The 72089-nt window shown below is 38.6% G+C and overlaps 3 protein-coding genes across 6 annotated transcripts; 2 read left to right on the forward strand and 1 right to left on the reverse strand.

Moving 5' to 3' along the window:
- Positions 1 to 18225: 18225 nt before the first annotated feature.
- Positions 18226 to 28094, reverse strand: LOC103874590. Of its 2 annotated transcripts, XM_033278787.1 has the most exons (3): positions 24873 to 28094; positions 21772 to 24764; positions 18226 to 21365 (listed from the first exon to the last, which is right to left on the reverse strand). In XM_033278787.1, exon 3 carries the CDS (start codon positions 20045 to 20047, stop codon positions 18263 to 18265), a length of 1785 nt encoding a protein of 594 aa, XP_033134678.1. In that variant the 5' UTR covers positions 20048 to 21365; positions 21772 to 24764; positions 24873 to 28094; the 3' UTR covers positions 18226 to 18262. The 2 variants fall into 2 exon arrangements, with proteins under 2 accessions (XP_033134678.1, XP_033134677.1); XM_033278786.1 differs by having other exon boundaries at positions 21772 to 28094.
- A 16197-nt stretch (positions 28095 to 44291) lies between these two features.
- On the forward strand, positions 44292 to 50667 carry LOC103840864. Of its 2 annotated transcripts, XM_033289710.1 has the most exons (7): positions 44292 to 47670; positions 47854 to 47968; positions 48040 to 48518; positions 48591 to 48702; positions 48771 to 48928; positions 48996 to 49116; positions 49208 to 50667. In XM_033289710.1, the coding sequence occupies exons 3-7, from the start codon at positions 48409 to 48411 to the stop codon at positions 49466 to 49468; spliced, it is 762 nt and encodes a 253-aa protein (XP_033145601.1). In that variant the 5' UTR covers positions 44292 to 47670; positions 47854 to 47968; positions 48040 to 48408; the 3' UTR covers positions 49469 to 50667. The 2 variants fall into 2 exon arrangements, with proteins under 2 accessions (XP_033145601.1, XP_033145596.1); XM_033289705.1 differs by having other exon boundaries at positions 44292 to 48518.
- Positions 50668 to 50935: 268 nt separating this feature from the next.
- LOC103874260 lies at positions 50936 to 55060 on the forward strand. 2 transcript variants are annotated; one of them, XM_009152674.3, is made up of 5 exons: positions 50936 to 52155; positions 52529 to 53512; positions 53816 to 54041; positions 54324 to 54466; positions 54603 to 55060. In XM_009152674.3, exons 1-5 carry the CDS (start codon positions 51175 to 51177, stop codon positions 54855 to 54857), a joined length of 2589 nt encoding a protein of 862 aa, XP_009150922.1. In that variant the 5' UTR covers positions 50936 to 51174; the 3' UTR covers positions 54858 to 55060. The 2 variants fall into 2 exon arrangements, with proteins under 2 accessions (XP_009150922.1, XP_009150931.1); XM_009152683.3 differs by having other exon boundaries at positions 54606 to 55060.
- Positions 55061 to 72089: the final 17029 nt, after the last annotated feature.

Consider the following 72089-nt stretch of genomic DNA (forward strand, 5'->3'; position numbering starts at 1 on the left):
ACCTTGGAGGCCGAAGAGGCCCGACTGTCCGGCTGCAAGGGAGATATGGCGGCCGAGGATGGCGATTTCGGTCTCATCCTGGCCGACCTAAAATCCGCTTGCTTCCTTCCGACGTGTCCAGAAGACCCAGAGGGGAAAGATCCGATGGTCGGAGAGAACGGAAGCGACGCGGCTCCAGGCTCGGACGAGGCGGCGGGTGAAGAGGGAGCGTAAGTTCTGAGGGTGACTTGGGTTAGATCTCTTGCGAGAGATTTGTTTTTTTTTTTTATGTCTTTATGCTTCGGCCTTGAACGGCCTTGTTTGTATTTCGGGACTGGCCGTGTGTGGCTTTGAATCCCTGCCGCTCCGCGGCTTTATGGTATGATAATCGGATAACGTTTTTTATGAATTTGTGAATAGTGGGGAGGAAGGTGATGAGTTGTCGTCTCATATCCTTCTTCGATTGTGAAATGTTTTATTCGAGACCTGTTTCGAGAGTTCTTCCGCGAGATGTGAACTCTGCGGGGGCGCTGAAGGTATCGAACGTAAACATAGAGGCGTGGTTTAAGAATCTCTTATCTTTCGATATCATGCCTTTGAGATGTTAGAGACCAGTGCGCTGGGTTTAGGGCAAGACCTAGGTTTACTTTCGGTTTAAGGATTGTGCGGTGACTAACCGGCTATCGTTTTTCCTGTCGCGATTTCTTCCTGATTCGTATCGATGTAAAGTCCGCGAAAAGTTCTCGGCTTATACGACTTGTTTGATACGAATCGAGCATCTCTCCGGAGACCGGAAGTGCTAGACCAAAATTTCGGATTTCTTTTATAGCGCTATTATCCTTGTGTCGGATGTAAGAGAGTCATCTCCATGAGATGGCTATGTCTGTTTAGGACGTTTGTGAGTTCGATGTGATCAGCATCGGACTTGGTGGCGTGTGCCGTTGTTTTGATTAATTTGCGCAAAATAAATGTTAATGTGTGCATATATGTGTCTTTTTGCGGAGATTTCGTTTGCTCGGAAGAAACCAATTTTGAGGCATCTTTTGCGACGTCTCGCGATGCTAAAGGTTCGATTCTCCCAAGCGGCCGACCAATTTCCGAAGACCTCGTTGCGATTTCGCGGGTGAGGATGTTTTGATAAGTCGAAAACACCAAAAGTGCGGTAAGAAGTTTTTCGATTTTTTGGGAGTATACGAGTATACGTACCCACTCCCCCCCTTTTTAATAAGGGAGGACAGCTGAATTTGCCTTTCGGCAAACTGCCTACGTACTCCTTGCGGAGATCAAGCCGTCTCGTAGTTCAGTGATTGCGAGTTGGTTCGTTTAGTGATAGTATTTTTTGAGATGCATCGCATTCCAGGTTCTAGGGATTTTTATGCCCTGCATGTTGGCTATTTCGTAAGAACCTGGTCGGACGACTTTTTCGATTTTATAGGGACCTTCCCAGTTTGCTCCGAGTTTTCCCGCGTTTCGTTCAGCGGTGTTTTGGAAGACTTTGCGAAGGACCAGATCTCCCTGATTGAACCTTCGGTTCCGTACGTTGGAGTTATAGTATCTCGCAGCGGCGTGCTGGTAGTTTTGAATTCGGATGAGCGCTCGATCCCGGCGTTCGTTAATGAGGTCGAGATCGTCCAAGAGCATAGCATTGTTGAGTTCCTCTCGTTCGGGTAAGAACCTTCTTCGAACACCGGGAAATTCTACTTCCGCGGGAATCATGCACTCCGCGCCGTATACCAAGGCGAAGGGAGTTTCTCCCGTTGCTCGCCTTGGGGTGGTACGGTGAGACCAGAGGACTCCCTCGAGTTCGTCGGCCCATCTACCTTTTTTGGCCTCCAAGCGTTTCTTCAGTCCGTCGAGAATGGTCTTGTTGATTGTTTCAGCCTGTCCGTTGCACTGCGGATATCTGGGAGTTGACTTGTTGAGTCGTATCTTCCACTTTTCGCAGAATGCCTCGAATCGGGTGGAAATAAATTGAGACCCGTTATCGGTTACGATTTCGTAAGGAACTCCATGCCTACAGATGATGTTTTTCCATACGAAATTCTCGACTTGGACGTCTTTTATACTCGCGTACGAGTCCGCCTCTACCCATTTTGAGAAGAAATCGGTAAGGACTAGAAGGAAACGCTTTTGCTTTGAATTATGCAGAGGTCCGACAATATCCATGGCCCAGCGCATAAAGGGATAAGGCGACGTGATGGAGGAAAGAACTTCGGCGGGTTGTCGGATAGTTGGCGCATGCCTTTGGCATTTTTCGCATTTTCGTGCGAATTTTTCGCAATCTCCGATCATTGTTGGCCAATAGTACCCGTGGCGTTTGATTTTCACGGCTAGTGATCTTCCGCCGGAATGGTTGCCGCATGAGCCGGAATGTATTTCCTCCATTACTTTCCTCGCCTTTTCTCCTTCCAGGCACGTCAGGAGCGGTCCGGAGAATCTCCACTTGTAGATTTCGCCGTCCACTGTTACGTAGCGTGCGGCCTGTGTTCGGATCTTGCGAGCTGACCATTTTTCGGCGGGCAGTTGCCCGTCGATAATGTAGTCTCGAATCGTCTGAAGCCATGGGGTATCACAACCGTAATCGGATTGCTCCGATGGTGGTGGTATCGTAATCTCTTCTTCCTCGTCGTCTTGACCCTCTATGAGATTGACAATGACTGGGGGTCCGATACTCGGATGTTCGATGAACTCGACCGGAATTACCCTTTTGAGTCCTGGATCGGAACTTGATGCTAAGGCCGCGAGGGCGTCCGCCTGGACATTCTCGGAACGGGGATCCGGGTAAGGGCGAAACAGTCGAAGTCTTGAGCTAGACCTTGGACCAGTTTGAGGTACGCGTCCATCCGTTCGTCTCTGGCTTCATATTCTCCGCTGAATTGACTGGCCACTAACTGGGAGTCGCAGTAAGCGTGGAGATTGCGTATATTTAAGCCGTGAGCCAAACGTAGACCTGCGATCAATGCTTCGTATTCGGCCTCGTTGTTTGAGGCATGGAATTCCAGTCTGAACGATTGTTCCAGGATCTCGCTTGTTGGAGATGTGAGACGGATCCCGATACCCGATCCTTGCTTGGATGAAGATCCGTCGACGTGGAGGAGCCAGGTGGAATTTGGTTCCTCGTTGGTTATTGCTCCCGTTGGAAGTTCGACCAAAAAGTCCGCGAGCACCTGTGATTTTGCGCTCGTCCTTGGTCGGTATTCGATGTCATACTCGCTCAACTCGACCGCCCACTTCGCCAATCGGCCTGATTGACTTGGGCTATGCAAAATTGTCCGTAAGGGAAAAGTCGTGAGGATAACAATCGTGTGGGATTGGAAATATGGTCGTAGTTTTCGGGCCGATGTTACGACCGCGCATGCCAATTTTTCCATCAACGGATACCTAGATTCGGCATCCAGCAAGGTTTTGCTTATGTAAAAAATAGGTTTCTGCTCCCCGCGTTCTTCCCTGATCAGGACTCCGCTTACGGCTGTTGCCGATACCGCGATGTACAAGAACAAAGGCTCTCCTTCCACGGGTTTTGCGAGGACTGGAGGAGTAGCTAAATAACGCTTCAGCTGTTGGAAGGCGTTTTCGCACTCTTCCGTCCATTCGAATTTTTTATTTCCTCGCAGGACGTCGTAGAAGGGCAGGCACTTATCTGTTGATCGTGAGATAAATCGGTTAAGTGCTGCGATTCTGCCGGTCAGTCTTTGGACTTCCCGTTTATTCTTCGGCGAAGCCATCTCGATTAGAGCGTTGATCTGTTTTGGATTTGCTTCGATACCGCGGTTGGTGACCAAGTAGCCGAGGAATTCTCCTGATGCCACGGCGAATCTGCATTTCGTCGGGTTGAGCTTCATGTTATGGGAGTTTAGTTGTGCGAAGCATTCTTCGAGATGTGACACGTGATCCCTTGCTTTGAGGGATTTGACAAGCATGTCGTCGATATAAACTTCCATCGTTTTTCCGAGTTGTTTGGAGAACATTCGGTTCACGAGTCGTTGGTAAGTTGCTCCAGCGTTTTTGAGGCCGAAGGGCATTACCTCATAGCAATAGGTTCCGCGATCGGTAATGAACGCAGTCTTCTCACGATCGTCGGGATTCATCCTAATTTGATTATAGCCTGAGAAAGCGTCCATGAAGGATAGGAGTTCGTTGCCCGCCGTTGCTTCTACCAATCGATCGATATGTGGTAGAGGGAAGCTATCCTTTGGACATGCCTTGTTTAGGTCGGTAAAATCTACGCAAACTCGCCACTTCCCGTTTTTCTTTTTGACTACTACGGGGTTGGCGAGCCAGTCGGGGTATCTTACTTCCGTTATCGACCCAACTTTAAGCAGTTTTTCGACCTCATCGTTTACTGCGGTAGCACGTTCGGGTCCCAGCTTCCGTCTTTTCTGTTTGACGGGTTTGAATGTTGGGTCGATGTTCAGCTCGTGACATGTTATGTTAATGTCGATTCCTGGCATATCTTCCGCAGCCCACGCGAAAGTATTAAGGTTCTTTTTAGACAGGTTATGAGTTCTGTCTTTAAAGGCTCGTGGAGATTGGCTCCGATCTCGACGCAGCGTTCTGGGAAGGCTTCGTCGAGACAGATCGTTACCACGGGTTCACAAGTTGGCTCGCGTTTTTCATCTAGAGCTGCGAAGATACGAGATTGCCAGAAGAATTCCGCTGAATCCTGACTTCGCGTATCTTTGCTGGAGGTCTCTTTCTCCGCTTTCTTAGGAGTAATTTCGAGGATCGGTCTCTTTCGTTTTAGTTCCGCGGCGAAACAAACCTGAGAAACTCTTGGATTTCCCCAGATTACCTCGACTCCGTTAGGGGTCGGGAACTTGAGGCAAAGATGGTAGGTTGATGGGATTGCGCGCATGGTGTTCAGCCATGGCGTCCCCATGATAACGTTGTAAGATGCGGGGCGGTCGACGACTAGAAACTCTGTGATGTTTGTCACGGTTCCGGCTTTGACAGCGAGTCTAATCGATCCGTAGGCCATGGTCGTTTCCCCCGAAAGCCCTAGCAGTGGGCTTGGGCATTTTGCGATCTCGGATTGACTGATCCCCATCTTTTCAAGAGTGTCTTTGAAGATGATATCGGCCGAGCTTCCGGTATCGATTAGTACTCTAGCGACGTCGATATCTCGAATTGTCAACTCGATAACAAGGAGATCGTTCCGAGGTTTGGCTCGATCGACCGTTTCTCCCCCCCTGAATGAGATGACATTCGCGCACGTCGAACCTCGCATGTCTTTCCTGATCGTTGAGTGGTTTTTGCGGGTTAGATTGATCCGTAAGTCCCCCTCCTTCTAGCGCCAAACTGTGGGAACCGAAATTCGCACTGTCGATTTCCGTTTAAATAAGGAAACTAAGAAAACCCTAGTTTCCCAGAGGACCCGGATATCTGTTAATTACCACACGTCAAGCAATCAGAACACGAGAATAACAACGATAAAAATAAGAAATCGAAAAGAGAGCAAAGTAGATCTTATTCCGAATCTGCGTATGAGCGTTACAACAAGGTATAAGCCTGGGCTCGAGAGCTGTCGGCGAGATTCCTAGTTCTAGCAACCCTAAGACGGCTAAACCTAATTGAGTCGCAGCTCGAAATAACAAAGACGGAAAGTTGCCTAAATCGCTCTAAGTGCTAAGTTTGCTCTGAAAAAGTTCTCTTTTCTGCTCCTCGCCTAGGACTCCTTATATACTAGCTCCAAGGTCGGTTTACGCTTTTACTCTTCTGCCCTTAAGCCGTCATAGCATAAAAATGGAGATATTCCATTTTTCCCGATCTTCACAATTATCTTCAAAACTTCCGTATTTATCCGCGGAAACTTGACATTTATCCTTCCTCGTGGGCCAAGCGCGAACCATGCTGTGGTTCACGGGCTTTTGGTTAGGAAAAATCGTAGGATGGGCCTCGAGTCGTGTTTTAGGTCCCTTTGGGCCGTCTTCCGACTCGACACGTTTACTACGAGTTTTCCGCGGTTTCTAATCCGCGAAGTTTGATCGATGAATTAGAATAGCGGGAAACATAGACTGAGCTTGCTACGGTCTTCGGGAGATAGCATTCGAAGGTTTGACGAGAATGCAAGGACTGGTGTCGTATCGATGTTCGGAAAGGTTCAATCGCTACACAGCGACCGAACTTTGGCTCGAGCCCGGTCGCTATGTAGCGACCGAGCGAAACGAGTGCTCGGTCGCTACGTAGCGACCGAGCTTCGGCTTGAGCTCGGTCGCTACGTAGCGACCGAGCTTTGGCTCGAGCTCGGTCGCTATGTAGCGACCGAGCGGGACGATCGCTCGGTCGCTACGTAGCGACCGAGCTTGGCTGAGCTCGGTCACTACGTAGCGACCGAGTGGGACGACCGCTTGAAATCTCATCCACTTTCTACATACGAACTTTGATAAGAGCATCTCCAAAAATGAACTCTATTTTGAAGTTTTCAAAACTCTATATTTGAAGTTTAAAGGTGTTATTCTCCAAAAGCAAAACTTCAAACTCAATTTCAAAACTATTTGTATTTTATAATATGGTCCTTATATTTGTCATAACTAATTTGAATTCACAAAACTTTTGTAAATAACTAGCACATATATAAATATATTACAAGAACATTAATTAATAAAATATTATAATAAAATATAATTTTTTTAAAAAAAATAACTTACTTAATATTAAACTTCAAGCAAAATACCATATTATTCCATAAAGTGATTTTCGTAATGATATATGATATACTAGTGCATTTCGAAGTAAAAATAGCTCTCCTATTTTTAATTTATAGATTAAAGATAAAAATTGTTGAAATGAGTGATATTAATACTTGTAAATACATTAGATTAGAACAAGAAAGTAAAAGAGAAACATAAAATATTGCTAAAAGACTAACTTTTATCGATGATATTAATACGCGTGAATATATTTAATATGAATAAGAAAGAATTGTACGAAAAGACATCATCAACAATAACAACAACCACTATCTTCAGTTACACAAAAAAAAAATTGGACAATATTTGAAAATTTTGAAGGTTCCGGATTAAACTTACCTGACTATTAGTGTTGTTGTAATATTTAAATTTTTGTAATAGTTATGTCTTCATGTATTTCTTTAAAAGCTTTTTTGTTAAGTTTCTTTTGTATACTTTTGTTATCTAAATCTAGTTTTAAATATTTTAAATCTTATTCTAAAGTTTTATTTATTTTTTGTGTAAACTTAAATTTTGTAAACAAAACTTAAAATATTTATGAGATATAATTTTTATAAGGATTAAACAATAAACAAGAAAATATTTATGAATCATAAATGTGATGTGTAATTGTAGGGACCAAAATGCAAATAAAAATATAAAACTTCAATTTTGAAATTTTGAGTAGTGAAACTTCAAATATAGAGTTTCACTACTCAAAACTTCAAATTTGAAGTTTTAAAGTTCATTTTTGGAAAGCAAAAAACTTCATAGAGTGTCTTTTGGAGATGCTCTAAGTGAGCTTGGTTCGATTTTCTCAGGTCCTGAAGTTCATTTTGCGTCTTCGTAGATCCAAGTTGAAATATCTGACCAGTGTTTTTCAGAACCAGAAACGTCTTCCTCGAAAGGTTCAAACAATCTCGGTACATCAGACTCACGCACTGAATTTAAACATCTAAGACTTAGGAGCTAAACTCATCTTGTTCTGTCTTCTGTCCTCTGGCTTCGATTCTACCTCCTCCTCCTCTGCCAGAATCGTTTCTTCATAGTGTAGAGCTTCTTGCACGAAACCAGAATCATCATGATCGTTACCATCGTTGTCATGATCACAATCAATCACCAAACATGAATCTGTTGCTTCTATGTTACTCGCATCAGCCTCTGGAATTGAATCAGTTACCACGAACGATGGTGATGGCCTCATCACCTCTGTTTCTTGCCACTTTCTTTCCAACTCCAAGCAAAAAAAACAATTCGCTATGGATCGTCATGGTTTCCATACCGAGCAACATCGCATCCTTGAGGTCTTTCCAATTTTGAAAAGGACGCCGCGATACTCGATTGTTGTACCAAGACTCAGTTTCTCCTCTGATGACAGCGTAAGCCAACGCCATCTTCTGATCATCCGTGAAGTCTTCCACCGCAAATCGATTCTCCATCCAATTAATCCATGGTCTCAAATCATCACCAGAAAACACAGGAATCTCTATGAATCCCATCGTAGATGCTCCGGACTGTATCGAATATGTTGAAACGTCTCTTGAAACCTTCATTGAAGTTCTTCGAAAAGCTCCAATTACAATCTCAAGATATCCAAGGAGACCTTGAGCCCATACACAAGAGACCTTTCTCTTTGTGTCCTCTACAATTCCCTGAAAATAGCCAAACTCCAAGAACAACACCAACATATCTATATAAGCTGGAAACTCCTGTGTGGATTAAGGAGAAGTCTTTTTGGCTGAGAATGATATTCGACAGATCGAGATGAGGTAAGATTCAAAACACAACAACAAAGAGAGAGAGAGGATCGAAACGTGGTGTGGTGGTGGTGGTGGTGGGACAGCGAGCGTGACATTGAAAGGAGGAGGAGGATTCGTCAAAAGACAGAGAAGCTGGTCGTTCGATTTCTCGTAATGTGACAGAGGAGAGAATTGATTTTTTTCGTCTTTGTATCAAGCCTGGTTAAAGGTTAACTTAAGGGCTTATTGGCTTAATAGCCATATTTCAAAAGAAAATCAAGAGAATAGACATGATTTTGACAGAATGTAGTGATTGTCTTTTTACCATCATTTCAGCCGGTTATATCCTTGTTAGTAACAGGTACCCGGTTCCTTCACATAAAGAAAACGACGTGGTGATTTTGTGACCCATAGTAATAATGAGCGAATTTTGGAAGCGCGTGAAATGAAACGGCGAAATAGAAGATAATGAAACGTATATTCTATACCGATTGCAAGCGTTCCATACTAATTTGGGTAGAATAGTATCACTGTAAATCCAATTCCAATTGAAAGAGCAGCAACACTGAAAATTTAGAAATAAACTAATGAACTAAATCACTAAACCCAACTTAGAAAAAGAAACCATTGACACAATCAATGTTTAAGCAAAAGAAAATGATAGTAGACCGTCTTATATTTCTAAGGACTACAAAGAAAGTTAATTTCCATTTAACAACTACTAATAAAAAAAATTGAAGTATACTATTTTATTTAGCGGCGAACTATTCCATATACTAAAGTATAACTGAGTAAGTTAATAATTATAAGTCTTATAGAGTTACATACACAGTCACACAATCTATTACGAGAATACTTCTATTCTATCTAACCCGTACTATTTAAAATGGTACTATGTACACAGTCAATCCATGTTTGACCAACATGAAATACAAAACTAATGGGATGGTAATAGAATATTTGACATTGAACACTAAACCCAAATTAGGGAAACATAAACCCCAATCCACCTTCCATAATACTGGAGACATGTATTTACAGTCCTCATGAGCAACATGAAATACAAAGTTAATGGGGATGGTAATAGAACACTTGACATTTAACACTAAACCCAAGTTAAGTAAATATAAACCCCAAAACATAGGCAAACCAAACCTTCGGGAAATTAAATCCACCTCTTATAATATTGGAGGTATGTATTTGTGGTTTTTTGAAAGAAGAAAAAGTCATCCACGTATAACTTTATTGATCACATACATAAGCATCGAGAGTTATATTCCATATCATCTAAGTTCTATTCTATATCAGATAAAAACTAAACCCTAAAATCTAATCACTAAATCATAACCCAAATATAAACCCTAAACTCATATATCAAAATCTAAAAAATACATAATGGTATGTTATATTAAATTATATTATGTAATATGCCAATTCTATATCACCAAAATTAAAACACATGATATGAAAGTTCAGAAGTGTTCTATTCCATATCCAAACATAATAGAAACAAGTAATGCTTTCCCAATGGTGAACCCAATATTCCAGAAACTAAACCCTATCCAATCATCACGAAACCCTACACGAAAATATAAACCCCAACCCATATATCAAAACACGCAAGTATTAAATTTTTATGAATTCAGAAGCAAAATAAAGTGATATTAAACGTTTCAATTTATAGCATGAATGCAAATAAGATGATTTTTCATTTTACATGATCAAAATATAATAGAAACATATAATAGGTGCTCTAACAGAATAAATGTGTTATGTAGAAGCGCACGTGCGCGGATGGGCATGGCGATGACAGAGGTTGAAATAGTTGTTAAAACTTTTGTTTCCAGTGGGTTCAAAGCCTGTCTCAAACAATCTACTCGCAAGGTTTAAATCGTCCATGCCAGATCTGAAGGATGAAGGTAGGAGGTAAACACGGTTAAGACAGAGTACTTAATGCAAATAAATTAAATGGAATACAAAATACTGCAGTAGCAACCACTCAATTCCATCTCAAATAAAATATGTTTACATACAGTTATACTAGACCATGTCGACTAGAATAGTAATGAATGATCTCGTACTATGTTCACACGCATGCTAACCTATATCATATCAAATAGAATAGGAACGAAAGATATCATACAATGTCAACACAGACAAACCTATCTATCGCAGATGGTATTCGCTAGGAAAACAAAATTCAAATTTAACAAAGACTAAGAACAGCTGGGGAACCCCTAAATCAATTAGAGAACTTCGTTCCAGACACGACATGCAACGGCAACGAGACTGTAGATTTACTAAAAGAGTACCCTAGTTCTCAGTATAGCGCAAATATGAAATAAAATTACAGGAGATGAAGAGAATCGAAGGTTAAAACCTGAGAACGTAACGGAACTGAAGAGATCTGAGAAGAATCGAAGATTGGAATTGGAATGGGTACTGGTTTGCACTATTCACCGAGAAGCAAAATAGAAGACGGAGACGATCTGAAGCGAGAACGACGGAGACGGAGGCGAGCGGGTGGAGAAGATTTGCGAGAGAAGCGTATGGAGGGGGAAGAACCTTAGATGAAGAAAGTGGGAATGGAGATTGTGTGGAAAGGGAAGAGACACGATTTACTTGGAGATTAAAGGAAAATGATTTTTAATTTTTTTTCATAGCAGGTGAGCCGGTAAATTAGAGAGGGTCTTACAGTAATATTATGTATATATCACGGCGTGTATCGATCCGTTAGGGTAAAGTGCTAGTCCTCTAATTAACGTTTTTCATGGCTATAGGCCCCAATTCCCCTTAACTTAAAGTATTTTTGATTAAAATTTGAGATATTTAACATTTACCATAGCGTTTAATTTTGGAAGGCGCATATACTTAGGGGGCGACTGGTTTTCCCGCTACCACCCACAAACGCAGCTTTTGCGGTTGGTAGCGGTTGTCGGCGGTTTGCAACAATCACTCAAATCGCTCTAAACCGGTTCAAACCGCTCCAAATCTCATAAATTCAAAAGCTGGCTCCAGCTAGCGTTTGCGGTTGCGGGAGAGTAAATTTTTTTTATTTTTTTAAAAACAATATATATACAAAACTAAAAATATTTAATAAAAATTTTAAAATTGAAATTATGAAAATATTAAAATATATCTATTGTATTTTAATTAATATTATAAAATTTTATAATAAAAACTATTTCAATAAATTTTCAAAAATTAAAATTATAACTGTCTAAATATAAATTTTATATTTATTATAATTTTATGATTTTTGATATTTTTATAATTATATTAAATGTAAATATTATTAATTTATTATTTGACTGTTACCGCATTTGGTAGTTAACCAGTCATAAGTCACCCGCAAACGCATCAATTTTTAACCGCAGTACCAGTCGTACAAATCTCTTAAAACCGCTAGAAACCGCAACCGCCCGCATCCACAGACTCCCGCAACCGCAACCGCTGCGTTTGAACCAGTCAGGCCCTTAGTAAATTAACGCGGCAAAACTATTTAATTTCCCGCGATACCAAACATAGCATTTTAAATTTATAAACGCTATTAAAAAAATCAGTGTTGGTATACAATAGCAGAACTGTCATAAACGCTATAATCTGATGCTATTAATACCTACATTTCCTTTAGTGCTCGCAAAAGAAAGGTATAGACTATGACGAGACATTCTCGCCTGTAGTACGACACACTTCCATATGAGCTATGTTGGGTTTGGTAGCTGTTTGGGATTCGCATCTTGAGCAGATGGATGTGAAAACGGCCTTCTTTCATGGAGAGTTGGAGAAAGAAATATATATGGAGCAACCTGAAGGTTTGGTTAAGCTTGTTGAAAAGCATCTGGTGTGTAGATTGAAGAAGTCTCTCTACGGTTTGAAGCAAGCTCCAAGGCAGTAGTACAAACGGTTTGATTCAAATATGTTGAAGATTGGTTTTCAAAGGTGTGAGTATGATTGTTGTGTTTATGTCAAGTCTCTTGACGATCATTCTCCCATATTCCTGCTGTTATATGTTGATGATATGCTCATTGTTTCAAACGATATGGGGGACATAAATCGTTTGAAGGGGTTACTGGGAGAAGAATTTGAGATGAAGGATCTTGGTGCTGCAATGAAGATTCTTGGAATGGAGATTCGCAGGGATAGAAGCTCTAAGAGATTATGGCTTTCTCAGAAGAGTTACATCGAGAAGGTATTAGAACGTTTTGACATGTGGAAGTCAAAATCAGTCTCTAGTATTCTACACCATTGGCGAAGCACTTCATACTTTCAGCAGAGCAAAGTCCAAAGTCTGCTGAAGAGCTAAAGGATATGGCAGAGGTTCCTTATGCTAGCGCAGTTGGCTGTTTGATGTATGCAATGGTGTGTACAAGGCCGGATCTAGCACAAGCAGTTAGTCAAGTCAGTAAGTACATGTCGAATCCTGGAAGAAAACATTGAGATTCTGTGAAGTGGATCCTAAGGTACATGTGAGGGACAAGTGACTATGGGCTTATGTTTGGAGGAGAAGTGCGGGATTCAGTTATTGAGTTCGTGGATTAAGATTATGGTGGAGACCTTGATAATAGCAGGTCGACTACAAGGTATGTATTTACTCTTTGAAGGAGCACCTATATGCTTGAGATCGGTACAACAACCTATTGTAGCGATGTCGACCACTGAAGCTGAATACATGGCACTTGGGGAAGCAGCTAAGGAAGCAGTATGGGTACAAGGTCTTGTATCCTAATTGGGTGCTGATCAAGAAGGTGTTCAGCTACACTGTGATAGTCAAAGTGCATTATGTTTGGCTAAAAATCAAGTGTATCATGAGAGGACAAAGCACATTCGTATAAGGTTTCACAAGATAAGGGAGTTGGCAGCTTCTGGAGAAGTCTTGTTGGAAAAGGTGCATACGTCAGAGAATCCTGTTAACATGTTGACCAAGCCTGTTACAATGGAGAAGTTCAAGCATTGCTTGGATCTGCTCCGTGTTTGCCAATGCTGAGAAGCAAAGGAGGTTCCGCTCAGAAGATAGACATGATAAAGAGTTTTGTAGAGATTTTTCGTCAAGGTGGTGTTTATTGCATCTGTGTGTCTTAAATCTCTGTGCACCAGTAAAAGCTCAACACTCGTGGGTCGGACGAAGGCGCAAGGAAGATAAACTCGCTATCAAGGTTGACATCTGAGGGTGTGGGGACCGTAGGCCTCCGTGGTATGGTATGCCCTTCATTAAGAAATTTACTATTTCTAGATAAGTATTTATTCCTAAAGGAAAAAGGAAATCGGATTTTTTGAGGCTGCTATAAATATGGGTCTAAGAGTTTGTAAGATTATTCATTCACACGATAATAAGAAACCTTAAACGAGTATTTGCCTCAATACGTTTTGTTCTCTATTATCTTCTTGCTTAATTTGTGGCTGTTCACAACAGATGTTAACTTCTTCTTGTTAAAGTGTAATCTGGTCTCTACTAAGCTTGGTGTAACCATCTTACGGTTTATTTTACTGCCCTTAATCGATAACAATATGGGTAATTTTACTCTATATTCATAAAAGACCGAAAAATAAAAAATATAGCTATTTAACAGTAACATCCAATAAATGAGACAATTTTAGATACTTCAAATCATGTGGATGTGAGGATGACAAAGAAGCTAATACATATGTAATACACTATACTCTTTTATTAAATAAATAGTACAGATAATCTGAATCAAATTCAACAACAAAATATTAGGAGTAGAGGAAGAAGAAAGAATAGGAATTCATATCAACAATGCAATGTTTTTTTTTTTGACGTCAAACGGCCATTCTATTACTCAAGCTTGAGGTGGCCTGGGTAACCAGACCGGAATAGAACAACCAATGAAAAGTAACTCCCTATGAAAGCTCCTAGCAGTCTTAGCTAAAAAGTCAGGAAACTGATTGCGCAGACGTGGTACATGGGTGATTTTGAAGTCCGGAAAACAAATCTGCAGCGTCTCTATCTTCTCCAGCTCTGTCGCAAATCTTGGCCACTTCTGGGGTTCATTTATCATTGCGATCAGCTCTTTGCAGTCCGTTCCAAAGCTCTGGCACGGCGAGTGTTGAAGCATGTTCTCCATCGCCCATCGCAGCGCTTCTACCTCCGAATGCAACGCTGATTCACATCGAGTGAAGTTTCGTGTTCCCATAAGTTGTATGTCCTCCCTACTATCCATCCAGACCCATCCACATCCACTAAAACGATCAGAAGCTGTCCAAGATCCATCTAGCAAGCAGATATTACCCAAGCTTAAGACTTGGTTTGCATCATTATTGCTGGCCCGGATTTGTTGTGGTATCGTCTCATTTGCGTTAAACCAGGCTTGACATTCACTCTCGTATCGGACGAGTTCCAAAGGATCTCTATCTATACCCCTGAAAAGCTTATCATTGCGAGCCCTCCAAATATACCATATTATCCAGGGATAAGGATCCCTGTCTTGGTCTGGTACAATGATATTATTTTTCCTCCAAAAAAGATAGTCCATGTTTGTGTAGACGCTCGCCACTGGGAATATACCTGGACTTGTAGGAATTACCGATAAAGACCATACTTGCAAGGCTGGAGGGCATTCAAATATTGCATGAGTTACAGATTCCTCTATTTCCCCACACTTTGGGCAATAATTATCACACCTCATATTACGCCTTACTAGATTCCTCGTTACTGCTACCTGACCTGTGATCAATTGCCATATAAGATGGCATATCTTCCCTGGCGCTTTCAACTTCCAAGCAAAGGCTTGAAGTTTAGTGATACTTGGCTCTAATATTTCCTTTTCCTCTTCTTGCCCCAATAGGTTCTGAGCAACCCAGTATCCAGACTTGACTGTGTATTGGCCATTTCTCGTGTAGTTCCAACAAAAAGTATCTCGACGGTGAGTAGAGCTTATAGCCATACTGCGGATGAGAGGTATATCATCAGGATGGACATAATCATCTGTTAGTCCTACAGCCCACTCCTTTGATTCCTGATTAGTGATGTCACTGACTCTCATGTTTAGGTTCATCACAGGGGCTATAGGTCTAGCCGGTCTAGCAGGTGTCGTCGGAATCCACGGATCCTCCCACACCCTGACATCGTAACCAGAGTGAATCTTATGTCTGATCCCTAGCAGTAAAAGCTTCCTTGCTGCGGAGATACTTGTCCACACATATGATGGGCTGCTAGTAGAGGTCGCTCTCAATGGCGAGGTCATCCTATAATATCGCCCCCTTAATACTCGGGCAACCAGTGAATCAGGGTATTGGACCAGTCTCCATAATTGCTTTGCCAGTAGTGCTAGATTGAACTCATGAATTAGCCGGAAGCCAATACCGCCCTCTTCTTTAGGTAGACAAACCTTGTCCCATTTTGCCCAGTGTATTCCTCTTTTTGGAGGATTCGAGCTCCACCAAAATTGTACAATGGCACTAGCGAGGTTTTCACAGATCTCCAGTGGGAGCAGAAACGTTGACATCACGTATGTCGGAAGAGCTAGTAAAATGGATTTGATCATTACTTCCTTTCCTCCTTTTGAGAGCCATCGACCAGTCCATCCATTGACTCTGTGCATCAGATTTTCCTTTAGAAATGCAAAAAGTTTACATTTAGAGCCACTAATATCCTCTGGGATCCCCAAATACTTTCCCATCCCTCCATCATTGTGTATTCCAAGTGTATCTTTAACCTCTTGCCGGGTGGCTGCGTTAATCCTCTTACCAAAGAGTAAGGAGGACTTGTCAAAGTTTATACATTGGCCAGATGCTTTACCATATTTCCTGACTACTTTCATTACTTCTTCACATTCACGGGGCTCCGCCTTACAGAAGAAAAGGCTATCATCAGCAAAGAGAAGGTGGGATACCGAAGGACATGCGCGTGTAATACGCATCCCCGTTATCTTCCCTTGGTTCTCTGCATGATTGAGAAGGCTAACGAGCGCTTCCGTGCACAGAATAAAAATGAAAGGAGACAAAGGATCTCCTTGACGCAGGCCTCTACCTGGAACAATATTTCCTCTCGGCTGCCCATTCATTAGAACTTTGTATCTGACCGACGTAATGCACCTCATAATCCAGGTGATCCATGTCTCAGAGAATCCCATCTTACGCATCACAGCTTCGATAAACGACCATTCCATCCTATCATATGCCTTACTCATATCTGTCTTGATGGCCATCCTCTTATTACGTCCACTCGGTTTTGTTCGTAGGGCATGAAACATCTCTTGAGCAATCATGATATTATCTGAAATCTGTCTTCCAGCAACAAAGGCTGACTGGGTTTCTGATATCAAACCTGGCAAGACTTTCTTTAGTCTCTAGCATAAGACCTTGGAGACGATCTTGTAGCTAACATTGCACAAGCTTATGGGTCGGAACTGAGCCATATCATTAGGCTTAGTTGTTTTTGGGATAAGGCATATGTTTGTATCATTCAGACCATAGGCGACATGTCCTTCAAACAGGAATTTATTCACCATAAGAGTTAGATCCTGTTTGACTATATCCCAAAACTGTTGGTAAAAAAGCGCAGTCATCCCATCTGGTCCCGGTGCCTTATCTGGATGCATAGCAAAGAGAGCTAATTTAATCTCCCATTCTGAAACAGGAGCTGTGAGACTGTCATTCATTGTTCCTGTGATCGTCGTAGGAACTTCAGATAGCGCCTCTTCAATGTCTTCTGGTATAGATGACTCAAAGATTTGTCGAAAATAACTAGTAGCAATGGCTACCAGTCCTTCCTCATCCTCAACTATATTACCATTAGCATCCAGAAGCTGCGTGATTTTGTTCCTTGCTCTCCTTTGCTTCGTTAAGGCATGAAAAAATTTGGTATTTTTATCTCCCTCTCTCAGCCAGAATACTCTACTCTTCTGTTTCCAGAACATTTCTTCTGCCTTAAGAGCATCAGATAGTTCCTTCAACGCTGCTGCAATTTCCTCCGTCGTCGCATTGTCGTCTGCATATAAACCCCAACTTTCTCCTTTAACTCCTCCACTAGCTTTGCCGAATTGATGTTGTGTTGTCTCCTCCACTCACTCAAAGCTTTTCGACAACTAGAGATATGTTCCATTATATTCGCATCGGGGGGTAAATCAGGAGATTTCCATCCCTCAAGAATGACTTGCCTCAGTTCCTCATTGTCTAGCCATCTCCTATCAAATTTGAATTTCTTTGATCTTCTCGTTGGCTTTGTCAGAATGTCTGCAAGAATCGGACGATGATCCGATCCCCATAGTCTCAAGTACTTGACATTAGAGTGCGGGAACTTCTCATGCCAATCAGCATTACCTACTGCTCTGTCTAGACGACATCGAACAGTTACACGTCCTGCTCTCTTCCCTACCCATGAAAGCATGTCCCCCGTAAAAGAAAACTCTAACATCCCACAATCTGTAAGCATTTGCTTAAAGGATAGGAACGAGCTATCTGAACGCTGTCTCCCTCCTTCCTTCTCATTATGCCCTGTGATTTCATTAAAATCTCCAATCATGAACCAAGGTCCAGTCCTAGTTGTTGAGAAACGCGTAAGACGTTCCCAAACTTGATCTCTTCGTTCCAAAACAGGGTCACCATAAACAAACGTCATAAAAACTTTTATTCCATCAATGACTGCCTCAATGTCAATCATTCGGTTATTCGAAAATAAAACATTAACTTGAAATTCATCCATAAAAAATAAAGCTAAACCTCCGCTGAGACCAAGTGGCTCAACAGTAAATAAATGATCAAATCCTAAATTGGTCTGAATGTTCTGCAACAGCGGCCTTTTATTCTTCGTCTCAAAAAGAAACACAAATCCTGGGCGATGCTTCTGACACATCTCCGTAAGGCGTCGAACTGTGAGGTCGTTTCCAATCCCCCGACAGTTCCAACTGAGCGTCCTCATCTATAATCCTGTGATGAGTTTTTGGTACCCATCAACCCATCACCTTTGGACACACTGCCTCTTTGTTTCTTCGAACTCTGACTATGTTTCCTTGACCTAGTCGAGTCTCTAGCCGTATGAGCTCCTTGAGACGAAGAGGAAGGCTTCCGAGGAGATCCCCGACGGAGAATCTCAAACTTCTTATTCTGAAGGCCCAATGGGACATTCAACTTAGTACCTTGTCGACTGCTCTTCAACACCTTAGTGTCATTCCCTGAGGTTACATGCCCCGACGTTGCCTTGCTCACAACCTGGAGCGCCTCTCTCTCCTCCATATCTTTGAGGTCTATACCAAGTAAGTCCTCATCCATCCCTTCACATTCCATCATTCCATCATCCTGATTATCCTCAATCTCCATATCATTCAGTGCACCAATAATCTGATTATCCCCAGCAGCGGTTACCGGTTCATGGTCACTAAGGTCCGTGAAAGAGAGAGAACGAGTAAGCTCCTTTGCCCGCTTTGTGACATTCTCCTCCATATCGTTATGATCACTACGGTCAATTCGGGACGGCGTTACGATGGTGCTAGCCAATCTCTTAGCGCCTCTAGCGCTGTTGCTCTCTCCTACCCTCGCAGTCTGTCCCACTATCCCATTTATATCATTGTTACTCATGCCGGAAGATTGCTCATATGGAACAATCTGACGAGAACTTGTTGCAGTTGCCGCTGAGGGTTGTGACGTTGTAACTAGACGCATATTAGTCTCAGCTTTCTCTCGCCACGTCTGCCTCTTGTTGCGGTCATATGGACCCTTAGAAGCTCTCGAACCTCCATATCGATCACCCCGAGTAGGATCATTGCGACGTCGCATTATCCTATCTGAATGTGTAGTATGAAGATCAGCAGGATGATGTGTCCTCGGCGCATATTTCCTCTCATCCTCATAATACCTTGAAGGAGCAACTTGTCTGGCGGAGGACTCCAGACGTGGAGCATAGGCCTGGCGTTCATTTAGCTTTAGCCCCTGCTCTCTGTGGAAGGTATGACGCTGTGCTGTCTCCTGTGGAGCTTGCATTCGCGTAAAGATACCAGGACGGTCTGATTGAGGCTGAAGGCGCGATCGCATATCCACAGAAGGACAATGATCCTTCTCATGCGTAAGCATACCACATGTAGAGCAGTGTTTAAATAACTTCTCATATTTGATCTCGATAGTGACTTCATCTCCATCTTTCGACTCCACTTTCCTTGAAAATTTTAGTGGTTTCCGAGAATCCACATCAACAAGCATACGGCCCTCAGCTACTTCCAGAGTATCAACATGAACATGGCCTAATCGCGCACCAATGTTTCTGAGATTTATGTCCGTCCAGAGATGCAAAGGGATACCAATCACTTGAACCATAAAGGGAACAATCCACGGATAATCATCATGAACAATGGGTTCCCATCTTACCAGCACAAACATACAAAAGTTGAAATGAAAAGGACCCTGTCGAAGAACAGAGTTGAGATCCTCTTCCGACGTAAAATTAAGCAGGAACTTCCCATTGCCCAAATCATTGGCCGTAATGCGATCTTCCATACCCCATTGTGATGGCATTTTCCGAAGTAACTTCTCGACATTTTGTTTCTTTGGATTGAGCACCTTCCCAATAAGTGATAAACTAAATTTGCTAGCAATCAGTGTATCATCCTGGTCCATCAGTTTGATCGGTGCGTCGTCATCCTCGTAGAGGATACCCTTGCCTTTCATGGCCGCCTTATGGCTAGAACGCGTTATGTAAGATGACCCCATACGATGATATGGAGGTTGGTTCACAGGTCTAAAAGAGATCCGTGATTCAAATGATCAGACTTGATTCAAATGATCGTGAAACCGATTTATATATCGGAAGTGACGATGCAGAGCCCGGCGAGTGCAGGATCCAGGTTCGTATGAAACCAGAGCAGCTACCTTGCGAAAGACGTCACGATGAAAACAGCTCCACTTCGAATGAAAAGCTTCCACAGACGAGAGAGAAGAAGATGATGGCCAATCTAACGTCAAAGAACGTATAGATCAGAGGGAGATCGACACCCAAAGAAGGTCTCGACCTTAGGTCTTGCCGTCGCCTTCAGATCGCCTTAGAGCGGCTAGGGTTCCGAAAAATCGTTTTTTTTTGTATAAAATTACATTATATCAACAATGCAATGTTAAGAGTAGGAAGAGGAGGTATAGTATAGATTTGTGAAAAATTCATGTCCGTTTAATTTTTTAAAATATATCATATGCAAAAAATGTGTATGTTTTTTAATATATTTTTCAGTTAATCATATTTATATTGAAAGCATAGATTAAATAAAATATGACGGAGAAGCAAAAATAAACAAAAGAAGAAAAAGAAAGATGAAGATGAAGATGAAATGAATCAATGGATAGGATTTGTAATATTACATAGTATATACAGAATATTATAACCATGGTTTTGTTATGTGTATATATATTAAATTATAATTTTTAACGGTTATGCAATGCAAATACTAGTGATTTAAAATTAATTATTAATTATTTGTAATCTATCAAATTAATTTTAAATAAATTTATGTTGATAGATTCTAAAATCTCTGCAGTATACATTGGATTTTAAATTCAATCATTTATTCATGATATTCCATAAAAGATAATTTGAAATCAATCCAAAACATTAAAAAAAAAATCCTTAAAAGTTGAATAAACACTAGATTAAAAAAACTAGATTTAAATCATTTATTGAATAATACTAGATTTTAAAATATAGTTTATAATCATCATTCGAAAAACATGAAATTTTGTTTAGATGTATACTCTATTAAAATACATCATTGAATAAAACCACCTAAACCATAAAATTTCGTTTTTAAGATTATTAGTTAAATGTTAAATATTTTGGTACGCAACAATTTTTTTTTTTGAGATCCAATATCATCAGCCCTGTCCTTTTATTAATGTATAGAGTTCTTTTTTTTTTTAAACATTCATATGTGTATAGAGTTAGGAACATAGCGAGCGTAAATAAAAAACGTTCTAACAAATATCATAATTATTTGCTTGATATATTTATCCTCTTATGTTTCTCATTCCTATAGTCTCCATCCTGCAATTTCCCCATATAAAAGATGTCAGCTTTTCTATGCACACATGCCACTAACATAATAAAATGCATGCATATTTGTATGGTTATTAAATGCAACTATTTAAGTTGGTATGTATATTTACTTGTTGATGAGTAATGATTGCGTAAAACACACACAAAAAAAAAAAACATTCATGACTGTTATACATGTAGCATATATATTGAATTTTCAAAACTGGAAGATAGAAAAATCTCTTAAAAACAATAATAACTGTTTCTCTTTAAATCTCTTAAAAACAGTCATAATAGTTTAACAATAAATAATTCTGAACAATTAGTCAAAGAAAAAAAACAATTTTAAACAGGAACTGACCAACACACAACAAAAAGTAATCAAACTCAATAGAATAAGGAAAGAGGCCATTACTGTGATGATTGAGATGAAAGAGGTGGATGGCATTTGAGCTCACATTTGTCTTCGCATGCTACTGGATGTTGAAAGAAAAGTCCGCACAAGAACAAACATTTGGTCATGCATGCAGTGCCTTCTACTTTTCTTTCCATGGTCAAAATTATTATTGATACCATCATCATCAATAAAATGCATTTCTTCATATTCATATTTCTTAAACTTTTTCTTATGTGCATATATGATTAAGAAAAATGTACTGAATATATATACACATAAGAAAAAATATGGTCTTAATTATGTTCAAAAAGATATGGTCTTTATTACTTTTATTGCTTTGACCGATTTTCTTACATAACGACTTTTTGCATATGCATTATGTAACTAGTTTACCTAAATTTGGTAACATATATGCAGTTAATAACAAAAGGAGATCTGAATATGAGAACTTAGCATTAATGATTTGGACCAGGGAGTTAGAATTTGAATAGATAATAAATTCAATGAAATATGAGAATTGAGTCGTTTTGCAAAATTACTGTTCTAAACTTTAAAGTCATTTGAAGTTACATTTTAACATTAAGATTATTTAAATAATATTTTATCCTTTAAAATATTATATATATATATATATTATTTTATCAAATATATAATAACTTAACAATTAATTCCATGTATTATTTGTATTTTCTTCTTTCAGTAATTTATTTGGTGATCAAGTAGAAAGAATTGAATAGTCTATTTAAAATTTATATACTACCACAAGAGGTGATATTTTGAAAATCTATATAAATGATTAAATCAATAAACTTGAATTTTATATCATTTTTATAAATTCTAAATATAATATGAAAATTTGATAAACTCTCAAATCCCTCCAATAAGCCAATTTTATCTACATTCGCTTTTTATTAAAAGAGAAAAATTTTCATAAACTAACTTTATCCTCATGTGTTATTAACCAAAATTTCATTTCCTATGTGTCATCACAAGAGCTTTTCTCACACTTTTAACTTTTAAGTTTTAATTAAAAGCCCTATTTTAGCATAATTACATGTATTACCAACCTTAGTAGACATTTGTAATCGTTAGATGCATCAACGATTCTTTATCATGGTTATGTTTCTAAAACGTGTTTACAATGTCTGCATAAACCGCACATATATAAACTAAATTATATAGTTATATAAATATATACAAAATAATTATAGTATATAGTTGATATGGTCATACTGTTTGTCAAAAAATATAATTATATTATGTTTATAACTATATACAAAATAATTATATTATATAGTTGATATGGTTCACTGTCTACAAAAAAATAGTTTTACAAATAATTATATTATTTTTAATACCTAAAGATTGAAAATTATATTATGTAGATCTTTCTACTGTCCACAAAATAGGTGTTCTGGTGAATGTGGATAATGTGTCGTGTCTTTGTTTTACTACTTTTACTAGGTAGTAACCCGCGCCTTGCGCGGGATGAAGCATATGTATCATTATTTTAAATTATATACTATGATTTTGTAAGACATAAATATATATTTGAAGAGAAAGTGAAAAACACCGGAATTTCTGGTTTTTTAGTGGAACAATAACATTTGAAAAGTAATACTATAACTACCTTAAATAAATAAAATATAGTTATTTTTATTATATAAAAAAAATTAAGAGAAAAAAAATTGCATGTGATTCCACCCTTTAAAACACATAATTTGTTTTAATATAAAAACCAAAATAACATAATTAATTGATACGATAAGAAATTATAGTCTAATTTTTTTTTGAAGTTTAATCAAAATGCACGGAATTGAATCCTGAAAGTAAAAAAAAAAATCATATCTGTTAACATATAGTAACTATATCAAATTTAAAATAATTTTATACTCACATTGATTAAAAAAATAATTCTCTATTTGAGGAATCTGAGGATCAAATAAAATGCACGTACAATAATATTATATTTGATTTTAAAGAGGACAAAATATATTTGCTCTCTTCTGTTTATTGTACTTGTATATAGTATGTGCTATAACAATTTGTATAGGATATTTTATAAAAGGGATATATTCATATTTACAAAGCTATAGACTATATCCATGGAAAATAAACTTTACAGAAATAATGATTCTTTTTAAGGTATTTTATATTGCCCAAATATATTAGATAACTTCAACCAATCGACCCGATCAGACAAAATATGATAAGAGTGATTATATTAAAAACGACCAACATATGCTTAGAGTACGTAAAAAGGTTAAAAAATAAAACACTTCAGACTTCCAAAATTGTTAAACAGAACCCAAAAACCAAGCATAATACGAAGATTAAAACAATTAAAATACTTATAACAATAAAAGAGAAAAGCCTATCTTCATCGTAGACAGGTTTCCAATAATTCTTCAGCCACTATTTTCAGTCTTCACTTTCTTAATCGAATCCGAATGTCGATATTTGTTAACAGTTCCCTCGTAGATAGCTGCCTCTAAACTTTCGATATGGGATCCTTCACGTTTAGCAGCTGTCTTCAGATTAAACTTAGAGCCATGCACAGAACTACCAGCTATCAGAACAGAACCCTGAAACACACGAATTGTTATGTAGATAATAAAAGGTCTACAACTTAAAACAAAATTTCTAATAGTCAATAAATATATTACTTCTGAGTCTTCAGAACAATTGGAAAATCTGGGTAGAACGTATTTGAACGTCCCTAATAATATCAAATTAAAAATCAAGATCATAATATAAAATCACTCTATTAAGTCCTTGGGTAGTTATTCCTAAGAAATATACGTTAGGATAAGAGGACACGTCAAGAAAGATTCGTATCTCTTTATGTAAATAGTATTTTCAAGAACACTCCTTACGTACGTTTCGTGATGTTCCTAGTGGGCAAGCGAGATGGTGAAGAAGGCGTCGTTTTAAGCAATCCAAGACGGTCAGTCCGAAATCACCTGAGGTCTGACGTTCGAAATATACCAGAGGAGTCGCCAGGAAGTATCCTGTAGTAACCGGAAGTTGATGAGAATGATGATCGCTGAGAAAAACTGACGAAAAGCTTCCTTCTCTTTTATACATGACCATGGCTTTGTACAAAAATAGAATCAAACCTTCCATTTCTTCTCTTTTTTTCTTTTCGATGGGGATTCAGATCGTCGATGCGCCTGCTTTACAAAATCTTTTTCTTTATAACCTTAGTAAAGAACGTCGATCACCCTCATATCGTCTTCTTCTATGCTTTCGATACCCATCGATGCGCCTAGTATCAAGGACATGGAACGTCGACTGCTCAAGGACTCTGTAGTCGGTCTGACAAAAATAAAAAAACGTCGACTGCTTAAAGACATGGAAAAGGAGCTTGCAAAAAAAAATCATCAAATAAGGAAACATTTAATGGTTTCACATTAAATGATTTTGTGAGAATCGATGGGAGCGCGACACGTAAGCAAAAAAGAGAATGAAGCCTTCTCATGCATCTTTGAAAAAATAACTAAGAGATAATTAAGGAAAGCCTTAAAAAATGCTTCTCCTTTAATATATAGGGGATATAGTGTCAACTTAATTATGGCACGTATATGAAACACATATCAATATATATTAATATCTAGACTTTCATAATTTAATAATAACATACTCATTTTTCGTTTTATTTGATACATGACTCACTAAGTTGGGAGTTATATGTCGTATAAAGAACATGTCATCTGGGACTATAAGATTTATATTGTAAACGAAATCTTGACTGATTGTCCAATACGTTCAAAAAGGAAGTCTATTTTAAGTTACATGCAATCCCTTAAATTAAGCACCAAGACTTTTTGATTAAGAAATCATCATAAATGTTGACATAAAAATAATTAGTCAATTTAATCAATTTGATCCGCTTAAGTTTATGGTCAAATATAATGGTCAATATTGTTTCCTATTTTTTGATACATTGCATATAATGCTTTCCCAAATTTTGATTTGGAAGCGAACAAATAGGGATTTTTAGGATTAAATTGCGTCAATGGTTTAATATATATGAACTAATTTAATTTTAAAGGTTAGAATTAGTTTGGTTTATAAGAAGCTTAAATTTAAGAAAAATCTCTAAGCTGGAAATCAGATTACATAAAAGATTTCTTCTGATTTGACCCAAAAAAAAAGATTTCTTCTGATTACCCATATACCTCAGTGCCTCATTTATTTTGTGAATTATTTTTCTGTGTATAGTTGTGACATGTAGCTCTTGATTTGCTGCATATCTGTGATTATAGAAAATGACCAAACACACAACTCCTGATCTCCTCATGCCAAATATGTTCTTGTCAATCTGCATCATGTGTGAAACATTATATTCGTATGAGTGTATAAACTTTTCAGTGTATAGTAAACACATAAACAGGATAGGTTCTAGTTATTCTCAATCTCACATGATCAAGCGTTGTTTGAATTGGTTACTGAGTTCCTTGAGCTATATTTTTTCCTGATTATAGCAAGTTAGAAACCGACAGAAAAAGCATAACTGATGAAGAACTTAGACTTGATAGGCATATTGTAATGCTTCCTAAACTATAAGCAAATGCAGGAAAAGTAGCATAACAACTTGGGTCTGTATGAAGCTCCCAATTTTTTCGAGAATTTGAGCAATGTTAATTTTCTTTATTCTCAACTGTATTAAAGCTTATTCAGTCTCTATATTATCATTTTCCTGTTTGTACTATCAAAGTGCATGTCAAAACTAAAGATATAATCCACTACAGATCATTAAAAGATGAAAGCCAAAAAAATATCAAAACCGGAAGAAACATATATATGGTTTCATGCATTTCCGAAGTCCTCCATTTCTTTTTCCTTCTTCCATTTCATGTGCTTATCTAAACATACGGTAGGTAGAACAGTTCTCATTAAAATATAAGCAAAAATACAAAACCTTGAGAAACCGAAAAAAGAAGAAATTTATAATGCTGAGAAAAATCCATTTTAGGTTTATTGTCCACGCTTTGTCTTTTTTGGTTCTTCCTAAAAGAAATTGTCAAAAGTCCAACCACGGTGAATAATTGGTTACAAAGATAAAAGGGAAAATTGGAAATATAGAACAAAATAATATATGTACATTGTCCCTATGCCATAAAATGAAGTATAAGTTGTCCACTTAGCATAATTTTTTTCTGTAAATCTAATTAAACCCCTAATCTAAATCCAAAATGATTTATGTTAATTTAATTATTTTAAAATTTAAAACTTAAAAAGAAAAAACAAAAGCGGCAAAACTGTTTTATCCCCAAATCGTGTGTATGGAACCCTAATTACACATCCTTTTTCACCTCCTCCTTAAAAAAAAAGAGAGAGAAAAGACGATTCGAAGTCACTGGTTTGTCAGAGGTCGCCGTCGCCGGTGTTCCTTCTTCCCGCTAAGACTCCGCCGGTGTTCCTTCTTTCCGCTAGGACCCTGCCGGTGTTCTTCTTCTTCTTAATCGAAGTCTCAGTCGTGCGCACTTTGTCTTTTTTGGTTCTTCCTAAAAGAAATTGTCAAAAGTCCAACCACGGTGAATAATTGGTTACAAAGATAAAAGGGAAAATTGGAAATATAGAACAAAATAATATATGTACATTGTCCCTATGCCATAAAATGAAGTATAAGTTGTCCACTTAGCATAATTTTTTTCTGTAAATCTAATTAAACCCCTAATCTAAATCCAAAATGATTTATGTTAATTTAATTATTTTAAAATTTAAAACTTAAAAAGAAAAAACAAAAGCGGCAAAACTGTTTTATCCCCAAATCGTGTGTATGGAACCCTAATTACACATCCTTTTTCACCTCCTCCTTAAAAAAAAAAGAGAGAGAAAAGACGATTCGAAGTCACTGGTTTGTCAGAGGTCGCCGTCGCCGGTGTTCCTTCTTCCCGCTAAGACTCCGCCGGTGTTCCTTCTTTCCGCTAGGACCCTGCCGGTGTTCTTCTTCTTCTTAATCGAAGTCTCAGTCGTGCGCACTTTAAGTCTCGTTCTTAAGTAACTCGCAAAAATTAAAGCTCGTACCTCACCGGAAACTCAAGCTCGTGCCTCACCACTCTGCAATACACTCTCTCAGCTCTAGTTTCAAGCAAAGAAGTCGAGAATTTCAGGTTTGTATAAGGACCTGTGTAGGCATGGGCATTCGGGGTCCCAATCGGGTTTCGCTTTTATCCATTCGGATTTTAGTTTTTTGGATTTATCAAAATCAGTCCCATTCGGGTTATATAAAAGTTCGGTTTGGGACCGGTTCGGATTCTATCGGGTTCGGGTCAGGGTTAGTAAATCTTCAAAAAACCGGTATAACCCATTGTACTTTCGGGTTCGGGTCCCAATCGGTTCTTCGGTTTTAAAATACCCCATTTGTACATATTTTGTAACTAAAACATACATGAAATCGGTTCTTCGGATTTAAAATACATGATTTGTGCATATTTCAATAGCCAAAACATAAGTAAAATTGATTCAAAAATAAGAAAAAACATCAAACGTGATCATTCAAAATCAAGCGAAAGATAAACATAGTTAGTGATAGAAAGAAAACCAGATAAATGAAATCATAAAACAAAAAGTGAGTTCTCATGAAATGAGAAACATTATTCAATGAAAACAAAACCAAAATCTAAAAACTTCAGGCTTCAACCGCCACATTCCACCATCAACCTTCATGTAATAGATAATTATTTTAGAATTTTAATAATATCTTAAAGTATTTTGGATACATATTAAAAATTAAGATCATATTTGGTAGAATTTTTTTTTGTGATTTTAAATGTTTCGGGTTCTGTCGGATATCCATTTAGGTCCGGGTTTGGTTCGGATAATACCCATAACCCAAAATATCAAAAAACAAGATCCATTCGGTATTTATGTCGGGTTTGGATCTGTTCGGATTCATTTTTATCGGATCGGGTTTGGTTCGGATTTTCGGATTTAGTTTATTTGCCCAGCCCTAGACTTGTGGTTTCGATTTTAGTTTATGTGAATAATTTAGGATTCTATGTTATCAAAGTTTTATTCTTTTTGATTTATGTCATCGATTTTGCTATTAAAGTTTCATACTTTTCGTGTTTCTCATCTGTGTATGGTTTAATTTGTTTTTTGTGGCCACTGATTTCTTGTAGCACTCGTACATATTTTGGGTTGATGTTCATTGTGTGTATTTTTGATATCACTCAAATTACCCTAAAGAGTGAATTACTTTCTCAAATAAGAGGTAGGGATGTAGTACTTAGGGATTGAATCCACAAAGACTCTAGTATTACACAATATATTTTGGTCTTGGAATAAATCTAGATTAAATGGTTTATAAGTTTTAAAGCAGTTAATGGAGTGGTGAGCAAGTGTATTGCTTAATTGATTGGGGCTTGGTATACATGAGATCTGATTCTTCAAACAAGTCTGGAAGGTAAAGCCTTGTGTAGATTTGTCACCTTTTCTCTTTCTATTTCGACCCTAGATTTATAACTAGAAAAATATATATATATATATATATATATTTATATTTTTATTATTTTATATATTATATATTAAATAGGTTTTAGTTAGGTGGAATCCAAACAGGACTTGGTGGCTACAACCATTAAGGCTTGCTTCATAAGGATTTCAACAAAACGAATTCGAACGGGACTTGGTGGCGGTAATCATCAAGGTTCGATTCATATGAATTCTTGGATATAAGTCAAAAATAAGTGAACAAGACTTGGTGGCAACCACCATTAAGGCTTGATTCATGGAAGCATGTCCAATCTTGGTCAATGAACCTGCAATAAGCAGACTTTGACTAAAGAGATAAATTATTAGAGAGAAAAGATAGGAACTAACTTTTACTTGCAGATTCAGATACTTGTTTGAAAATCCTTGCATCCAGTGATCGATACTCCCAAGGTAAAGCCTACACTTTTAATTATGCAAAGAAATGAGGTTAGTAGAGGGGAATGTCAAACAAGATTTGTTTAAGTTGCTGGCTAGATGAATTTGGTTGCTAAGTTAGGATATGGTATAAGGTGCTTTTGTGATTAGACTTTTTAGATATGTATTGCAATATTGTAGAGGTGATGATTCTAAGTTTTAAATCATGTGAATTCCTGATGTTTTTAAACCTCTCTCAGAGAGACTGCTCTATTGTATTTTGCTTGAGGACAACAAAAGAGTAAGTTTGGGGAGTTGATAGACCATGGATTTTACCCATTTTTAACCATGGTTTATGAGTGTTTTAAAATATATTATTACTATACAAAGTTTATCTAGAGTAATTACAGGTTCATGTACTATCTGGAAGAAAATGATGTATTTGGAGCTATTTGGAGACTTTTTGAGCTTTATTGGATGGACGATTATTTGTCAGAATATCGACTGAGAGTTAATGACAAATTAGAAGGATTAAAGTTTCACAAAAGTTTCAATAATTATATTTTAAGTCCATGGCCGCCTGTTAGGCTATTTATTAGGGTTTTGTATCATTTTAGAGGCAGACTTGCCTAGAGACTTTTTTAGACCTAGTTTTGAGGAAGCAAGAAGCCACCATTGAAAGGGGAGAGCTTAGAATTGGAAAGATCAATCAACACTGCAAAACATAGAAGATCTTGAACTCCTTTGCTTTTATTCATTTTGTTGCATACTCTACTCACTCATTTTAATTAAGTATTATTCAGACCATCATAACTATGTGTTCCATGAATATGACTGAGTAATCTTTATTGTTAGATTTAGGTTTCTCAATAGATTGATAAATGTATTACTGACAACAACAATTGTTAGGGTGTTTAGAAATGTAATTCTTTCATCTAGTTATGCTTAAAGCTAAGTTTAGGATTGATCACCCTTTAAATTTAGATCTTAAGATTAATTGGGATCAAGCCATTACTTAACTCAATACCTGAAAATAACTAGTATGATCTAACTGACTAGATACAGACGATAACCCTGTTGATCGATATTTTGAAAGATGTATCCATCGATATTCATTAAGAATTATCGATCGAAACTTTCTCGTGATTAACATACGAGAGTTGAAATCCGAGATCCAGATTAGATAATCAGACTGATTATATCTAAAGTTTGAATTCAAGAATGATTAACATCAATAAACCCCTCAAAACCCAAATTAAGTTTTACTTACCATACTTGAGAATATACCTGAATCTAGCTATTTCTCCCAACTGTTAACAAGCAGTTGTGTCAAGTTTAGTGTTGGAGGTCAGCTTTGGTTCCTTCAAACAATCTCAGCAAATGTGGACAGTTGACGTGTTGATCCACTTTGGTGCTAAAAGCGTGGTTAGATAACAATCAAAAATCTAATAAGATCAATATTCCCTTCTTGACTAAATGAAAAATTTTTGTTTGAAAATATGATTTAAAAATTCATGAATAAACTAATATCAGTAAGTACCTTCCCCAGACTTAAACTTCACCGTCCCCAGTGATATTCAGTCTAAGATTGGTTGGTTAGAAAATTAATAATAACTACTAAGTTAAAATATTAGAAAAGAGAAAAGAATGTTCGTACCCATCAATCTCTAGTGTAGATCGATATATAAGACACTCGATCGATCGACATAAACGCATCACAGTCGATCGACGTAAGGATCTTGCGTCGATCGATAGCGCGGAGACAAAAAGAAATTATGTGCTAGCTGCATCGTGTTAGTGTATCTAACCCATAAGTATCAGTCAGCTAGATTAGCTCTGTCAGACAATCCAAACACATGCAAGGTAGAAAAATAGATAAACTCCAGTCATAACATAGAATAATAAGTTCGAAAGTAAATCTTAATAGTACGAAAGTAAAAAAATACATAACTAGATAGGGATAGTCCTCATCAGTGGTGTCGTCGCTGGAGGTGCCTCTGTGCTGGCGTGATGGTCCTGCTACCAACGGTGAGCTGGCTCGCACACTACTCCTGCTTGAAAAGCAACATCTCGATACTCTGGCCCAGATGGCAGTGACAGCATCGACTAGGACGCGCTGAAAATCTCACCAGGGCGTGTAGACATGTCTGGCATAGGTGGGAATGACGGGAGTGCGGCCTCGGACTGATGCGGCTGAGGTCCTCTAGGTCGCTGAACCGTGTAACGTCGCGGCATGGTAGCTGGGACACGGAGGAGGCGTGGGTCAGGGCGGAACTGAATGCTAGCAAGGCCGTGGTCAAACTCCGTGAGTGTACGAAGTGGCAACCTCACCAAATGCGTGCCGTTCTCGTCTCTGAAGCACCAGTCACGGTCTCCCTTGAGCCATTGAGTCCTCGTGAGATGCAGCTGCGTCCATGTAGACGATCCGGTCATCCATCTCAGCATCGTCTATTGGAACTCCGCAATGTACGAAAGTCGGGGTAAGCAGGCTCCCGATCGTCTCCTTCTTCCTTCCATGTGACTGAAACAGCTTCATCTTAAGCTTGGCCAGATGCTCAGCAAAGACTGCTCCAATGTTGGGCCACACGTCATCCGCGGGCACCTCTATATCCTCCATGTGAACCAAACTCCTCACCGTGTAATAGGCTAATGTGAGCTCGTGCATCCGAACCTTAATAGGTTCCATTTTGCACAACAGAGTGTTAGCAAGGACCTTCATCAGGTAGCGCAGAGTCGGGTGACGGATGTCTGTCTAAAGAGTCTTGGCGGACTCGAAGTAACTGGTAGCTATGTGCTCCCAGAATGTCGAAATCCCTGGGAATTCAGGTACGATGGCGTGCTGACGTTCGTTTTCGAACCCGTAGATAGTGCAGTGAGTCGAGAGAGGGACTCTGTAGTGTTGGGGTCAAAAACGGTTACGACGAAGTTAACATTCAAAACGACCGAGAAAGAAAATGAGAATTTTCTCCGATAAATACTTTTTCGAAATAGATTCTTTCTTACGAAAAACTTTGCAGAGGAAAAAAGAGACGTCCGACGAGAGCTCGAAAAAGGTCGTTACGCAGCGACTAAACGCGCGTAGCGACCGAGCGTCCATCCCGCTCGATCGCTACGTAGCGATCGAGCTCGAGCCAAAGCTTGGTCGCTACGTAGCGACCGAGCTCTTCCGAAACGTCGATACGACACCAGTCCATGCATTATCGTCTATCCTTCGATGCTATCTCCCAAAGACCGTAGTGAACTCGGTTCATGTTTTCCGCCATTCTAAATCATCGATCAAACTTTGCGGATTAAAACTGCGGAAAGTTCATTCTTTATCGAAAGAAGTCGCAGTAAACGCTTCGAGTCGGAAGACGGCCCAAAGGGACCTAAAACACGACTCGAGGCCCATCCTATGATTTCTTATCCAAAAGCCCGTAAACCGTAGCACGGTTTACGCTTGGCGCGCAAGGAAGGATAAATGTTAAGTTTCCACGGATAAATACGAAATTTTGAGGATAAACACGAAGATCGAAAAAAATAGAATATCTCTATTTTTTGCTATGACGGCTTAAGGGCAGAAAAGTAAAAGCGTAAACCGACTTTGGAGCTAGTATATAAGGAGTCCTAGGCGAGAGGCATAAGGGAGAACTTTTTCAGAGCAAACTTAGCACTTAGAGCAATTTAGGCATATTTCCGTTTTTGTTATTCGAGCTGCGACTCAATAAGGTTATTGCCGTCTTAGGGTTTTAGAACTAGAAATCTCGCCGACAGCTCTCGTAGCCCAGGCACTTACCTTGTTGTAACGCTCAAACGCGAATTCGGAATAAGATCTACTTTGCTCTCTTTTCAATTTCTTATACTTTATCGTTGTTATTCTCGTGTTCTGATTGCTTGACGTGTGGTATTAGCAGATATCCGGGATCTCTGGGAAATTAGGGTTTTTCTAGTTTCCTTATTTTAATGGAAATCGACAGTGCGAATTTCGGTTCCCACATGTAGCGGATGCCGCGAATGAAGAAGGTCAAGACACCCTCGTTAGCTGTCTTTGCCCTCTTGTTGGCATAGTAGACACCATGGCCATGAACTGGAGCACCAGCTCTGGATAGAGAACATGAGGGTTAGTGGCCAAGTTTCCCATACCCTGCTCTACGAACAAGTCCTCGAGGCCCGATTTGATGCCCAAACCTCAGATGATGTCTGGATCGATGAACCATGTCGGATCGATGGAGACCTTCAGCCACTCATTGTAGAATATGCAGTCATAGTCGTCCCACGTGTCCACTATCGCGCGGTTTCTACATGCCGCGCTCTTTGCCGCCTTACGTGTGTCATTGAAGCGTTCAAAGAGCGGGATAGGCTCGTCTTCGCGCTCGCGTGGCCAAGGGTATTGATACCACTCAAATTACCCTAAGGAGTGTTACTCTCATCAAAAGAGGTTCAGATGTAGTACTTAGGGATCAAATCCACAAGGAGCTAGGGAACAATTAAATCTAGTGTTTATTAATTCTGAAGGTTGTAATGTTTTAATGAAATAGCAATAGTAACAAGCGAGTAAATGATAAATGTAACTTAGGTTGGAAATGATATTAGATGTAGGGCCACTATTCAGGTGTTGGAGATTATAATTCCTATAGATGCCTAACTGTTGCATGCATGATATATTAGAGCTCATTCGCTTAACTCAGTGATCAGCTGTCGCATGTACCATTGTTTAACAGACTAGATCTTGTGTCTCACCGGTTAGATGTAGACACAAGAGAGTGTCGGTCGATAGTCTATTAAGACGTCGACCGATACACCTTTGCCAACATCGATCGATTGTCAGTTGAGGTCATCGATTGACGGGTTCTAGCCAGGCCTATGCGCGAGTATGAAAATGCTTTACTAAGATTCTAAATTGGCGGTTAGCCCTCTCTAGCAATCCTAATATGATAGATAGATGTCAGGATGGGATAACAAAGGTGCTTGAATATGCAATCCTATGATCAAGTTCTAGTTAGCTAGGCTAAAACAAGCAATGAATACAATTTATCATGAATATCACAACAAGGCAGATCTATAGTTTGGGGCTAATCCCACAAACCTATCTGAATCCTGGATCTAATAGTTGAACTACTCAGACATAGCAAAGCAATTCATATCAATAGATAAATAGAAACTCATAGAATAGATGATAAGAAAATGAAACAAGGAGTTCCAATCACAAGTGATCTTCTCTCCAAATGAAACTTGTAACAAAACTAGGTCTAGAAAGAAAAGCTCTCCATGCCGTCAAAACACTTGCAGTATATATTCTACTAGGTTAAAAACTCGTCAGGGCATTTTGGTAATTTGGCTTGGCCTTGGTTTTTAAGTCTGCTGAATCCAAAATGTCGCGTCTGATGTCTCGACATCGATCGATGGTACTTGTGTACAACGATCGATATTAATCTTCATCTGTCGAGGCATTTCCTGATATCGATCGTCAGCACTGATGCGCATCGATCGATTATTCTTCCTCTCGTCGACCTCTAAGTGGTCAGCTCGGGTGAAATGTCCTTTAAGCACCAAAATGCTCCAAAGTCATAGCTTTACTCTGAAATGCACCTGAACCTGAAAACATACCTAGAAGAGTAGAAAACATAGATATATATATAGTAAAGTACTTATGGTGCAGCTGCTAAGCACTTTCTTCCGAGGTCTCGCCTTACAATATCAAATGGCTCTTGATACGGCGAATGAAGAAAACTTCACTACTCGAAATCCGTTGGAAGCTGTGAGACTTATCGAAAACCTTGCTAACAGCAGCATCACCAAAAACACTGACTCTGAACGGAAGAAGTCTGTAGCCTCTATCGGGAAGGAACAGATGGACGAAGTAAGAGCTAAGTTAGATGTGGTGCACGAACTTCTTAGGAAGCAAGTATGTTCAGCGGAAGGAGAAGTAGCAGATACCGAAGGAGAAGAAGATGTGAACTACATCGGAGGTACCGGATTCCAAAAATTTGGAAACCAGGGCGGAAACAGAAACTTTTTTGGAAATGGCCAAAGAAGTAACCAAAGTTCACAGTTTCAAAAACCCTTCAACAACAGCAAGAGCTACTCGAACTCTTACTATCAAAATCCACCACCCCAAACTCAGGAAAGCAAGATCGAAGAAATGCTTGATCGAGTACTGTTGGGACAACAACAAATCACCATGGATTTTAACGGTAAGATAGACTCTGCCTACAACAATCTGAACACCAAAATCGAAACCTTAGGGACTCAGGTGAGAAAACTTGAAACCCAAGTAATTCAGACGGGCGAGACTATTAAGAGGCAAGAAGCTTTTGCTAGAGAAGCAGGAGCCGACAAAGGGAAACACCACGTAAATGCCATCATAGATGATGAATTCTGGCAAGTGGTGAGAAATGAAAACCTTGAGGAAGGATATTTTGAAATCGAAAGCTCCATGAGTCTCGGCGGATCCCCAATAGTGTCGACCGATGTCGATGAACTCGCATCGATCGACAGACCATGATGAAGATCGATGGACGGATTGCTCCAGACATCGATCGACGTCGTCTGCCGATTCGACTGAATGCAATGCGGTTTGAATTTTAACTCATGAAGAATTCGCAGCTAAGCATCCTCACCTACCCTCCCCTTTCTATGAAAAAATCGATCGTTCGGTTAACTCAACCATCGATCGACAGAGTGAGTCCGACTTCGATCGTCACAACACACCTCCCATTGATCGACAGGCACCTCTGACATACCGAGTGCGGTTACCCTTAATCGATAATGATTACATCAATGCACTCAGACCACCACCTAAACCATTAGCAAACCCACCCGAACCAACACCCAACCCTTTAAATAGTTCAACAGAACCTGTTCAAGAAGAACAAGAATCTGAAGGGAGAAGGTTAAGGAAAAGGAAGGAGAAGATTCCTAAAAACCTTAAGGGGGAAGCTAACATTAAGGAGATGGATGGTTTCACAAAACGAGTCCTCAGAATCCCAATCAAAAAACCTTTTGATGAAGCTTACTTCACACACCGGTTGTGGATGTTCTTCAGAGAAACAAAGGTAACTGAGGAGGACATTAGGAGAATGTTTCATCAAGTCATAGGAAAGATGAAACACAGGATCACATTGACGAAGAAGAGTGATCCTGGGAAGTTTGCTATACCATGCATAGTCAAGGGTGTTGAATTTCCCCATTCAATGTGTGACACAGGATCATCGGTTAGTATCCTCCCTCGGATCATGGCGGACCAGCTTGGTTTGACCATCAAACCCTCAACAGAATCCTTCACCTTCGTGGATCTTTCAGAGAAACAATCCGGAGGCATCATAAGAGATCTGGAGGTACTGATTGGTAATGCCCTTGTCCCTGTAGATTTTCATGTCTTAGACATCGAGCTTAACTGGAACTCTTCACTTCTGCTTGGAAGATCCTTCCTAGCTACAGTAGGAGCTGCATGTGACATGAACAAAAACAAATTGTGTCTAACGCTCATAGACCCAAACATCCACTACGATCCCATCCAACCTAAGAGAAAGGTAATTAATTCTGTGGATTATGGGAAAGAACTCGCCTTCATTGGCGCATGCCATTGTGGAGCAGAGTATGAATCAGAATACGAAATTACTCTGCCATCGATCGATGTAACTGTATCTACGTCGATCGATACTACTCTAAACCCTAATCTCTCTATTTCTAAAAAGAATAATTATGCAAACATTGATTACGGTTTTCTAACACCTGATGAATTTGGTATTTTCAGGGATCCAGATAGCAACGGACGTGCAATGGATGGAAGGATTTTACAAGTGTCCAGTAAGGACATAGCAGACATCCTTCAAGTAACCAATGGACCTGACAACCTGTTCTCACAGCAACGTGGCACTCCAGACGTCATTCTAACAAATCCCAACAACCACGCATGAGTCACCACAACAGAGACCAACCCAGATCTATCACGCCAACCAAAAGGGTAAGCATCGATCGACGGTATCATGGAGACATCGATCGACAGGGTAACACCAACGTCGATCGATATGGATAATCCGACGTCGATCGACAGATGCTGTGAATGTGGGAGCCGCGCTTTCGACATGTGTGAAGCCAGAAAGTTCACTTGGGAACAAAGGGACGAATATGGAGTCTACAGAGATGAGCGTGGACACGCACGAAGCGCAGCTGGTGAGATGATACCTGTCACAAAGGACAACATCAGGAAAATACTAGAAAGAGCATCTCTTTTTGAAGAGAGCCACATCTGTCTTCCAGAACATGCCACTTCCTTCACACCCACAAGACTGGAACCAGAACTCTACACCAAAGAAGAAATCGATGAAATGGTGTTTGGTATTTGTGGAGCTCAGGAGAAACTGGGAGAGGAGCTCAAAACACTGGTAGATGAAACACATCAGCCTTTGGATAGAGGCTACAATGAGTTTTTCAGATGTGTGGCAGAAATGAGGACAGAAATTGATAGTTTACGTCAGCAATTTGAGAAGGAAGCTACGACCTCAGCATCGATCGACGCACCATGTACAAAATCGATCGACGTTAGTCTTCCTACAGCTCAGACCCTTGCAGAACCGCGATGCTCAACACATGGATGAATGGGAAGTCTCGTACATCGACACAAGGATAAACGAAGTTTACTGCCCTCTCAACAACAACGTGGACTGGCTAAGCACCAAAATCGAGCTACTACAGCAAGACCTGGACACCATTCGCAAGAAGGACCAACATCCAGCCACATCAATCGACATGTGCACCTTCACATCGCTCGACGCCAAAGTTTCAGCAATGAATGAGAGGCTGAGGACTTACGAGGATATGCATGATCGTTTTATATCACCAGTCATGATAGATTTAAACAAATTGTCTAGTCAATTACTTGATGCCCAAAAGGATATTGAGAACATTACTAATCAAAGTTTTTTGCAGGAAAAATCAACATCGATCGACAGGCTAAGAGGACCCTGGATCGATGGCAGGAAACCTGTGGAGTTACTTCCTTACACAGCAGCAGAAGTTGACAAGATCACATCCAAGATCTACACTGCTCTAGACAACATGGAGGAACGACTTGACAAACGCTGCGATGACATCTACTTTCCTTCGACAACAAAATCAGTGGATTAGACAACCACGCAGAATGGCTACAGAAAGAAGTCAAAGCCATTCAGAGGCAACTCGCAGCTCAACATCAGATATCAGCATCGATCGACAGGACAAAGGAAAAATCGATCGACGGCAACTCACCGAGATCGCCAACGAGCACATAATCGCATCTATCGACGCCGAGTCTACAACAATCGGCGAGCAGCTGATACACAGGACAGTGGAGTCAATGCAAAAGGAACTGACAGATATTACAGCATACGCCTATGACAACATAGGCTGGCACCAGGTCAGCATTGACAACATTCAAGAAAGGCTACAGAACATCTCCAATGTACTTGGGAAGATGGATGACAAATGGACAAGAAATGATGAGGCCACAAGAAGTTTCATTGCATCTTGGTCCAGAATGCGCAGAGATGACGTGGATGCTTGCTTTCCAACAAGCAGCTGCTTCTCCACCCAATAGCCAATCACTACCACAGTCAAGCTAAAAGACTATAACCAAGCGCTGAGTGGGAGGCAACCCACTATTAGGTATTTTATTTTGGTTTTATTAGCTAGCATTTAATTTCTTTCGTTTTATTTCTTTCAGATTTAGGAGACCCAAGTAAGAAGACCTGTATATCGACCGACGACAAGACTTCGACATCGTTCGACATAGGCAACCACACGACGATCGATGTAACACTTACCCATCGATCAATATCTAACATGGTCAGATGTATCCTACCTACTTGTTACATTTCGTACATCATACACTTTTCATCATACCTCCGGCTGAGTTACACTGGGACAGTGTAATTTAAGTCTTGGGGGAGATTTACTGATATAATTTATTTTATTCTTACGTAAAAAGGAATTTCAAATAAATTATGCTTAGTTATCGAAAATAGGAACTATAATCTTATACTGGTTTAAACATGAATATCTAACCAATCTTTAGCACCATTTTAGATTTACTGATTGCAGATAGCACTAAGGATGCTAAAGCAGATCAACCTATCAACTACACACTTGCCTTGAACCGTATGAAGTAACCAAAGCTGATTTCCAACACTAAACCTGACATAACCGCTTGTCTTGGGGCTTGGTATACATGGGATCGGATTCTTCAGATAGGTCTGGAAGGTAACGCCTGGTTTAGATTATTTATCACATTTTCTCTCTCTAGATTTCGACCCTAGATTAGTTATTAAAAAAATATATATATAAATAAATAAATAATAATAAATAATATAAGAAAGATCTATTGTTTAATTAGGATGAGTCTGAACAGGACTTGGTGGCTAAAACCATTAAGGCTTGATTCATAAAGACTCAAATTAAAGAGTTCGAAACGGGACTTGGAGGCGGCAATCTTCAAGGCTCGCTTTCGCAAAGAACTCTTGGATATAGGTCAAAAAGAAGTGAACAGAACTTGGTGGAAACCACCATTAAGTTTTGATTCATGGAAGCATGTCCAATCTTGGTCACTGATCCTGCAATGGAAGTAGACTTTGACTCAAGAGAGAAATTTAGAGAGAGAGAAACTAGGAACTAACTTTTACCTGCAGCTCCAGATACCTGGCTAAAATCCTTGCATCCTGTGATCGATACTCCCAAGGTAAAGCATTCACTTTATATTTATGCTAAGAAATAAAATCAGAAGAGGGGATGTCAGACGTGAATTGATAAGTTGTGTTATGTTAGAAATGGTTGCTAAGCTAGGATATTGCATAGTGTGTTTTTGTGATTAGGACTGTTTAAATGTGGTTGCAAAATTGTTGAGGAAAGATTTCTATGTTTTTAAAATCTTAAGTTCCCAAATATTTTCAAACCTCTTTCAGAGAGACTGCCTGTATGTTTTGCTTGAGGACAAGCAAAAGGGTAAGTCTGGGGGAGTTGATATACCCTGGATTTGACTCATTTTTATCCGTGGTATATTACTATTTTACTATATATATATATCTATGTTTTCTACTCTTCTAGGTATGTTTTCAGGTTCAGGTGCATTTCGGAGTAAAGCTATGACTTTGGAGCATTTTGGAGCATAAAGGACACTTCACCCGAGCTGACCACTTAGAGGTCGACGAGAGGAAGAATAATCGATCGATACGCATCAGTGCTGACGATCGATATCAAGAAATGCCTCGACAGATGAAGATTAATATCGATCGATGTACACATGTACCGTCGATCGATGTCGAGACACCAGACGCGACATTTTGGATTCAGCAGACTTAAAAACCAAGGCCAAGCCAAATTACCAAAATGTCCTGACGAGTTTTTAACCTAGTAGAATATATACTGCCTAAGTGTTCGACGGCAGAAAGAGCTTTTCTCTTTTCTAGACCTAGTTTTGTTACAAGTTTCATTTGGGAGAGAAGATCACTTGTGATTGGAACTCCTTGTTTCATTTTCCCTATCATCTATTCTATGAGTTTCTATTTATCCATTGATATGAATTGCTTTGCTATGTCTGAGTAGTTCCACTGTTAGATCCAGGGTTCAGATAGGTTTGTGGGATTAGCCCCAAACTATAGATCTGCCTTGTTGTGATATTCATGATAGATTTGTACTCATTGCTTGTTTTAGCCTAGCTAACTAGAACATGATCATAGGATTGCATATTCAAGCACCCTTGTTATCCCATCCTGACATCTATCTATCATATTAGGATTGCTAGAGAGGGCTAACCGCCAATTTAGAATCTTGGTAGAGCATTTTCATACTCGCGCATAGGCCTGGCTAGAACCCCTCGATCGATGTCCTCAACTGACAATCGATCGATGTTGGCAAAAGTGTATCGGTCGACGTCTTAATAGACTATCGATCGACACTCTCTTGTGTCTGCATCTAACCGGTGAGACACAAAATCTAGTCTGTTAACTAGTGGTACATGCGACAGCTGATCACTGAGTTAAGCGAATGAGCTCTAATATATCATGCATGCAACAGTTAGGCATCTATAGGAATTATAATCTCCAACACCTGAATGGTGGCTCTGCATCTAATATCATTTCCAACCTAAGTTACATTTATCATTTACTCGCTAGTTACTATTGCTATTTTATTTAAAACATTACAACCTTTAGAATTAATAAACACTAGATTTAATTGTTCCCTAGCTCCTTGTGGATTTGATCCTTAAGTACTACATCTAAACCTCTTTTGATGAGAGTAACACTCCTTAGGGTAATTTGAGTGGTATCAGACTGCTCTATTCTTCTTTAAATTTTATTGGTTGTTCTATTCCGGTCTGGTTACACAGGTCACCTCAAAATAGGAACTCAAAATATTTTCATGTGTTGGTGAAGCAGAGAAGAGCTAGGAATAGGATAACATAACTCTTAGATGAAAATGGGAATGTCGTGGAGGATGAGGAAGGATTAGTAGCCATTGCTACTAGTTACTTCCGACCAATATTTGAGTCTTCCAACCCAGAGGATATAGCTGATGTGCTATCAGAGATCTCACCTACGATTACTGGAGAAATAAATGATGACCTCACTGCTCCAGTAACTGAATGGAAGGTCAAATTAGCCTTGTTTGCTATGCACCTAGAGAAAGCGCCAGGACCGGATGGAATGACAGCTCTTTTCTATCAGAAGTTTTGGGATATTGTCAAAGATGATTTAACTCGTATGGTTAATCAGTTTCTTTTCGAGGGAACAATGGCACATGGCCTGAATGACACAAACATTTATTCAATTCCTAAGACAACGAAGCCGAATGAGATGACAAAGTTTAGACCTATCAGTATATGCAATGTCAGTTATATGATAATATCTAAGGTCTTATGCTAAAGATTGAAAAAGGTTCTCCCACAGCGGATATCAGAGACTCAGTCAGCCTTCGTTGCTGGAAGACAAATTACGGATAATATCATGATAGCTCAGGAAATGTTTCACGCTTTGAGAACTAAACCGGGAGGACGGGTTAAACGAATGGCCATAAAAACTGATATGAGTAAAGCATATGATAGGATGGAGTGGTCATTCATTGAGGCAGTCATGCGAAAGATGGATTTTTCAGAAATATGGATTGACTGGATTATGCGATGCATCACCTCGGTCAAGTATAAAGTCCTCATGAATGGAGAACCAAAGGGAAACATTGTCCGTGGGAGAGGTTTACGATAAGGAGATCCTTTGTCTCCTTTCATATTTATTCTATGCACGGAAGCGCTCGTTAGCCTTCTTAATCAAGCAGAGAATCAAGAGAAGATAACGGGAATACGAGTCGCTTGCGCAAGCCCCTCGGTATCTCACCTTCTCTTTGCTGATGATAGCCTTTTCTTTTGTAAGGCGGAGTCCCGTGAATGTGAAGAAGTTATGAAAGTAGTCAGGAAATATGAAAAAGCATCAGGTCAAGGTATTAATTTTGACAACTCCTCAATACTCTTTGGTAAAAGGATCCCAGCGAATGATAGACAACATATCAAGGATACTCTTGGTATACAAAATGAAGGCGGGATGGGCTCCTACTTAGAAATCCTAGAGGACATCAGTGGATCAAAGTGTAAATTATTTGCTTTCTTAAAAGAGAAGCTCCTACATAGAGTGAATGGCTGGACAGATAGATGGTTATCTAAGGAAGGAAAGGAGGTTTTAATTAAATCGATATTGTTAGCTCTTCCGACCTATGTCATGTCCAGATTTCTACTTCCTTTGGAGATATGTGAGAACCTAGCGAGTGTCATTGCACAATTATGGTGGAGCTCGAATCCTCCGAAAAGATGAATCCATTAGGCAAAATGGGAGAAAATGTGTGCACCTCGAGAGGAGGGAGGAATTGGTTTCCGTATGATCCATAAATTTAATCTAGCTCTTCTAGCTAAACAGCTTTGGTGTCTTGTTCAATTTCCGGATTCACTAGTAGTGAGAGTGCTTCGGAGATGATATTACCGTCTGAGTTCGCCGTTGCGAATTGGCACAGCAGATACCCCATCGTATGTATGGACGAGTATTATTGCCGCGAGGAAGCTATTACTTCTGGCCATCAGAAGCAAAGTGCATTCAGGGTATGAAATTAATGTATGGGAGGATCGTTGGATCCCTTTGACGCCAGCTAGACCGGCTCGTGCCCGGGCCCCAGCAGTAAACCCAAAGATGACCGTAAGCAGTCTTATCAATCATGTTTCAAAGGAGTGGGATGTTCGATTACTGGAACAATGGTGATGATTGGTTCGACTGTGGCTTTAAAATTTTAGCTGTAGATGTTTAGTTGTAGATAAATTGGTTGTAGCTGTAAAGTTGTTACTGTAGACTTTTTCTGCTGAGACTTTTGATGTAGTTAAATTTGTTGTAGCTATAAGTTACATGCTGTAGATATTTAAAAAAAAAATATATGAAATATGTGTTGTATATATAAAATTATTATTTTATATGAATTAAAATAATTTATATTAATTTTTTTATAAATTATAAAAATTTATTGAAATTTAAAATGTGATATGTAAATAATATTTATATTATTTAAATATCTTAATAATTAAAAAATACTCAAATTCAAAATTAAAATATTTATAAAAGTTTTTATTATGATTATATAATTTATTTGATATTATAGATATTTTTTTCATTTTACAGATTCTACAGCCTATAAAAAGATGATGTAGCATTTTTGCCTAAAATACATAAGAAAAAGTTTTGCTTTAATGTTTTTGCTGTAGCTTTAAAAATAAAGCTAAAGCATGATTGGTAAAACTAAATAAAAGCTTGATGTAGACTTTAATTTTTAAAAGTAAAGCTACAACATGATTGGTAAAATTTAGTGATTTAAAAATAAAAACCTAAAGTAAGGAGATAAAGCCCAACCAATCATCCCCAATATGTAGCTCAAGAGGATATCCCGGTGATTCTGAGTTTGGCCATAAGCCCTACCCATCGACGAGATACATTTTGCTGGAGTTACACAAAGAACGGATAATATACAATTAAGTCAGGATATTGGGTTGCTACAAACTTGATGAGAGATGAGGAAGATATAGAAGTTCTACAAACCATGATTACAAAACTTCAAGCCTTTGCTTGGAAGGTGAATGCACCACAAAAGATCTGTTATTTTATATAGCAACTATTATCAGGACAGGTAGCAGTAACAAGGAATCTGGTACGCTGTAATATGCGTTGTGATAATTATTGCCTGAGATGTGGAGCGCCAGAAGAGACTGTTACTCATGCTATCTTTGAGTGTCCACCGACCTTACAAGCATGAGAACTATCATCAACACCGTCGAGCTCTCAAATCTTCCCTGTACCAAGTATTTATGCTAATATGGACTATTTTTTTGGAGAAAGAATATTATGAAGGAGCCAGAAGAGGATAGAGATCTTTATCCTTGGATAATTTGGTACATCTGGAAAGCTAGGAACGATAAGTTAGACAGGGATCCATGGAACTAGTCAGGTATGCAGAGAGTGAGTGTCAAGCTTGGTACAATGCAAGAGACACTGTACCGGCTCCACCACATGTACAAACTGCTGAAGAAACGCATGCCTTAAGCTTGAGTAATATTTGTATAGTGGATGGTTCATGGACCTTCACAGCTCAGTTTAGTGGAATAGGATGGGTTTGGAAGGATGCCATGGGGAAGATCCAACTCATGGGGTCAAGGAACTTGAGAAAGAGGGAGACAGCTTTACACTCGAAACTGGAAGCGCTACAATGGGCAATGAAGAGTATGTTACAATACTCGACCTGTCAGAGGTTTGGAACAGACTGCAAGGATCTGATTGCAATGATAGAACAACCACAAGCTTGGCCTAACTTCTCAACTGAGCTGGAAATCATTCAAACTATTCGGTTGTGTTTTTCGGCTTGGCCTAACTTCTCAACTGAGCTGGAAATCATTCAAACTCTTCGGTTGTGTTTTTCGGACTTCAAGATCAACTACTTTCCAAGGACACAGAATGAGATTGCATATTCGTTAGTTAGAAATGCACGTTCTTTTCATAGACCTTTATGTTTTATTGGTTGTTCTATTTCAGTTTGGCTTTCCAGACCACCTCAAATTTGAGTCATAGAATAATCGTTTGCTGCAAAAAAAAAAAAAAATACAGGTCACCTCAAGTTTGATTAATAAAATAGCCGTTTGACGTCAAAAATAATAATAATAATCAAACAAGTATTAAAAGGGCGATATACTGATCAGAAACGCTGTCCACGTCGGACAGTTTAATCAACCAATCACCTTATAATGTTTTGACACGTCATCTGAGCTTTGCATTTTTTTTTTAAAAACCAACGTGATATGGTTTGGGCTATGAAGCTCGCGGTTTCATAAAAAATTGACGTGATATTAGCTGGGCCATAAAGCCCACTATTTCTAAAGACGGAGAACGAGAAGTGCCGACTCGAGATCCTTCGTCAGTCCTTCAACCCTACTTCCCTTTATCAATTCGGTACCTTTTGATCTTCCTCTTCTCCGTTCCGTTTCACGATTCGATCCTCGAACCAACAATACATCCTCCACTTCGTCTCTCTTTACTCTCATTTATGGATTCGCTTTGCTCTTCTCATCAAGATTTTATTTATAAAGCTCTCGATCGAAGTTTTATTTCGATCAAACTTCGTTCTATATTCTCATTAGTACATCGCTATTGCAATGAGTTCCAACGGAAAATCTGCGTTCTCTGGTGATTCCCGCTCGGAGAAACCAAAAGACGGTGAGGCTGGCGACTTTTCCGGTCCGATCAAGCCTATCGGCACACACGATGTCTCTTCCGGCCTCTCAATCGGCAATCCCCACTCGAAGAAAGCCAAAGGCGATGCTTTGGTATCCTCTCCAAGTCTGACCAAACCCAGCGGCAATAGAGGTGTCTCTTCCGGCGTCTCGATCGGCTCACCTAATTCGAAGAATCCCAGTGGTAAGAACCGAATCGTTTCGTTTGATTTTTGCTAAAAGTGCTTCTAGCTATTATATTAGAAAATTATTTTTTCTGATGCCATATAGCCGACCAAATCCTTTTGATAACCCAAAAAAAAAATTATTCAGTTTGAGTTTGTGTTTTAGGACAGTGAGATCAAACAAGTAAATTTTTTTCTAATAGTTTTTATACGGTACATACAAAAACATATACAATTGTGTTAATGGTAAGAACCGAATCGTTTCGTTTGATTTTTGCTAAAAGTGCTTCTAGCTATTATATTAGAAAATGATTTTTTTCTGATACCATATAGCCGACCAAATCCTTTTGATAACCCAAAAAAAAAATTATTCAGTTTGAGTTTGTGTTTTAGGACAGTGAGATCAAACAAGTAAATTTTTTTCTAATAGTTTTTCTACGGTACATACAAAAACATATACAATTGTGTTACAGAGATGAAACTAATTATATGATGATGGCAACGCTCATATTTCTCTGTAGGTCCGATCATTCAGACCACGAAGACCAGTGTCTCTTCAGGCGTAAGAAGCAAAGCTGCTGTCTCCTCTGGCGTCAGGGGAAAAGCTATTGTCTCCGCCAACGTTGGGAGAGTGATGTCTTTCAAAGATGTGAAATTTGGAGCTCATGAAGGCGAGTTGAGGTTTCGGTTGATCCACTTTTGGGAAGCTCGCAATGTTCGGACGAAGTTGCTTATCGGTCTCGAAATGCTTCTCATCGACCAAGAGGTATAAGCCGTTTATTCAAAGCTTATGATAATATTTTTTTAAAAAAGATTTACTGACTAACTTTTCTAATTCAACTCAATCTCTTTAATGTTGTTAACAGGAAACTATTATTCAGGGCTTCATCCCAGCTGGGAGGATGGACACTTATTTGCCACACATGAGAGCTGGTGGCATTTACAGGCTCCATAATTTTTTCGGGTCTAATAACAAGACATTGTATCGGGTATCCGAGCCAAGTGTCACCATCACCTTCTCATCGACCTCTGTCCTCTCTGATCTAGAGGACAGTTCGGTTTGTTTCCCTGAGGACCGTTTCCGATTCTATGGATATGAGGAGTTCAATGCTGCCTGCGACTTGAAAGGGGATCTTTATGGTAAGTTCTCACTGTTTGTATAGTATCATGTTTAATCTAATCATATATGATGTGTTCTTACTCGATGAAATATATCCAGCATTGTTAGGCTATGATAATGTTTTGATCCAGTCTTAGGTATTTATGTTTCATGGCTGGGTTTATAAAATATAAAGTATTGAGTTTGATTTTTTTCTTTTGCAGATTATGTTGGCCACATCAAACTTGTGAATGGGCAGGTCCTCAATGACAGTCTCGTGGTAGATGAAGCCGAGATAGCTTCAACCCGACGAGTTCTGCTTCATGTTCAAACACATGAGTAAGCTACTCTATATCTCATTTCATGTTCATATATCGACTCTCTTACCACATGTATATTGGATGTTATAGTGGTCCGGTGATGAAGATGTACCTCTGGGACAAGGCTGCTTCAGACTTTGGTGAAAGATTCAAGGCGTCTGGAGGAACTGCGAGTGTTATCTTAGTCACCACCTTAAACCCGAAACGATATGGAGGTTTGTATCATCAGCTTTTTCTTATCATTTTAAGAAGTTGCATAGGATGGTCAAGGAATCTTATCTGGTTAGGTTAGTTTTGAGCAGTAGACCTGCGTTAATTGAATTTAGAGCTTATCAGCTATGAGACATTTGAAAAGTATGTGAATAATTGATAGTTGATTAACCCCAATAGGTTCTGCAATAACAAATGTTAGATATATATATGCATAACTCCACGATTCGTTTTACACTATAGTTTCCTATGTATTATAACATTGCAACCGTTGTAGGTGCCCTATGTCTCTCTTCTATGGTGTCGTCAAGGATATTTATGGACAGTGATGTTCAAGCAACCCAAGATTATCTCAATTGGTAAGCATTCCTGTTTTAAATATCGTTTTTGTTATTTCAGTATCGCAATTGATGTTTGGAGGTTGTCCTCAGGTTGAACTCGAACTTGGATGTTGCTAAGAGAGTTGATGCAGACGTTGTCACTAAGACTGAGACAGTGACCATAGGCGAGCTCTTTTCTTATATGAAGCAGGCAGATGCTAAGGTCGTGCATTATCAATGTATAAATATTCAGTAGGATAGTCTTAGTTTCTGATAAAAAGTATTGTGCAGGTTGCTTGGTTTGAGTGCATAGCCACCATTGGTGATGTTGTACATGGTTCGGGATGGTATTACATAGGCTGTGGTGGGTGCCACACAAAGGCAACCAAAGGGCCTACCACCCTTATGTGTAAAAAGTGTGGGAAGAGTGATATTGTTGGTGTTGCACAGTAAGTGATTCATTTTACCTATACTCATGCGTTCGATGCATTCACTATTAATCTTCTCATAATACAGGTACCTAGCCAAGATATCTGTGTACGACAATAATGACCAGGCGGTTTTTGTGCTCCTTGGTGACTCTGGTCATGAGCTGTCTGGGAAGAAGGCTTCTGAGTTGGTTGAGAGTTATTTCGAGGTAGTTACAAACCTGTCTGGCTTTGTTATTTAACTGTATACTCCCAATATATTTAAAAATGTATAGTGACAATTGTTTAAATGTATATTAGGCCAACGAGGATGAAGGATCTGATCACTTGGTTCCGGTCCCTCAAGCTCTGATTGATACCATAGGCCAGACTCGCAAGTTCATTGTGAAAGTATCAACCCACAATTTGACTGGCAAGACCCAAACTTTGACTGTGACAAAGGTGCTCACTCCAGAAGACCCAGATATTGGAGTCAATTTAGAAGAATCCGATGGTGAGAGGGTGAAAAGGGCTGCTGAAAAGATTGAGGGAGAAGAGCCTAAGAGAGCCAAATGTGGCTAAGGTGTGATTAGTGGTGGTTTTATGGTTACTAAAATTCTATGCTTCATTTCTTTTCATTTTCAGACCTTGGTTTTGCAACATTGAACTTATCTTTCTTAAAATAACGATGGTTACACTCATTTTAATGTTTTTTCTTCAAGTTTGATGTTTGGTTATTTTACTTTTGTTATATCTGATGCTTTTTCCATCTTTGATTGAGCCTTTAACTTTTAGTTTGCTTGCTTGATTTTTTTCTTTCGATACTCCCTTAAACAGAACATGTTATAACTGAGCCTGCACTTAATCATTTCTCTGAAAATGAAGAAACTAAGATTGTTAGTAGGCACAGAGAATGGCTGTGTTTTACCAATCAAACTTTAAAATGATTAAGAAAAAAAAGAAAGTGATGCAGTCAATGTGTTTATTTTGCAGTAGATACATGCACATTATTTTTAAGTATTTTGTAGTAGCTATGAGAGCAGCCGTTTTTATATAAAAGCTTTTTTTTTTTTAATATGAAAGCTTTTTTTTTTACGACTTATATGTAAGCTATGTTATATTTGAATATAAAAGCTTTGTTATATTTTTGAACTTTAAACTATGTTTTATATAAAGTTTTATTAACTATGTTTTATATAAAGTTAAAAAATGTTTAATTGATTTTTTTGTCAACTGATCTAGAAAATATATATTCACAAAAAAAAAGCTGAGAATAATACTTAATAAAAAATTAATTATTAATACAAATACATAGTCAAATGAACTATAATGAATATGTGATGTTTGAATGTTTCCACATCATTGATGTTTGGATGTTTGAAGGATTGGGTTATATATTACCTATGCATTCACATATATTAATTTTTTTTTTTTTAAATATTGTGATCTAAAACATTACTGTTTTTGGCTTTACGCAAACGGGTTACGAGCATTCAAATCTTATATGTTTTTGGTTAAGTAATAATAGTTCAAGAATAATAAAGATACACGATCCAGTCAAACATAACAAACGATACTGCGTTAGTGCCTCATATAACTCATACTCAGGAACCCATAATGGACTTTTCGGCTTTACGCACCATTAGCATAATGAACAAACTCCTTATCCAGTGACATACCTGAGATTAACCGGTCAACCGGTCTGAAATCTATTTATTCATCAGGCAACCAGTTCTCTGATTACATTCCTTCCAACCATTTCTGAACAATGGTTTCTCCGAATAAAGCTTGGCACTCAAGCTTCTCTTCATTTTGGATAAATCAGTACCCCTATTACAAACAAAAACATTGAAACTTATCATCGGGGAGTACACCATCAACACACTCCTATTACAAACAGAAATATTGAAACTTATCATCGAGGAGTACACCATCAACCCACTTTTCCGCGCGTAGCGCGGAGAAAGGCTCTAGTAATAATAATAATAATATATTTTGGTTATTTGCTAAATTAGCCTTAAATTAATTTAAAAAAAAAAATTTGTGGAAACTGTCAGGTTCGTTGCCAATCAAGCATGCCTGGTCTCGTTTGGGTTCTGAAAATCGAGGCAGAAACAAAAGGAAACTAATCCTCAGAGCTCGAATCCAACCCTAAATCTCAGTTCCCACAAAAGTTGCTTTCAACTACATACTTGGTGCTTGGATCTGCTTCAATTGGTGTGAGTCCTTGAATCGAATCCTGGATCGATCTGGTTGGGTTTTTGAATTTGATCGGTGGATTCAGAGAGATGAACAACGGAGAGGAATCCTCCTCGAGAGTGGAAGAAAGCGGCGGCGGCATGGATGCCTCTCCGTGTTCATCGTTACATTACTCCTCCTGTGGCGAATCTGAGTTCGATCGGTATTGTAGTGCGAACTCGGCTTTGGGAACGCCTAGTGTCTGCGGCTCCTCTGGCCCCTTTCACGATTCCTTTGATTCTGATTTTCACAATTTTACCTTGGGACCAACTCTAAAGCTCTCTGATGGAGGATTTGCCCCCCACAACACCAACATTATCCAAGAAAGAGACTCCATGGATCAGTTTAATGATGAAGATGATGATTCACTTCCAGATCATTCTCGTCAAAATTTATGTTTTCTACAGCATAAAGAGGAGTCTAATGATAACCCTTTTCTCATCAATTCTTCCACTGCCTTTGGTACTAATGATTGGGATGAGTTTGAGCGTGAAGCCACACAACTTAATGACTCTCCATTTGATGAAAGGTGTGCTGAAACTGAAGGGATGTCCACTAAGCTTCCAGGAAAAGGGATAGAACATACAAACCTAACTGTCCTGAACCAAAGGGAGCAAGGGGGTGTAGCAAGAGACAGCATAACTGTCAGAGGTTCTTCAGACCTGAGCGTTGATATAAAAACCTTGGTGGTTCCTCCTCAAGAATCTCTTCAAGACAGCTTCCTTAGCAACAATCGAACTGAAGATAGACCTGTAGCCATGAACTACCTTCAATCTTGTGATTCTGATGATGTCCTGGATATCACACCAGTTCAGTTAGGAAACGAAGATTTTTCATGTGGGATTGGCCATCTTGATGGCAATGTTTCTTTTGGACTACTTCACGAATCATTTGGGAATGCAAACCTGTCAGTTCCATTTGGAGAGTGCACCTCAGAACCTTTGTTGGCATCTTCGAACTCTGATAAGCCATCATCTACAGTTTCTCATCCAATAATAAATGCCTTACAGGTCACTAATGCACAACCTAAGGTCAGCTGCTTGATATATGAAAATTTATCTATGTAATTTTCCTCTGCCTGTCAAATGTCAATCCACCTTACTCTTAGTTATTGCTTGTATTGGTAGAATGTCTTTGGTTATGTCCTGCTCTGTTTCTAGGGAAATTGTGCATTTCAGTGTATAATACTCCTCTCACATTTAAAGTTAAATAGTGTGAATCTGAGAATTTAACGGGATGTCGTTTTACTACTGCTGTGTTACTCTCCCCATTTAAAGTTAGTTATTCATTAAGGAAAGCCTGTGCAATCTGTAAACTTCATGGATTCTACTGAATCTCCTTTTGAATCGATTTTTTATTATTATTTGAATGAAGTTTTCTGGTTTCGTCTTACTCGTGTTGCAGAAGGAGAACACAGAACTTAACGACTTCTATGATGATTTTGTTCATGATATGGAAGATATACTGCTCGACTCCGGGGAATCATCTGGGGCAAGGTATTCTAAGAGTGACAAGATGTTCCAGCTACAGCTCTCGCTTCCTAACAGGGATGGGGGACAAACTGCTACAACCTCTGGTCTAGAGGATTCATCTCCAATAGTCTCCCAGAGATTTAGGATTGATAGGGTAGAAGTTGTCGGGGTGAAGCAAAAGAAAGGTGATGTCTCGCTGAGTGAGAGGTTGGTTGGGGTGAAGGAATACACAATGTATGTCATAAGGGTTTGGAGTGGGAAGGACAAGTGGGAAATTGAAAGAAGATACCGTGATTTTTATAGTCTCTACCGTCGGTTGACATCTTTATTTGCTGATCAAGGCTGGACGCTTCCTACACCTTGGGCCTCTGTGGAAAGAGAATCCAGGAAAATATTTGGAACATCGCCCAACGCAGTTGCTGAAAGGACAGTCCTTATTCAAGATTGTTTAAATTCACTTCTTCAGTCCCGTTTCTTTCCCACACTTCCAAATGCTTTACTTCGGTTTTTGTCCCCTCAAGATGCAAGTTCTGCTGGGTCGGATTCTATAATGTCTCCAACAGGCTCTGCTAGCGACACTTTTGCTGCGACCAGTTCTTCCTATGGAAACACCATCTCGCTCATTGTTGATATTCGACCTCACAAATCAGTGAAGCAGTTGCTAGAAGCTCAGCATTACATTTGCGCTGGATGCCACAGATACTTCGATGATGGAGCCACTCTTGTGCGGGACTTTGTTAAAGCTCTTGGATGGGGCAAGCCTCGGCTTTGCGAGTATACTGGTCAATTGTTTTGTTCTTCCTGCCATACAAATGACATGGCTGTCCTCCCAGCGAGAGTGTTACATCATTGGGATTTTAATCCTTATCCAGTTTCTCAACTGGCAAAATCATATCTGGACTCCATACACGAGCAGGTAATTTGGGTTTATTGTACTTTCTTTATTCATTTATACATGGAAAAGTCAGCGCTTGAGCCATGATGTAGAAATTGATTCATTTTGAGTGTCGATAACAACAACAAATATAGATGTTTAATTGTGAAACGATAAGCTCTAGTTCATTCATTGTACAGCGTGCAAGAAATTTTAACTACATTTGTCTCCTTTTTACGTTCTTTAAGTCACCTGTGTGCTTGGATTTTGCATCTACTTATCAGCTGGCTCCCTGTTCGAAGCTTTTATAAACTAATACTTTTGGCCACCGATCTTGTTTTGCAGCCTATGCTATGTGTAAGTGCGGTCAATCCTTTTCTATCCTCCAAGGTCCCTGCACTGAACCATATTATGAGCATCCGGAAAAGAATTACCATTATGCTTCCATATGTACACTGCCCATTCCGCAAGACACTCAACAAAGGACTCAGCACTCGGAGACACCTTCTTGAGAGCACTGATTTTTTTGCTTTAAGAGATCTAATTGATCTTTCTAAAGGGCCATTTGCAGGTAAATTTCTTTTCTTGCAACAAGATTTGAAGTTCCATCTGTGCTTGCGCTCATGCTGACTCATACATAATCGCCCTCATCCTGACACATCGTCTTTACTGGTGATGAATAATTGTTCTTGAGAAATAATAAAGTTAGATTCAGATTCCATATTTCTCTAGCAATTGATTTACAAGTCAACTCCACGCTGCGACTTGCTTGATTTTTAACAGTTTATCTATTTCCTTGCATTGTAACTTTCTTCAAGAGACTTAAAGACAGTAACCTTGATTGAATTGGCAGCACTTCCTGCAATCGTGGAGACCGTTAGGAAGAAAATTCTGGAGCATATAACAGAACAGTGCCTTGTTTGTTGCGATGTGGGGGTTCCCTGTAACGCCAGACAAGCTTGTGACGACACATCCTCTTTAATATTTCCATTCCAGGTGAACAATGATAGCTTTCTATGGATATATAATACACATTCTCCTGCTCTCAGTTTTGGCCGTGTTTGATTACCATATCGTAACTCCACACTTACTTGATGTGTTTGTTCCATATATTGAATGAAATGATTATTAGCAGGAAGATGAGGTTAACAAATGCCGGACGTGCGGTTTGGTTTACCACAAGAGATGTTTCTCGAGACTGTCAAACTGCCATTGCGGAACACAACTAAACCCAATCAAGAGCTCTGCAGAGCTGCAAGTTTCGGAGAAGAAATCAGATTCCACGTCTGTCTTGCCTCTGAGATTCCTCTCGGGTTTATTTGGAAAGACAAAAAAAGACACAGAAACCACTATTCTAATGGGTTCGCTTCCAACCAATGATCTATAAACTATATGTCTGATTCTTTTATGTATGTGTGTTTATGTAAACCTTTGACATCTGTGTAACGTAAGCCTCACGTGTTAAACCTAAATTCTTTTACATTTTCTTGTAAAAAAGGGACAATAAAAGTACGTTCTAGTGTTTTGACCAAAAAAAACAGTACGGTCTAGTGAATTTTCTTTCTACACAATAAAGGAGTGATAATGATGATGATGTATATCAGATCCGTTACTTGACAGTTGACACTGTTTTCATATCTTATGATATATGATAAGCAAAAGGTAGGGTTTTTTACTCTTGTTGAATCACTCAGGTTTTGTTTAGGAACACAACCGTTGACTAACATTTTGCTTTTATTATTGTCCACGACAAAATTCAAAACCTGGAACACTAGTTATAAACTTGTTATTTATAAAGGTAATAGGGGGTTTTCCGCAATTCTCGTGGTAAGATTATTTTTATATCCTAGACTTTTCTTTGTTTCAAGACAAACAATTATTTTCAGTGTTTCATTTAACTATTGTAATACAATGGCGTTATGTTTTTTAATTAATGGAAACATAATTTCATCATTTATGCGGTTGATCATTTACAGAAAAGATTACCGACATACAAGTTCAACATTCATATAAGCTTAAAGTCATGTCTTTCTCAGGTGAATTTGATCGTAACAGTCATATGATTGTATTCAACATAGCCATGAGACGAGCACATTTTACAGCTGAAAAAAAAAAGTGAAATACTGTCAATTGTTCGTTGAAAGTGAACGGCTTTGACATGGTTTTCGAGGCTCAAGAAGGACTCCATTGACAGTTTTCATAACGTCTATAGACTTTCTTAAACATTACTCCATGTTTTTCGACATGAGCCTCAGCTACTGAACACTGTTGGATAAGCTTCAAGAGAAAGCTTAGGAAACAAGTTATTCATACAAAGGAAAGATGAATAACAAAATCTATTAGATTTAGGATTAAGATAAGTTAAAGATAAGATTCCTAGATCAATATGTAATAGGAGAAAGTTAAGGTTTCTATTGCCTATATAAGGAGATCAAAGTGTAAGATGATCTCACAAGAAAAGAAGAAGAAAGTTAAGAAAGATTAATAAGACAAAGCAAGAGTTTTATTAAGTTTGTGTTCATACGATCATACACTACAAGAAAATATCGGGATACTGAGGGAAAAAATCGTCGGTATGTCGTCGGAATAACGCTATTCCGACGACATACCGACGAAAAAAGTCCTCGGAAATATCTCCTCGGAAATTCATACTTCCTCGGAATTCCGTTGGAAATTTCCGACGGAATTCCGAGGAAACAAAATTCCGAGGAAACTCCGAGAAACATATGTTCGTCGGATGGTTCCTCGGAATAAACCGATGGAATTCCGATGGTCAAATCCTCGGAAGTTTCGACAAAACATTCCTCGGAATGTTTATCGGAAAATTCCGAGGAACATATGTTCCTCGGAAAATTCCGAGGAACATATTTTCCCTCGGAATATTCCGAGGGAATGGAGTTCCTCGGAAAATTCCGAGGGACAAAACTCCCTCGGAATTTTCCGAGGATTCCATTCCCTCGGAAAATTCCGAGGGAATTATGTTCCTCGGAATATTCCGAGGGAAGAAAGTTCCTCGGAATTTTCCGAGGAACTACATTCCCTCGGAATTTCGAAAAAATTTATTTTTTTAAAAAAAATTTAAATTTTTTAAATTTAATTTTAAAATTTAAAATTAAAATTAAAATTGAATAAAACATTAAAAAAAAAAAACTACGGGTCTTGGATGTTCGGGAACACCTCGTTCGGGTACATCCTCTTCATCATCTCCATCATCTGCTCGTTGAGCCTCTTCTGGGTCTCATAGCCCGCCTGTTGAGCTGCCATCTGGGTCTCCAACGCAGATATCCGATCATCCTTGTCCTTCAGCTGAGCCGTAAGAACTTCCGGATCAACATATGGCGGTGGTGCAGAAGAAGGAGCAGCCGACCGGGAGCGACGACCCAAACCGACCATACGTCCCTTCTTCTTTGGAACCGACTGAAATATAAAAAACCAAATTTAGATAATATAAATTGATGATAAAATAAAAATCAAGAAATAAATAAATTGAACTTTTAAAAAAAAAACTTACCGATTCAACGATTTCGTTGATTCGAACCCGGGACAAGTTGGTCGAAGCCGTCGAATCGTCATCATCGGTTTGAAGCTGAGACACTTCGTCGTACACCTGAGTTTGGACCAGGTCGACCACGTCCCTCACAAGACCATCATCAATCTGACCGGTCTTCTTGTTGGTATACGCCCTTTTCATTAGGGCGAGATCATCAACCGGCTCGCCCTCATTTTCTTCCGCCTTGAAAAAAAAATAAATTAAACAAACATTAGAAATTTGAAAAAATGCATAAAAAATAAAATTCTGAAACTTAAATAATTAAAGAAAAAGCGGTTGAACTTACCATGCGATCCGCGAGAGTGGCAATAGATTGGGCACCCAAGTTATGCTTGTAGATGCCCTTCCCTTTACGGTCGCTCCTGCGGTTGTTGGAGTTGGTGGAAGAAGTTTCTTTCGTCTCTTCCTTATCCCAATGCTCACACAACTCCTTCCATACCGTGTCGTTCATCGACTTTGGGACCTTTTAATTTAAAAAAAAGAAAGTTTAATAATTTAAAAAATAGTTTAATAAATTAAAAATTGTTAATAAATTAAAAACTACCTTGTTTGCTTCCCACTTCTTCTTCCACTCGTACATCTGCTTCCCATAGTTGTCCATAACTTTATGGACAAAATGGTTATAAATAGAGAGCGTATCATCGGAATTCCAGTTGAATTCTTGCTGAAATAGTTTAAAAATAGTTTTTAAGCACAAAAATATAAATAGTTTAATAATTACAAAAAGTTTTAATAAATAAAAAATAGTTTAATAAATATAGAAAATAGTTTAATAATTACCAAAAAAAAAGTTTTAATAAATAAAAAATAGTTTAATAATTAAAAAAATAGTTTTTAAAATATTTAAAATGTTTAATAAATATAGAAAATAGTTTAATAATCACAAAAATAGTTTTAATAAATAAAAAATATAAGTAAAAATTTTGAATACTTACCGCAAACTGACGAAACCACAGATGCTGCTTCTCGACGGGAAAGTGAGTGAAAGTCGGATGTCCCTTGTCGAGGGCAGAGTACATCATACGGTTGATCCATGCGCTGATCCCGTTCCCGGATCGGTTGAACCTAATAAAAAGAACAAATTATTAATAATCAATCAAATTTTAAGGATAAAAAATAAAAGTTTAAATTACCATGTTTGACCATGTCCATGTGGATACTCAGTGAGATAGGGAAGATGGTCACGACCGGGCTGTCGAACCAACTCCGCAACGCTCATCACTCCCGGAGGACCGGGTGCAGCAGCGGGACCAGGAGCGGGTGCAGCAGCGGGAGCGGGAGCAGCAGGAGCGAGTAATGGAGAGGGAGATGTATGGTATGAGCTGTGGGGCGAAACGGAATCCTGAACATGGCTGGAAGAACCCCGAGACTGGCTCCCCATACCACCCCGGCTACGACGCTGGCGAGGCCGGATCTGATCATCATTAGACCTGTAAATTAAAAAAAAAACATATTTCAAAATTATAGTTTTTAATCACAAAAATATAAATAGTTTAATAATTAATAAAAAAAGTTTTAATAAATAAAAAATAGTTTAAAAATTTTAAAAATAGTTTAAATAAATCCCAAAAACATAATAATAACGAAAAATAGTTTTAAAAATGTTTAAAATGTTAAATAATTACAAAAATAGTTTTCATAATATTAAAAATGTTTAATAAATATAGAAATTTAGATTTTACATATAAAATACATAAAACGTTTTATAACCACAAAAAAATGTTTTTAAATATTATATAAATGATTTTTAATCTTAAAAAAAGTTTTATAGATTTTAAAAATGTTTAATAAATATATAAATGAATTTAAAATGCAAAAAATAGATTTTATATACAAAAAACGTTTTCAATATATATATATAATTTCAAATTCGATTTTTATAACCACAAAATTAATAAAAACTAAAAAAAAAATTCAAATCAAGTGAAATACATAATCAAACTCGATTTTACACAAATCTACCATTCACCCTAACAAAATCTATAAATCTCATTCCAAAATCATCAAATCTACTTAAAAACCATACAAATCTAACCTAAAAGAGTGGGATAGGGTTCTTACATGATTATGGGGGAGGATTAGGGGAGATTCGCCGGAAAAACGCGAGAGAGAACGGTGGAGTCGCCGGAAATCGCGAGAGGAGAGGCTGTGCGGCGCGGAGAGAAAGAGAGAAATGGGGAAGAAGATCGGGCTCGCCCTAATATTATGAGGGGTCCGACGGAAACTATCCGTCGGAATTTCCTCGGAAATATTTTATATTTCCGTCGGAATTTCCTCGGAATTCTTTGATTCAATTTTCCCGAAATATTTGGCGGCTAGGTTAACCCGGTTAAATGAAAATATTCCGACGAACAAGGATTCCTCGGAATACCCTCGGTAATCTCCGAGGAATTTCTGAGGAACCAGGGTTTGGGGTTTTAAAACATCGATTATTTTCGCCGTATTTCATTTCTTATACAATTATAATGCATACCATTGAGGATTCTTTGTATAGATGATCATAAACCATGAAATAACACAATTTCAAAAATAATTGTAAGTATTCCCTTTACCGTTTATTAAAGTGTATAAGTGTTTCTCTTATGTTGTGTGGTTTTCGTTCATGTAATCGTAAAAAGTGTTTGTTATTGGATAAAACACCAAAGTTCATAGTTCCAAACATCATAATCTGGTTATGACACTTAATGAAGGTTATATACGTGTTATTCAATCCGTAAAACGTTGTTTTCAATTTAAAACCCCAAGTTCCTCGGAATTTCCTCGGAATATACCGAGGAGATTCCGAGGAGATCCTTATGTTCGTCGGCATTTCCTCGGAATATACCGAGGAGATTCCGAGGAAAAAGAATCTATAATCAAATCCCCAATTCCTCGGAATTTCCTCGGAATTTTCCGAGAAAATTCCGACGAACATAAAGAGTTCCTCGGAATTCCCTCGGAAAATTCCGAGGAAATTCCGAGGAACTTTGGGTTTTCAATCGAGAAGATCTATTCCGAGGAAATTCCGAGGAAAACCTATTTGTCCTCGGAATTTCCTCGGAATTTTCCTTTAAAAAAAAAAAAAAAAAAAGGTCGACGCTAGTCTGTTTCCGAGTCGTCATCACCAGATGAATCTGAATTTGGATCTTGGTGAAACTCTCCAATCACTGGTTCATCCTCTACGTGAACGGCGGCTTCTTCTCCGAAGTCGGTTAAATCGACTACAAGGCCAACTCCACCTAAATCTTCTGCTGCACTTAAGTTGCCGGATGTGCTTGGTTGTAGTGGGTCTTCCAGCTCAGAACTTCCCTGAACTCGGCCTCTCGGGTTGAGTCTTGTAACAGTAACCCATGGATCATCTCTGTTCCTTACCCGGGGGTACTTGATATAACAAACCTGATCGGCCTGAGAAGCAAGAATGAAAGGATCATAATATTGCAGCTTCCGTCTTGAATTTACTGATGTAACACCAAATGCATCTGTTCTCACACCTCGATCTGGAGTGTTGTCGTGCCAGTCACAATAGAAAACAGTACAGCGCAATCCAACCATGCCCAAATACTTGATTTCCAAAATCTCATTTATGTGTCCGTAGTATACATCATCTCCTGATGCAGAACAAACACCAGCATCGTAAGTCGTACTCAAATATAGATGAGTCCAAACATCCCATTGTTTAATAACTTTTTTATTTTTACAATTAGAGCAAGGACATCTTAACATACCTGTTTTTGCTTCCGGTTGTCGGTGAACTAACCCCATGAATTCGGTTATACCTTGTTGGTATTCTTCCGTAAGCAATCTCGTGTTCGGATCCAAATGAGGTCGATCGATCCAAGAACGAAAATAATTTGAAGAAGACATGTTTTTTATGAATCAAATTCGTGTGTAAAGAAAGTGAGAGGGAGGATGAAGATATGGAGTGAATGAAGAGGAAGAGGGGTGCTTGTATTTATAGTTGAAATCCTGCCGACAGTCCGAGGAAATTCCGACGGAATTCCGATGCAAACGGCTAGTTCGTCGGAATTTCCTCGGAATTTTTAAAATCCCCCAACGGCTCTCCAACGGCTCTCTAACGTCTATAATATTTCCTCGGAATTCATCGGTTTTTTCCGAGGAATACTAGTTTCCTCGGTATTCCGTCGGAATATTCCGACGAGATGAATTTTCCTCGGAATTCCGTCGGAATATTCCGAGGAAATTCCGAGGAAGCCAAATTTTGTGTTTCCTCGGAATTGCCTCGGAAATTCCTCGGTATATTCCGAGGAATTCATTTTCCGTCGGAACGTCCGTCAGAATACCGCTGTTTTCTTGTAGTGATACCAAGTTCAGATTCTACGACTTTATTTGGTATCAGAGCCAGGTTAATCAAATCATGAGTGATTCAGAGACAAAACCAGCTATTAAAGTAAACGCGCTACCCCCCTCTGTCAAAACACCAATGCTCACAGCAACGAACTATGCTGTCTGGTCTTTAAGAATGAAGGTTCTATTTAGGTTTCATGAGGTATGGGAAACCATTGATCCAGGATCAAAGGACCAAAAGAAGAATGACCTAGCTACGATTCTCTTGTTTCAAGGAATTCCAGAGAACTTGATCCTACAAGTTGGTGAGCAAGACTCTCCTAAAGGGATGTGGGAAGCATTGAAAGCAATGAATATTGGAGCTGATCGAGTAATAGAAGCACGACTGCACACACTGATGATTGAGTTCGATCATCTGAGAATGAAAGATACTGATTCGATAGATACGTTCTCAGGAAAATTATCAGAGTTTGCAGGAACAGCTACATCACTCGGCCATACGATAGAAGAAGCAAAACTAGTAAAGAAGTTTCTATCGTGTCTGCCAAGTAAATTTCTTCAGCTCTCAGCGACACTAGAACAAGTTCTTGACCTAAAAAACACAAGGTATGAAGATGTGGTAGGTCGCCTCAAAGCGTTTGAGGAGCGCTTGCGTGGAGAAGAAAGAATGCGAGGAGAGAAATTTGAAGATAATGGCAAGCTCCTCTACTCCGATCATGGAACCAAAAGCAGAGGACGAGGTTCCAACAGGGGTCGTGGGAACAGAGGAAGGGGGCGTGGAAGTAACAACAGCGGTGATAAAAGCAAGGAGAAGAGAGATTACTCTCAGATTGAATGCTTCAATTGTCACAAAAAGGGACACTTTGCCTCCGTATGTCCAGAAAAGAAAGAGGACCAAGAACTCAACAATACAGAGACTGAGACGTCAGATAAAGCTCTGTACATGCATGAGGTTGTATTCTTAAACGAAGGGAAGGTAATACCGAAGAAGCTTGAAGCAGGCAATAAAGAAAAAGGGATGTGGTATCTAGACAATGGAGCTAGTAATCACATGACAGGGGAGAGATCTTTCTTTACTGAACTTAACGAAAACGTAAAAGGGAAAGTCAAGTTTGGAGACGGATCGTATGTTGATATCAACGGGAGAGGCTCTATTCTCTTTGAAGCAAAGACGGGAGAACAACAGCTATTAAAAGATATCTACAACATACCTGAGCTCAAAAGTAATATATTGAGCTTAGGACAAGCCACAGAGCAAGGCTGTGACGTGAGGATGAGGGACAACTATCTCACTTTACGGGATCCTAGTGGACGTCTACTGGTCAAAGTCTTAAGGTCACCTAACAGACTCTACAAAATCTCGTTGCAAGTTGGGAAACCAACATGCTTACTCACACGGTTAAGGGAAGAACCATGGAGATGGCACGCAAGACTTGGTCACATAAGTTTCAAGACGATCAAGACAATGGCAACAAAGGAGATGGTTTATGGTTTACCTGAGATCACAGAAGAAAAGAAGATATGTGACTCTTGTCTAGTCAGCAAGCAAACCCGATATCCCTTCCCCTCATCCACGACATATAGATCATCTAATGTGTTGGAACTTTTGCATGCTGATCTATGTGGTCCGATAAGTCCGGCAACATTATCTCAAAACAGATACATATTCGTCATTATTGATGATTGTACGAGATACATGTGGTCTATCTTACTCAAAGACAAAAGTGAAGCGTTTGAAAGATTCAAGATTTTCAAGGCTCTTGTGGAAAAGGAAGTTAACAAGAAAATAGTAACTCTCCGTACGGATAGAGGAGGGGAGTTTACATCAAACGAATTTCAAGATTTCTGCAACGTCAATGGCATTAAGAGACACTTGACAGCTCCGTATACTCCTCAACAGAACGGAGTTGTCGAAAGAAGAAACCGAACTCTAATGGAGATGACGCGAAGCATGTTAAAAGCCATGAAAGTACCTAACTACATGTGGGGAGAAGCTGTAAGGCACGCAACATATTTGATAAACCGTGTTCCTACTCGTGCGTTGAAGGACCAAACTCCATACGAAAGTTTAAGAGGAAGAAAACCGAGTATTGGACACATACGTGTGTTTGGTTGCATTGCACATACTAAGGTGGATTCTGTTCATACGAAGAAACTAGATGACAGGTCGGTGACTTTGGTTCACTTAGGCATTGAACCTGGTTCAAAAGCCTATCGTCTATACAACCCAAGTACGAGAAGGGCAGTTGTAAGTCGAGATGTCATATTCAATGAAGAAGCATGCTGGAACTGGAAGAAAGAGCATGAGCAAGAAGAGACAGAATCCGGAAACTTTAGCATGACTTGGGGTTCAAGTCATGATGATGGTAATGGTTCTTATACTGTTGAAGCTCAGCAAGATGTTACCGAAGACGAAGTACAACATCAAGATGATAATGCGGAAACAGAGGAAACAGAACCAAGCATTGAGACGGGTCCAAGAAGATCATCTCGACAAGTGAATACACCTAAGTACTTGGAAGATTATGTATTAATTGCCGAGATTGAAGGTGCTATGCTACTACTATCTATCGATGATGAGCCATCGACATATCAAGAAGCAAAGAGATATGCCCGTTGGATAAAAGCATGTAAGGAGGAGATAGAGTCAATCAACAAAAACAAGACATGGACTCTGGTCAGTAAGCCGCATGGAGTAAAAATCATTGGTCTAAAATGGATCTTTAAGGTAAAGAAAAATGCAGATGGTACTATCAACAAGTTTAAAGCAAGACTTGTCGCAAAAGGATATGTGCAAGAACTTGGCATAGACTATGAAGAAGTCTTCGCACCAGTGGCAAGGATCGAGACGATAAGACTACTTATTAGTCTAGCTTCTGCTCAGGGTTGGGAAATTCACCATATAGATGTGAAAACAGCATTCTTACATGGTGAACTAAATGAAGAAGTCTATGTGTCTCAACCGGAAGGGTTTGAAAAGAAGGGAGAAGAACACAAAGTTTTCAAACTATCCAAAGCTCTATATGGGTTGAGACAAGCGCCTCGTGCTTGGAACACAAAGCTGGATCAAATCCTAAAAGGCCTCGGTCTTTCAAGATGCTCAAAGGAGTGCTCTGTTTACCGTAAGCAAGAAGGTAAACTAGTACTCATTGTTGCGACGTATGTTGATAATTTGTTCGTGACAGGGAGCTCTACGTCTGCTGTTAAAGAGTTCAAAGAAGCAATGGCTAAGAAATTTGAGATGTCTGATCTCGGATTACTTACATACTATCTCGGCATAGAAGTTAAGCAAGGACCGAATGGTATAACCATAAGCCAAGAAGCATATGCGAAACGTGTCTTAGAAGAAGCAGGCATGGACAGTTGTAATCTAACTCATATTCCGATGGAGTTTGGGTTACAAATGTCGAAGTCCTTGGAAGAAGCAGAAATCGACTCCACTCAGTATCGGAGAAGAATAGGATGCTTAAGGTATCTGATGCATACAAGACCAGACATGGCATTCTCAGTTGGAATTCTAAGCAGGTATATGCAATCACCTCGAGAATCACATGGGAACGCATTGAAGCAGGTCTTAAGGTATCTAAAGGGAACTCTAAACTATGGTTTGGAGTATAAGCGTGAAAGGAATCAGAAACTAAGTGGATACAGTGATAGTAGTCACAACACAGACCCGGATGATGGAAAGAGCACAACAGGGTACATATTTTGTATTGGAGAAACGCCTATCAGCTGGTGCTCTCAGAAACAGGAAGTAGTAGCTTTGTCATCATGTGAGGCAGAATACATGGCAGCTACAGAAGCTACGAAACAAGCAATTTGGCTACAAGAACTTATGAGTGAGATAACCGGAAGTGAAGAAAAGAAGACAGTGATAAGGGTTGATAACAAATCGGCGATTGCATTGGCTAAGAACCCTGTGTTTCACCGAAGAAGTAAGCACATTCATAAGCGGTTTCATTTCATTAGGGAGTGCGTGGAACGAGGACTGATAGACGTGGAGCATGTGGCCGGGACGAAGCAGAAAGCAGATATCCTAACTAAAGCTTTAGCCAAGATCAAGTTCAAGGAGATGAGAGACTTGATTCAAGTTCAAGAAAATGGCTTGAAGCTTAGAAGGGAGAATGTTGGATAAGCTTCAAGAGAAAGCTTAGGAAACAAGTTATTCATAAAAAGGAAAGATGAATAACAAAATCTATTAGATTTAGGATTAAGATAAGTTAAGGATAAGATTCCTAGATCAATATGTAATAGGAGAAAGTTAAGGTTTATATTGCCTATATAAGGAGATCAAAGTGTAAGATGATCTCACAAGAAAAGAAGAAGAAAGTTAAGAAAGATTAATAAGACAAAGCAAGAGTTTTATTAAGTTTGTGTTCATACGATCATACCAAGTTCAGATTCTACGACTTTAAACACATGGCGCAAAAAAAGGCTCATGAGCTTCAGGTAAAGATTCAAAGGACTGGTCTCCAAAGTGCACGATCCAGACGCTACAGCAGTGGAGAATCCGTGCAACGCACCGGATAAATTCGCACTTCAGAGAAGATCTGTACACCAATAACATCGCGTTGGAGGATGCTCTCCATCATGCTAACTACGTCATCACTATGAAGGATGATAACCATGTCTATATGATTAAGCACAACGCGATGCAGCGCCTTGTAGCCGCAAAGGCGGAAAATTCTTACGAAGAACCTCGACAATATTTATCCTATGACAAGCAAGATAACAAGAAGTTGATTGTTTAATATGTTGTCAAGACCAAACCTATTGCTTCACCTGCAATCACAACGACAAAACTTGGAAGGTTTGGGACTAGTAGATAGACGGATCAGGTCCTCAATCTTATGACGAGAATAAATACTGCAACTATCACAAGCAAAAGAGGCACATCACCAAAGAGTACAAGCAACTCGCTGATGCGCTCAAGGAGAAACCACGGGAGAGTCGTCTTGCTCAAGGCCAAAGAGTCATCTGGAGTGGATGACTGGGATCCATCATAGGTTAGAGTGGTGTTGGCCTGTTGGGTTCCCCGGTGGCAATGTTTCTCTACCGAGTCGGGATGACATCGATGGTTTGGATTGGTGCGTTCGTTGCGGTTGGATTCGCTGGTTCTGGGATCCATTTCAGTCTGGCTGATATTTGATTGGACTCTTGAGTTAGAGACGGATTTTTTTTATCGTATCCCTACAGTCGGAGCCAATTTGTGGGAGCAAAAACCCGTAATCATAAGTTTAATGTGAATAGAGTAAGGTTCAGGGAAAGGTTTATATGAATAGATCTCTAAGATAGTTTGCTCGAACTAGACTTGATCATAATGGCAACTAGACTTTGATCGGCGCAGTATATTTTTCAAAAATATGTTTCTATTTATTTTTCATGTCAATAATATAACGGCTAGGCAAAATACCCAAATCTGAAGAACCGAACCGATCTCGATCCGAAAAAGTAGTATCAAACTCAAACCAAAATTGATTAAATATCTGAATTATTCAAAATTTTGGTTTTGGAGAACCGAAACCGAATCGATCCGAACCGAAGTATTCCGGGTACCCGAATGTATCCAAAATAGATTGATACTAGGTGATAACCCGCGCCTTGCGCGGGATGATATTATTATTTTTGGTATTTATAAGATAAAAAAACAGAAAGTCTGTTAAATGTGGACATCGGTTAGATTGTATGTTAGATTTTATTGTGTTTTACTCCGTTGAAATATAAAAGTTTTATTTATTTTAGTTTGGAGAATTCACAAAAGTGCTGGAGGTTAACGGTGAAGAATATTGTAGAAGAAGTCTTATAAATAAAAATCTCAATTTTATTGAGACGCATAAAGATAAAACTGATAATATGATTTAAATCTATTGCCATAAACTAAAATTTTGAAATATATGCAAATCTCCTATTCATAATTAACTCAATCACGCATATTAGCAAAATAGGCAATCGTCATATAGTAAACTTGAAATAACCGAAATGAAGTGTGGTTTATCTTCGTTGATTTCAATAGACGTTCCAACTCGGAACCGATTGGTTCGATTCGGTAAACCCACAATCAGAAATTCCAACTTGGAACTAATAACAGTCGCGTATGAATATAACTTTTTTTTTGGTTTTTATTTGTCTTTCTTAGCCTTTCATCTACAACAAACTGCACAACACAACAAAAAAAAAGAAAAGAAAAAGAGACTCTTCTAGTTTAGCTTGAAAGTTGTGTGTTTATCCTATATATTATGTACTTATTATCAACTCTGTTGCAGAATCTCCATGATCTCATAAGACTTCGACCATTTTTGCCTTCGCATGCACCGCCTCCATTAATTTATACGTGATAATAAAGAATAAATAGTATGCTTAAAAGAATGTATGGTAGGTAAGAGTGTGCTAGCCAGCCATGCAAACGTAAAAGTATTATCATTGGCAATGTAAAAATGTTATCATTTGTGTTCGTGAGCTTGACGAAAGAAAGGGGAGAAGAGTTCGTGAGCTGCAGTAGTTTGTAATAACGATAATTCTAAGCTTGACGAAACAATGGAGAAAAGTTCTCTTTTTGATAGTAATAATCAACAGCTACGCACAAAGATGCAAAAGAAGTCGCCTCACAAAGCCGATCTAATGAACAAAAACTTATAGGTTCTCTTCTCCTCTTCAAGACTTCAACAATGGACTAACGGATGCGTTGGATTTCTCACAGGTTCGATCGAGAAACACAGTTCTTTTCATCTCAGTTTGCATGACGCTTGTCCACGACTAAAGTCCCCATCTCAAGAACCTCGTCGAGAATAACCTAGATGGATCGTCGTGTAGGCCATGCGAAGAAGGAAGAGGAGACTTCTATGTTCAGTAGACTAACGGATTTGTTGGATTTCTTTATTTTGTCTGTTCTTTTCATCTCAGTTTGCAATTTATAATCCTTTTTGTCTATAAAAATTGTCATCACCTGATGTCTGATGAGATATGTTGAAACCTCGAAGGTGTGAAGAAGATTACAAACTATTTAGAAAGTGTTTCAATCCTCAGGCTAGTTTATAATTAAAAACTCGTTAAGAAGATTACACAAAAAAATGCCAAGATGCTCCAAAAGATGAAAAATAAGTAAACAAATATGTGAGAGTGTCTCTATAAACGACACGTGTCAATATTGGTGTGAACGCATTAATTGCAATGCTCTTCTTTTAATATATAAGGGATACTTTATATATATATATATATATATATATATATATTAATTATTTTCAGATTTAATATATATAAATACATCTATAATATATATGATACTTTTAAGCTGGTTTAAATACTTGAAAATATATACAAATAATAAATAGTAAATATATAAAATAGTAAAACTATACTTAAAACACCAAAAATACTTAAAATTATTATTGATTATCTAATAAATATTTGAACTAAAATAATTTATATGTCAAGTTTAGGTATTCTGACATATGTTATTCAAATTTATATTTAATACATTATTTTGTTTATAATTTTTGAGAAATTTAAAGTATATAAAGATATAATGAATTTTAAAATTTTAAAAGTAATTTAAATGGGTTATCCGAACTCGAACCAAACCCGCAAAAATCCGAAGCGAACCCGAACTGAAATTTAGAAATATTAGAATGAGGCTGAAATTTTTGACTCCGGAAACCCGAAACCCAAACAGACATGAACCGACCCGATTAGGTACCAGATAGACGGTTTCTTACAATATAATGGACTTCCAAATTTTCTTAAGAATATAAGTCCATTACTTTTTTTCTTCTTAATATACTGATATCCATGTTTCCAAACAAACCTATTTTTTAAAACTACAATCTATATTTGCAAACAAACCTCATTTTTAAAACTGCAATCCATTTTTCCAAACAAATTTTTTTCTTAACTACAATCCATGTTTCAAAACAAACTTTTTTAAAAAATTGCTATACATGTTTCCAAACAAACCTAATTTGTACTTGAGTTTTAATAAGATAGATGAATATGATGAATACAAAGAACAAAGCACAAGATAACACAACTCGAAGGAGAGTATTCTTGGTCTAAGGCGAGTAAGTCAAAAACATATGTCTATAATGATCTTGGCCTTGTTTTTTATACTCGTCAGTTCGTTTCAACTACTCTACGTATCTAAGGCACATGTACCATGTCTTGCTCCGCATATCTCGGTCTGTTGATCAACTGATTGACCGCAAGGTGACCAGGTCTTGGTTTTTATATGTAGACTCGGAGCTCGCTACCTCGGGATGTGAGGTTACCCTTTGGACACAATAGATGGGCTTCATTGAATGATTATGTCTTCACCGCAGTTTCCGCTTGTTTTGATTGGGTCTTTACTGGACACGATTTATGTGATAACTCGTGCTCCAACAATCATCATTAGGGCTACAACCCTAACGGCGCTACGATTACCGCGTTTCAAATGGAAAAAGATTCCTTTTCTTTTGGCAAACAAGGTACTGTTTAGTGGTTTAATTGGTATGCAAAATTAGCAAATAACTGAGAATCATGTTAAGCGGTTGACAGTAAAACATTTGTGATCATTGGAATCACCAAGATGGAAACTAGGCCATATTTGAAGGACAAAGTGTCGAGTTCTTTACTTTCAAGACCCACTTTTGGTAGTTCGTGAAATTGACTTTTTCTTTCACGATTAACTGGAGGACTTATTGTTGGAGATGGATTACATCTCCCAAAAAGGCTCATCAAGTAAACGGAACTAATTGGACCACTTAACTAAGAGGCGGTCAAAGGGGTGCGTCGACTTGAAGGAAAAAAGGAAGGAGATCGGCTATAAATAGGGGCGACATTCACAAACACATAGAAGTTGCCACAAGAACTAGGTTTTCCATAGGTTTATTGTTCTTTCCAAATTCATAACTCTTTTACAAAATTCTTAGTATTTTCTCTTGTAATCTCTCTTAAAAACATCTTATAAATAATTTACCACCAAATTATTGCCTTATTTCCAGTAAACGCTGGATTCAAATTAAATACTCGAGATCTTGAGAGATGTCTTCAAGGCAATACCATTGATGATCATGAGAATATCCAGCTGAAGAAACCCATTAGCTACCATTAGTAATTGGTAGCTTCAAGATTCCACCAACTCGCCCTTGATTTCTCACTTACTCAGTCACCTCGTTCAACACGTTGACGTCGACGACATAACATTCCACCATGATCTTGTAAATGCCTTGGAGTTTGACGTTGATGTTGGCTCGGAGAACATGGATCTGAGATTGAAGCTACATCGTTAAATATCTTCTAGTTTGTATCCAAAACATCCTCCGAGTTTCTAGGGCTTCTTCAGAATTCCAAATGTTCCTTCCTTTGGTCAATTTTCAGACCAAAGCACGAGCCCATACCTTCTCTCTCTCTCTCTCTCTCTCTCTCTCTCTCTCTCTCTCTCTCTCTCTCTCTCTCTCTCTCTCTCTCTCTCTCTCTCTCTAGTTTCAGACTCAGTCACCTCGTTCAACACGTTGACGTCGACGACATAACATTCCACCATGATCTTGTAAATGCCTTGGAGTTTGACGATGAAGTTGGCTTGGAGAACATGAATCTGAGATTGAAGCTACATCGTTAAATATCTTCTAGTTTGTATCCAAAACATCCTCCGAGTTTCGAGGGCTTCTTCAGAATTCCAATTGTTCCTTCCTTTGGTCAATTTTCAGACCAAAGCACGAGCCCATACCTCTCTCTCTCTCCTCTCTCTCTCTCTCTCTCTCTCTCTCTCTCTCTCTCTCTCTCTCTCTCTCTCTCTCTCTCTCTCTCTCTCTCTCTCTCTCTCTCTCTCTCTCTCTCTCTCTCTCTCTCTCTCTCTCTCTCTCTCTCTCTCTCAGAACCGCAGCACTGGTCGATATATTCCGTAGTTGAGCAATAACATGTCGTGTGATAACCTGTTTTAACAATTGTTTTTTTTTGCTAGCTCAAGTTAATTGATTTGATATAAGTCATCCTCAAGATTCAGCTTAGTCCAACAACAATGTTAAACTCATTCATAAAAAAAAAAGGAAATGATGTGGCAAATTTACAAAAAAAGGAAGATGATGTGGCAAACATAAAACGTTTGACCCGTTATGAGTTACCTTTAGCTATTTTCTTTAGTCTAGGAGTACCATTCTTGTAGTCCATGACAATGATTTCTAACTTTCATCATGAAGGTGAGTGGAGTCTCTGGTAGAGAAAGAGGTAACTATATTAATATTTTATATAAATATGAGAGCTGAGGTTGATGGTTCACGGATCTACTTTTTATCCCCCATCTCTCTCTTTTCTTATCAACTGAGTCTCAACCTATCTATTACTCGATACTCAATATTGGATACTCGATACTCCATACTTATTACTCAACCCTCAACTAGATTTTTGCGTGCACCATATGCATAAATAAATTTTTATAATTTAAATTCTATTTAAAAAATAAAATTTTGTTAATTTTAGATTTATTATTTGCTTACAGTATTTAATTATAAATTTTAATTTAATCATGTAAAAATTTAAGATAAAATTATTGTTTTATTTAAATTTAAACTTAATACATATGTATATATTTAATTAATATATATATATATATGTATGTAAATATTTAGAATTATAATTTTGGAAAGATTTTTAATCTATTTTTGGTTAATATATATTAATAAAATTCTTTGAAATTAAGAGGAATTTTTGTTAGGTATATAACTATCAAAACGTAAAAAATAATATTTCTAAAATTTGTAGATATTAAAAAGAAACTAATGATATTGAATAAGAAAATTACAGTTGTGTAGAAAA

The sequence above is a fragment of the Brassica rapa genome, chromosome A01, assembly GCF_000309985.2.
Source record: "Brassica rapa cultivar Chiifu-401-42 chromosome A01, CAAS_Brap_v3.01, whole genome shotgun sequence".
NCBI lineage: Eukaryota > Viridiplantae > Streptophyta > Magnoliopsida > Brassicales > Brassicaceae > Brassica > Brassica rapa.

Excerpts from the sequence above, each read along its gene's own strand:
- LOC103874590 (XM_033278787.1), bottom strand. The coding sequence starts at position 20,047 with ATGGGGTCATCTTACATAACGCGTTCTAGCCATAAGGCGGCCATGAAA.
- LOC103840864 (XM_033289705.1), top strand. The coding sequence starts at position 48,409 with ATGTATTATAACATTGCAACCGTTGTAGGTGCCCTATGTCTCTCTTCT. Across the intron at positions 48,929-48,995 it reads GATATTGTTGGTGTTGCACA|GTACCTAGCCAAGATATCTG; the intron begins GTAAGTGATTCA and ends CTCATAATACAG. Across the intron at positions 49,117-49,207 it reads TGGTTGAGAGTTATTTCGAG|GCCAACGAGGATGAAGGATC; the intron begins GTAGTTACAAAC and ends AATGTATATTAG.
- LOC103874260 (XM_009152674.3), top strand. The coding sequence starts at position 51,175 with ATGAACAACGGAGAGGAATCCTCCTCGAGAGTGGAAGAAAGCGGCGGC. Across the intron at positions 52,156-52,528 it reads TCACTAATGCACAACCTAAG|AAGGAGAACACAGAACTTAA; the intron begins GTCAGCTGCTTG and ends CTCGTGTTGCAG. Across the intron at positions 54,467-54,602 it reads CTTTAATATTTCCATTCCAG|CAGGAAGATGAGGTTAACAA; the intron begins GTGAACAATGAT and ends AATGATTATTAG.